General features: G+C 49.2%; 7 non-coding genes across 7 annotated transcripts; all 7 read right to left on the bottom strand.

The window, feature by feature from the left end:
* Window positions 1-37,721: 37,721 nt before the first annotated feature.
* On the bottom strand, window positions 37,722-37,796 carry Trnat-ugu (transfer RNA threonine (anticodon UGU)). Its single transcript has one exon. It is a non-coding gene; the product is annotated as a tRNA-Thr (tRNA).
* Window positions 37,797-39,299: 1,503 nt separating this feature from the next.
* On the bottom strand, window positions 39,300-39,374 carry Trnat-ugu (transfer RNA threonine (anticodon UGU)). Its single transcript has one exon. It is a non-coding gene; the product is annotated as a tRNA-Thr (tRNA).
* Window positions 39,375-40,877: 1,503 nt separating this feature from the next.
* On the bottom strand, window positions 40,878-40,952 carry Trnat-ugu (transfer RNA threonine (anticodon UGU)). The gene has a single exon. It is a non-coding gene; the product is annotated as a tRNA-Thr (tRNA).
* Window positions 40,953-42,447: 1,495 nt separating this feature from the next.
* On the bottom strand, window positions 42,448-42,522 carry Trnat-ugu (transfer RNA threonine (anticodon UGU)). Its single transcript has one exon. It is a non-coding gene; the product is annotated as a tRNA-Thr (tRNA).
* A 1,503-nt stretch (window positions 42,523-44,025) lies between these two features.
* On the bottom strand, window positions 44,026-44,100 carry Trnat-ugu (transfer RNA threonine (anticodon UGU)). The gene has a single exon. It is a non-coding gene; the product is annotated as a tRNA-Thr (tRNA).
* A 1,503-nt stretch (window positions 44,101-45,603) lies between these two features.
* On the bottom strand, window positions 45,604-45,678 carry Trnat-ugu (transfer RNA threonine (anticodon UGU)). The gene has a single exon. It is a non-coding gene; the product is annotated as a tRNA-Thr (tRNA).
* A 13,386-nt stretch (window positions 45,679-59,064) lies between these two features.
* On the bottom strand, window positions 59,065-59,139 carry Trnat-ugu (transfer RNA threonine (anticodon UGU)). The gene has a single exon. It is a non-coding gene; the product is annotated as a tRNA-Thr (tRNA).
* Between the last annotated feature and the right edge of the window lie 12,950 nt (window positions 59,140-72,089).

Below are 72,089 nucleotides of genomic sequence, written 5' to 3'. Positions count from 1 at the left end.
CATTCTTTGCGACTCAGATGCGCACGGACACGATGGTTGTTGGTTTGTAGCGGTGAAGGGAGCAGAGTACAAAGGCGCGGACCCGTTCATATACACAAAAGATCCAAGTAGTTTCGATGCTCTGGTATTACAAATGCAAATTCCGTCTGTTTTTAACGTCTTAAATTGAAAGAGCCGTCACAAATTGCTCCGTTTTCACTCCTTGTCGACAATCATACAGCACCAGAGGTAACAAACACATCTCGAGCCCCATTGTGCACTCCATTATTCATGCCAACTCAGTGCCTCGCTCTTTACTACTGTGTACCAATCTTGTCGTCCAACTGCAAAACACTGGGCCACAACATGTTTCCGCGTCTCCATTGCACTGCGCATACTACGAAACGCTCCCCAAACTTGGCACTCACCCTCGCAGCCGACTTTTCCGACTTCCCACGACGCTCACGCAACGCTCACGCTAGTGACAGCATTATTTATAGTTCGACGTCGCGCCAAAGCGAATGAGCACATTTCGCCTACGGCTTAGGCCGCCCTCCTAGTGTGGCTGCTCGGTGTCTGCAGGCAGCGAGGGTCTGCAAGCTTCCTGTGTTCGCACCTATGTCACCTGTGCTTGCTTGTCAGAGACAGACTATCGCAAAACATACAACTCACTCCATGAATTGATTGCTACGGCATCTGTTATCAGCAGTCACAACTAGCAACACCAGTAGCAGCTGACTGCACGCAAAGAATAGGAATGTGCAGTGGGATTTACGTGAACTCAGCGCAAGGCAGATCTTTCCGACATACACTTGAGAATCTTACGGGAACACTTGTACTGTTTCTAAATTAAGTGTAGGCGTGGGAGGAGGGTGCTTCCTGCGCACTAATAACAGCACGCTTGTCAATTGTGGATGCTAATCATTCGCTTGTATCTTCCTAGACACATCTGCTGGTTGTGAATTATTCCACTTGCATGGCAAGGGGCGCATGTAGGTGTGTTAAAAATTCTGGAGGCACTGGGTATAGATCCCAGTACCTCTCGCATACAAAGCGAGCGCTCTACCATCTGAGCTACGCCCGCCCCCCCGAACACTAATGGTGCTACATACAGCCATATAGACGACACAGACCCTTGCACTCCCATTATTCAGCAGACAGACACTACTCTCTATGTATCCGTTAGGGTGTCTTTCAGGTTTCGTGCATTCTGTATCGAATCGTAGTTGGCCACAATGAAAGTGGCACGTATAACGTCGAAAATAGAATTCGGACACCGCTCTGAGTAAGACCAACGTGTTGTCCACCCTCTAGACTTCAATGAGGTTAAGCCGCGATACCTATGACAGATCTGCACTTGATGACACATCGATAACAGCCGGTCCCCACACTTACATCTTGCTCTCCGACCAACACTTACCATGCACTGACCACAAAAAATGGAGGCGCCGTAGCTTGAACCCTGGACCATTCACATGCCAAGCGAACGCTCTACCAACTGAGCTACGCCCCATGCACGAGCAAACGGCGCTATTCCCCATTCTTTGCGACTCAGATGCGCACGGACACGATGGTTGTTGGTTTGTAGCGGTGAAGGGAGCAGAGTACAAAGGCGCGGACCCGTTCATATACACAAAAGTTCCAAGTAGTTTCGATGCTCTGGTATTACAAATGCAAATTCCGTCTGTTTTTAACGTCTTAAATTGAAAGAGCCGTCACAAATTGCTCCGTTTTCACTCCTTGTCGACAATCATACAGCACCTGAGGTAACAAACGCATCTCGAGCCCCATTGTGCACTCCATTATTCATGCCAACTCAGTGCCTCGCTCTTTACTACTGTGTACCAATCTTGTCGTCCAACTGCAAAACACTGGGCCACAACATGTTTCCGCGTCTCCATTGCACTGCGCATACTACGAAACGCTCCCCAAACTTGGCACTCACCCTCGCAGCCGACTTTTCCGACTTTCCACGACGCTCACGCAACGCTCACGCTAGTGACAGCATTATTTATAGTTCGACGTCGCGCCAAAGCGAATGAGCACATTTCGCCTACGGCTTAGGCCGCCCTCCTAGTGTGGCTGCTCGGTGTCTGCAGGCAGCGAGGGTCTGCAAGCTTCCTGTGTTCGCACCTATATCACCTGTGCTTGCTTGTCAGAGACAGACTATCGCAAAACATACAACTCACTCCATGAATTGATTGCTACGGCATCTGTTATCAGCAGTCACAACTAGCAACACCAGTAGCAGCTGACTGCACGCAAAGAATAGGAATGTGCAGTGGGATTTACGTGAACTCAGCGCAAGGCAGATCTTTCCGACATACACTTGAGAATCTTACGGGAACACTTGTACTGTTTCTAAATTAAGTGTAGGCGTGGGAGGAGGGTGCTTCCTGCGCACTAATAACAGCACGCTTGTCAATTGTGGATGCTAATCATTCGCTTGTATCTTCCTAGACACATCTGCTGGTTGTGAATTATTCCACTTGCATGGCAAGGGGCGCATGTAGGTGTGTTAAAAATTCTGGAGGCACTGGGTATAGATCCCAGTACCTCTCGCATACAAAGCGAGCGCTCTACCATCTGAGCTACGCCCGCCCCCCCGAAGACTAATGGTGCTACATACAGCCATATAGACGACACAGACCCTTGCACTCCCATTATTCAGCAGACAAACACTACTCTCTATGTATCTGTTAGGGTGTCTTTCAGGTTTCGTGCATTCTGTATCGAATCGTAGTTGGCCACAATGAAAGTGGCACGTATAACGTCGAAAATAGAATTCGGACACCGCTCTGAGTAAGACCAACGTGTTGTCCACCCTCTAGACTTCAATGAGGTTAAGCCGCGATACCTAAGACAGATCTGCACTCGATGACACATCGATAACAGCCGGTCCCCACACTTACAACTTGCTCTCCGACCAACACTTACCATGCACTGACCACAAAAAATGGAGGCGCCGCAGCTTGAACCCTGGACCTTTCACAGGCCAAGCGAACGCTCTACCAACTGAGCTACGCCCCATGCACGAGCAAACTGCGCTATTCCCCATTCTTTGCGACTCAGATGCGCACGGACACGATGGTTGTTGGTTTGTAGCGGTGAAGGGAGCAGAGTACAAAGGCGCGGACCCGTTCATATACACAAAAGTTCCAAGTAGTTTCGATGCTCTGGTATTACAAATGCAAATTCCGTCTGTTTTTAACGTCTTAAACTGAAAGAGCCGTCACAAATTGCTCCGTTTTCACTCCTTGTCGACAATCATACAGCACCAGAGGTAACGAACACATCTCGAGCCCCATTGTGCACTCCATTATTCATGCCAACTCAGTGCCTCGCTCTTTACTACTGTGTACCAATCTTGTCGTCCAACTGCAAAACACTGGGCCACAACATGTTTCCGCGTCTCCATTGCACTGCGCATACTACGAAACGCTCCCCAAACTTGGCACTCACCCTCGCAGCCGACTTTTCCGACTTTCCACGACGCTCACGCAACGCTCATGCTGGTGACAGCATTATTTATAGTTCGACGTCGCGCCAAAGCGAATGAGCACATTTCGCCTACGGCTTAGGCCGCCCTCCTAGTGTGGCTGCTCGGTGTCTGCAGGCAGCGAGGGTCTGCAAGCTTCCTGTGTTCGCACCTATATCACCTGTGCTTGCTTGTCAGAGACAGACTATCGCAAAACATACAACTCACTCCATGAATTGATTGCTACGGCATCTGTTATCAGCAGTCACAACTAGCAACACCAGTAGCAGCTGACTGCACGCAAAGAATAGGAATGTGCAGTGGGATTTACGTGAACTCAGCGCAAGGCAGATCTTTCCGACATACACTTGAGAATCTTACGGGAACACTTGTACTGTTTCTAAATTAAGTGTAGGCGTGGGAGGAGGGTGCTTCCTGCGCACTAATAACAGCACGCTTGTCAATTGTGGATGCTAATCGTTCGCTTGTATCTTCCTAGACACATCTGCTGGTTGTGAATTATTCCACTTGCATGGCAAGGGGCGCATGTAGGTGTGTTAAAAATTCTGGAGGCACTGGGTATAGATCCCAGTACCTCTCGCATACAAAGCGAGCGCTCTACCATCTGAGCTACGCCCGCCCCCCCGAAGACTAATGGTGCTACATACAGCCATATAGACGACACAGACCCTTGCACTCCCATTATTCAGCAGACAAACACTACTCTCTATGTATCTGTTAGGGTGTCTTTCAGGTTTCGTGCATTCTGTATCGAATCGTAGTTGGCCACAATGAAAGTGGCACGTATAACGTCGAAAATAGAATTCGGACACCGCTCTGAGTAAGACCAACGTGTTGTCCACCCTCTAGACTTCAATGAGGTTAAGCCGCGATACCTAAGACAGATCTGCACTCGATGACACATCGATAACAGCCGGTCCCCAAACTTACATCTTGCTCTCCGACCAACACTTACCATGCACTGACCACAAAAAATGTAGGCGCCGCAGCTTGAACCCTGGACCTTTCACATGCCAAGCGAACGCTCTACCAACTGAGCTACGCCCCATGCACGAGCAAACGGCGCTATTCCCCATTCTTTGCGACTCAGATGCGCACGGACACGATGGTTGTTGGTTTGTAGCGGTGAAGGGAGCAGAGTACAAAGGCGCGGACCCGTTCATATACACCAAACTTCCAAGTAGTTTCGATGCTCTGGTATTACAAATGCAAATTCCGTCTGTGTTTAACGTCTTAAATTGAAAGAGCCGTCACAAATTGCTCCGTTTTCACTCCTTGTCGACAATCATACAGCACCTGAGGTAACAAACGCATCTCGAGCCCCATTGTGCACTCCATTATTCATGCCAACTCAGTGCCTCGCTCTTTACTACTGTGTACCAAACTTGTCGTCCAACTGCAAAACACTGGGCCACAACAAGTTTCCGCGTCTCCATTGCACTGCGCATACTATGAAACGCTCCCCAAACTTGGCACTCACCCTCGCAGCCGACTTTTCCGACTTTCCACGACGCTCACGCAACGCTCACGCTGGTGACAGCATTATTTATAGTTCGACGTCGCGCCAAAGCGAATGAGCACATTTCGCCTACGGCTTAGGCCGCCCTCCTAGTGTGGCTGCTCGGTGTCTGCAGGCAGCGAGGGTCTGCAAGCTTCCTGTGTTCGCACCTATATCACCTGTGCTTGCTTGTCAGAGACAGACTATCGCAAAACATACAACTCACTCCATGAATTGATTGCTACGGCATCTGTTATCAGCAGGCACAACTAGCAACACCAGTAGCAGCTGACTGCACGCAAAGAATAGGAATGTGCAGTGGGATTTACGTGAACTCAGCGCAAGGCAGATCTTTCCGACATACGCTTGAGAATCTTACGGGAACACTTGTACTGTATCTAAATTAAGTGTAGGCGTGGGAGGAGGGTGCTTCCTGCACACTAATAACAGGACGCTTGCCAATTGTGGTTGCTAATCATTCGCTTGTATCTTCCTAGACACATCTGCTGGTTGTGAATTATTCCACTTGCATGGCAAGGGGCGCATGTAGGTGTGTTAAAAATTCTGGAGGCACTGGGTATAGATCCCAGTACCTCTAGCATACAAAGCGAGCGCTCTACCATCTGAGCTACGCCCGCCCCCCGAAGACTAATGGTGCTACATACAGCCATATAGACGACACAGACCCTTGCACTCCCATTATTCAGCAGACAAACACTACTCTCTATGTATCCGTTAGGGTGTCTTTCAGGTTTCGTGCATTCTGTATCGAATCGTAGTTGGCCACAATGAAAGTGGCACGTATAACGTCGAAAATAGAATTCGGACACCGCTCTGAGTAAGACCAACGTGTTGTCCACCCTCTAGACTTCAATGAGGTTAAGCCGCGATACCTAAGACAGATCTGCACTCGATGACACCTCGATAACAGCCGGTCCCCACACTTACATCTTGCTCTCCGACCAACACTTACCATGCACTGACCACAAAAAATGTAGGCGCCGCAGCTTGAACCCTGGACCTTTCACATGCCAAGCGAACGTTCTACCAACTGAGCTACGCCCCATGCACGAGCAAACGGCGCTATTCCCCATTCTTTGCGACTCAGATGCGCACGGACACGATGGTTGTTGGTTTGTAGCGGTGAAGGGAGCAGAGTACAAAGGCGCGGACCCGTTCATATACACAAAAGTTCCAAGTAGTTTCGATGCTCTGGTATTACAAATGCAAATTCCGTCTGTTTTTAACGTCTTAAATTGAAAGAGCCGTCACAAATTGCTCCGTTTTCACTCCTTGTCGACAATCATACAGCACCAGAGGTAACAAACACATCTCGAGCCCCATTGTGCACTCCATTATTCATGCCAACTCAGTGCCTCGCTCTTTACTACTGTGTACCAATCTTGTCGTCCAACTGCAAAACACTGGGCCACAACATGTTTCCGCGTCTCCATTGCACTGCGCATACTACGAAACGCTCCCCAAACTTGGCACTCACCCTCGCAGCCGACTTTTCCGACTTTCCACGACGCTCACGCAACGCTCACGCTAGTGACAGCATTATTTATAGTTCGACGTCGCGCCAAAGCGAATGAGCACATTTCGCCTACGGCTTAGGCCGCCCTCCTAGTGTGGCTGCTCGGTGTCTGCAGGCAGCGAGGGTCTGCAAGCTTCCTGTGTTCGCACCTATATCACCTGTGCTTGCTTGTCAGAGACAGACTATCGCAAAACATACAACTCACTCCATGAATTGATTGCTACGGCATCTGTTATCAGCAGTCACAACTAGCAACACCAGTAGCAGCTGACTGCACGCAAAGAATAGGAATGTGCAGTGGGATTTACGTGAACTCAGCGCAAGGCAGATCTTTCCGACATAGGCTTGAGAATCTTACGGGAACACTTGTACTGTTTCTAAATTAAGTGTAGGCGTGGGAGGAGGGTGCTTCCTGCGCACTAATAACAGCACGCTTGTCAATTGTGGATGCTAATCATTCGCTTGTATCTTCCTAGACACATCTGCTGGTTGTGAATTATTCCACTTGCATGGCAAGGGGCGCATGTAGGTGTGTTAAAAATTCTGGAGGCACTGGGTATAGATCCCAGTACCTCTCGCATACAAAGCGAGCGCTCTACCATCTGAGCTACGCCCGCCCCCCCGAAGACTAATGGTGCTACATACAGCCATATAGACGACACAGACCCTTGCACTCCCATTATTCAGCAGACAAACACTACTCTCTATGTATCTGTTAGGGTGTCTTTCAGGTTTCGTGCATTCTGTATCGAATCGTAGTTGGCCACAATGAAAGTGGCACGTATAACGTCGAAAATAGAATTCGGACACCGCTCTGAGTAAGACCAACGTGTTGTCCACCCTCTAGACTTCAATGAGGTTAAGCCGCGATACCTAAGACAGATCTGCACTCGATGACACATCGATAACAGCCGGTCCCCAAACTTACATCTTGCTCTCCGACCAACACTTACCATGCACTGACCACAAAAAATGTAGGCGCCGCAGCTTGAACCCTGGACCTTTCACATGCCAAGCGAACGCTCTACCAACTGAGCTACGCCCCATGCACGAGCAAACGGCGCTATTCCCCATTCTTTGCGACTCAGATGCGCACGGACACGATGGTTGTTGGTTTGTAGCGGTGAAGGGAGCAGAGTACAAAGGCGCGGACCCGTTCATATACACCAAACTTCCAAGTAGTTTCGATGCTCTGGTATTACAAATGCAAATTCCGTCTGTGTTTAACGTCTTAAATTGAAAGAGCCGTCACAAATTGCTCCGTTTTCACTCCTTGTCGACAATCATACAGCACCTGAGGTAACAAACGCATCTCGAGCCCCATTGTGCACTCCATTATTCATGCCAACTCAGTGCCTCGCTCTTTACTACTGTGTACCAAACTTGTCGTCCAACTGCAAAACACTGGGCCACAACAAGTTTCCGCGTCTCCATTGCACTGCGCATACTATGAAACGCTCCCCAAACTTGGCACTCACCCTCGCAGCCGACTTTTCCGACTTTCCACGACGCTCACGCAACGCTCACGCTGGTGACAGCATTATTTATAGTTCGACGTCGCGCCAAAGCGAATGAGCACATTTCGCCTACGGCTTAGGCCGCCCTCCTAGTGTGGCTGCTCGGTGTCTGCAGGCAGCGAGGGTCTGCAAGCTTCCTGTGTTCGCACCTATATCACCTGTGCTTGCTTGTCAGAGACAGACTATCGCAAAACATACAACTCACTCCATGAATTGATTGCTACGGCATCTGTTATCAGCAGGCACAACTAGCAACACCAGTAGCAGCTGACTGCACGCAAAGAATAGGAATGTGCAGTGGGATTTACGTGAACTCAGCGCAAGGCAGATCTTTCCGACATACGCTTGAGAATCTTACGGGAACACTTGTACTGTATCTAAATTAAGTGTAGGCGTGGGAGGAGGGTGCTTCCTGCACACTAATAACAGCACGCTTGCCAATTGTGGTTGCTAATCATTCGCTTGTATCTTCCTAGACACATCTGCTGGTTGTGAATTATTCCACTTGCATGGCAAGGGGCGCATGTAGGTGTGTTAAAAATTCTGGAGGCACTGGGTATAGATCCCAGTACCTCTCGCATACAAAGCGAGCGCTCTACCATCTGAGCTACGCCCGCCCCCCGAAGACTAATGGTGCTACATACAGCCATATAGACGACACAGACCCTTGCACTCCCATTATTCAGCAGACAAACACTACTCTCTATGTATCCGTTAGGGTGTCTTTCAGGTTTCGTGCATTCTGTATCGAATCGTAGTTGGCCACAATGAAAGTGGCACGTATAACGTCGAAAATAGAATTCGGACACCGCTCTGAGTAAGACCAACGTGTTGTCCACCCTCTAGACTTCAATGAGGTTAAGCCGCGATACCTAAGACAGATCTGCACTCGATGACACCTCGATAACAGCCGGTCCCCACACTTACATCTTGCTCTCCGACCAACACTTACCATGCACTGACCACAAAAAATGTAGGCGCCGCAGCTTGAACCCTGGACCTTTCACATGCCAAGCGAACGTTCTACCAACTGAGCTACGCCCCATGCACGAGCAAACGGCGCTATTCCCCATTCTTTGCGACTCAGATGCGCACGGACACGATGGTTGTTGGTTTGTAGCGGTGAAGGGAGCAGAGTACAAAGGCGCGGACCCGTTCATATACACAAAAGTTCCAAGTAGTTTCGATGCTCTGGTATTACAAATGCAAATTCCGTCTGTTTTTAACGTCTTAAATTGAAAGAGCCGTCACAAATTGCTCCGTTTTCACTCCTTGTCGACAATCATACAGCACCAGAGGTAACAAACACATCTCGAGCCCCATTGTGCACTCCATTATTCATGCCAACTCAGTGCCTCGCTCTTTACTACTGTGTACCAATCTTGTCGTCCAACTGCAAAACACTGGGCCACAACATGTTTCCGCGTCTCCATTGCACTGCGCATACTACGAAACGCTCCCCAAACTTGGCACTCACCCTCGCAGCCGACTTTTCCGACTTTCCACGACGCTCACGCAACGCTCACGCTAGTGACAGCATTATTTATAGTTCGACGTCGCGCCAAAGCGAATGAGCACATTTCGCCTACGGCTTAGGCCGCCCTCCTAGTGTGGCTGCTCGGTGTCTGCAGGCAGCGAGGGTCTGCAAGCTTCCTGTGTTCGCACCTATATCACCTGTGCTTGCTTGTCAGAGACAGACTATCGCAAAACATACAACTCACTCCATGAATTGATTGCTACGGCATCTGTTATCAGCAGTCACAACTAGCAACACCAGTAGCAGCTGACTGCACGCAAAGAATAGGAATGTGCAGTGGGATTTACGTGAACTCAGCGCAAGGCAGATCTTTCCGACATAGGCTTGAGAATCTTACGGGAACACTTGTACTGTTTCTAAATTAAGTGTAGGCGTGGGAGGAGGGTGCTTCCTGCGCACTAATAACAGCACGCTTGTCAATTGTGGATGCTAATCATTCGCTTGTATCTTCCTAGACACATCTGCTGGTTGTGAATTATTCCACTTGCATGGCAAGGGGCGCATGTAGGTGTGTTAAAAATTCTGGAGGCACTGGGTATAGATCCCAGTACCTCTCGCATACAAAGAGAGCGCTCTACCATCTGAGCTACGCCCGCCCCCCCGAAGACTAATGGTGCTACATACAGCCATATAGACGACACAGACCCTTGCACTCCTATTATTCAGCAGACAAACACTACTCTCTATGTATCCGTTAGGGTGTCTTTCAGGTTTCGTGCATTCTGTATCGAATCGTAGTTGGCCACAATGAAAGTGGCACGTATAACGTCGAAAATAGAATTCGGACACCGCTCTGAGTAAGACCAACGTGTTGTCCACCCTCTAGACTTCAATGAGGTTAAGCCGCGATACCTAAGACAAATCTGCACTCGATGACACCTCGATAACAGCCGGTCCCCACACTTACATCTTGCTCTCCGACCAACACTTACCATGCACTGACCACAAAAAATGGAGGCGCCGCAGCTTGAACCCTGGACCTTTCACATGCCAAGCGAACGCTCTACCAACTGAGCTACGCCCCATGCACGAGCAAACGGCGCTATTCCCCATTCTTTGCGACTCAGATGCGCACGGACACGATGGTTGTTGGTTTGTAGCGGTGAAGGGAGCAGAGTACAAAGGCGCGGACCCGTTCATATACACAAAAGTTCCAAGTAGTTTCCATGCTCTGGTATTACAAATGCAAATTCCGTCTGTTTTTAACGTCTTAAATTGAAAGAGCCGTCACAAATTGCTCCGTTTCACTCCTTGTCGACAATCATACAGCACCTGAGGTAACAAACACATCTCGAGCCCCATTGTGCACTCCATTATTCATGCCAACTCAGTGCCTCGCTCTTTACTACTGTGTACCAATCTTGTCGTCCAACTGCAAAACACTGGGCCACAACATGTTTCCGCGTCTCCATTGCACTGCGCATACTACGAAACGCTCCCCAAACTTGGCACTCACCCTCGCAGCCGACTTTTCCGACTTTCCACGACGCTCACGCAACGCTCACGCTAGTGACAGCATTATTTATAGTTCGACGTCGCGCCAAAGCGAATGAGCACATTTCGCCTACGGCTTAGGCCGCCCTCCTAGTGTGGCTGCTCGGTGTCTGCAGGCAGCGAGGGTCTGCCAGCTTCCTGTGTTCGCACCTATGTCACCTGTGCTTGCTTGTCAGAGGCAGACTATCGCAAAACATACAACTCACTCCATGAATTGATTGCTAAGGCATCTGTTATCAGCAGGCACAACTAGCAACACCAGTAGCAGCTGACTGCACGCAAAGAATAGGAATGTGCAGTGGGATTTACGTGAACTCAGCGCAAGGCAGATCTTCCCGACATACGCTTGAGAATCTTACGGGAACACTTGTACTGTTTCTAAATTAAGTGTAGGCGTGGGAGGAGGGTGCTTCCTGCACACTAATAACAGCACGCTTGTCAATTGTGGTTGCTAATCATTCGCCTGTATCTTCCTAGACACATCTGCTGGTTGTGAATTATTCCACTTGCATGGCAAGGGGCGCATGTAGGTGTGTTAAAAATTCTGGAGGCACTGGGTATAGATCCCAGTACCTCTAGCATACAAAGCGAGCGCTCTACCATCTGAGCTACGCCTGCCCCCCGAAGACTAATGGTGCTACATACAGCCATATAGACGACACAGACCCTTGCACTCCCATTATTCAGCAGACAAACACTACTCTCTATGTATCCGTTAGGGTGTCTTTCAGGTTTCGTGCATTCTGTATCGAATCGTAGTTGGCCACAATGAAAGTGGCACGTATAACGTCGAAAATAGAATTCGGACACCGCTCTGAGTAAGACCAACGTGTTGTCCACCCTCTAGACTTCAATGAGGTTAAGCCGCGATACCTAAGACAGATCTGCACTCGATGACACATCGATAACAGCCGGTCCCCAAACTTACATCTTGCTCTCCGACCAACACTTACCATGCACTGACCACAAAAAATGGAGGCGCCGCAGCTTGAACCCTGGACCTTTCACATGCCAAGCGAACGCTCTTCCAACTGAGCTACGCCCCATGCACGAGCAAACGGCGCTATTCCCCATTCTTTGCGACTCAGATGCGCACGGACACGATGGTTGTTGGTTTGTAGCGGTGAAGGGAGCAGAGTACAAAGGCGCGGACCCGTTCATATACACAAAAGTTCCAAGTAGTTTCCATGCTCTGGTATTACAAATGCAAATTCCGTCTGTTTTTAACGTCTTAAATTGAAAGAGCCGTCACAAATTGCTCCGTTTCACTCCTTGTCGACAATCATACAGCACCTGAGGTAACAAACACATCTCGAGCCCCATTGTGCACTCCATTATTCATGCCAACTCAGTGCCTCGCTCTTTACTACTGTGTACCAATCTTGTCGTCCAACTGCAAAACACTGGGCCACAACATGTTTCCGCGTCTCCATTGCACTGCGCATACTACGAAACGCTCCCCAAACTTGGCACTCACCCTCGCAGCCGACTTTTCCGACTTTCCACGACGCTCACGCAACGCTCACGCTAGTGACAGCATTATTTATAGTTCGACGTCGCGCCAAAGCGAATGAGCACATTTCGCCTACGGCTTAGGCCGCCCTCCTAGTGTGGCTGCTCGGTGTCTGCAGGCAGCGAGGGTCTGCCAGCTTCCTGTGTTCGCACCTATGTCACCTGTGCTTGCTTGTCAGAGGCAGACTATCGCAAAACATACAACTCACTCCATGAATTGATTGCTAAGGCATCTGTTATCAGCAGGCACAACTAGCAACACCAGTAGCAGCTGACTGCACGCAAAGAATAGGAATGTGCAGTGGGATTTACGTGAACTCAGCGCAAGGCAGATCTTCCCGACATACGCTTGAGAATCTTACGGGAACACTTGTACTGTTTCTAAATTAAGTGTAGGCGTGGGAGGAGGGTGCTTCCTGCACACTAATAACAGCACGCTTGTCAATTGTGGTTGCTAATCATTCGCCTGTATCTTCCTAGACACATCTGCTGGTTGTGAATTATTCCACTTGCATGGCAAGGGGCGCATGTAGGTGTGTTAAAAATTCTGGAGGCACTGGGTATAGATCCCAGTACCTCTAGCATACAAAGCGAGCGCTCTACCATCTGAGCTACGCCTGCCCCCCGAAGACTAATGGTGCTACATACAGCCATATAGACGACACAGACCCTTGCACTCCCATTATTCAGCAGACAAACACTACTCTCTATGTATCCGTTAGGGTGTCTTTCAGGTTTCGTGCATTCTGTATCGAATCGTAGTTGGCCACAATGAAAGTGGCACGTATAACGTCGAAAATAGAATTCGGACACCGCTCTGAGTAAGACCAACGTGTTGTCCACCCTCTAGACTTCAATGAGGTTAAGCCGCGATACCTAAGACAGATCTGCACTCGATGACACATCGATAACAGCCGGTCCCCAAACTTACATCTTGCTCTCCGACCAACACTTACCATGCACTGACCACAAAAAATGGAGGCGCCGCAGCTTGAACCCTGGACCTTTCACATGCCAAGCGAACGCTCTTCCAACTGAGCTACGCCCCATGCACGAGCAAACGGCGCTATTCCCCATTCTTTGCGACTCAGATGCGCACGGACACGATGGTTGTTGGTTTGTAGCGGTGAAGGGAGCAGAGTACAAAGGCGCGGACCCGTTCATATACACAAAAGTTCCAAGTAGTTTCCATGCTCTGGTATTACAAATGCAAATTCCGTCTGTTTTTAACGTCTTAAATTGAAAGAGCCGTCACAAATTGCTCCGTTTCACTCCTTGTCGACAATCATACAGCACCTGAGGTAACAAACACATCTCGAGCCCCATTGTGCACTCCATTATTCATGCCAACTCAGTGCCTCGCTCTTTACTACTGTGTACCAATCTTGTCGTCCAACTGCAAAACACTGGGCCACAACATGTTTCCGCGTCTCCATTGCACTGCGCATACTACGAAACGCTCCCCAAACTTGGCACTCACCCTCGCAGCCGACTTTTCCGACTTTCCACGACGCTCACGCAACGCTCACGCTAGTGACAGCATTATTTATAGTTCGACGTCGCGCCAAAGCGAATGAGCACATTTCGCCTACGGCTTAGGCCGCCCTCCTAGTGTGGCTGCTCGGTGTCTGCAGGCAGCGAGGGTCTGCAAGCTTCCTGTGTTCGCACCTATATCACCTGTGCTTGCTTGTCAGAGACAGACTATCGCAAAACATACAACTCACTCCATGAATTGATTGCTACGGCATCTGTTATCAGCAGTCACAACTAGCAACACCAGTAGCAGCTGACTGCACGCAAAGAATAGGAATGTGCAGTGGGATTTACGTGAACTCAGCGCAAGGCAGATCTTTCCGACATAGGCTTGAGAATCTTACGGGAACACTTGTACTGTTTCTAAATTAAGTGTAGGCGTGGGAGGAGGGTGCTTCCTGCGCACTAATAACAGCACGCTTGTCAATTGTGGATGCTAATCATTCGCTTGTATCTTCCTAGACACATCTGCTGGTTGTGAATTATTCCACTTGCATGGCAAGGGGCGCATGTAGGTGTGTTAAAAATTCTGGAGGCACTGGGTATAGATCCCAGTACCTCTCGCATACAAAGAGAGCGCTCTACCATCTGAGCTACGCCCGCCCCCCCGAAGACTAATGGTGCTACATACAGCCATATAGACGACACAGACCCTTGCACTCCTATTATTCAGCAGACAAACACTACTCTCTATGTATCCGTTAGGGTGTCTTTCAGGTTTCGTGCATTCTGTATCGAATCGTAGTTGGCCACAATGAAAGTGGCACGTATAACGTCGAAAATAGAATTCGGACACCGCTCTGAGTAAGACCAACGTGTTGTCCACCCTCTAGACTTCAATGAGGTTAAGCCGCGATACCTAAGACAAATCTGCACTCGATGACACCTCGATAACAGCCGGTCCCCACACTTACATCTTGCTCTCCGACCAACACTTACCATGCACTGACCACAAAAAATGGAGGCGCCGCAGCTTGAACCCTGGACCTTTCACATGCCAAGCGAACGCTCTACCAACTGAGCTACGCCCCATGCACGAGCAAACGGCGCTATTCCCCATTCTTTGCGACTCAGATGCGCACGGACACGATGGTTGTTGGTTTGTAGCGGTGAAGGGAGCAGAGTACAAAGGCGCGGACCCGTTCATATACACAAAAGTTCCAAGTAGTTTCCATGCTCTGGTATTACAAATGCAAATTCCGTCTGTTTTTAACGTCTTAAATTGAAAGAGCCGTCACAAATTGCTCCGTTTCACTCCTTGTCGACAATCATACAGCACCTGAGGTAACAAACACATCTCGAGCCCCATTGTGCACTCCATTATTCATGCCAACTCAGTGCCTCGCTCTTTACTACTGTGTACCAATCTTGTCGTCCAACTGCAAAACACTGGGCCACAACATGTTTCCGCGTCTCCATTGCACTGCGCATACTACGAAACGCTCCCCAAACTTGGCACTCACCCTCGCAGCCGACTTTTCCGACTTTCCACGACGCTCACGCAACGCTCACGCTAGTGACAGCATTATTTATAGTTCGACGTCGCGCCAAAGCGAATGAGCACATTTCGCCTACGGCTTAGGCCGCCCTCCTAGTGTGGCTGCTCGGTGTCTGCAGGCAGCGAGGGTCTGCCAGCTTCCTGTGTTCGCACCTATGTCACCTGTGCTTGCTTGTCAGAGGCAGACTATCGCAAAACATACAACTCACTCCATGAATTGATTGCTAAGGCATCTGTTATCAGCAGGCACAACTAGCAACACCAGTAGCAGCTGACTGCACGCAAAGAATAGGAATGTGCAGTGGGATTTACGTGAACTCAGCGCAAGGCAGATCTTCCCGACATACGCTTGAGAATCTTACGGGAACACTTGTACTGTTTCTAAATTAAGTGTAGGCGTGGGAGGAGGGTGCTTCCTGCACACTAATAACAGCACGCTTGTCAATTGTGGTTGCTAATCATTCGCCTGTATCTTCCTAGACACATCTGCTGGTTGTGAATTATTCCACTTGCATGGCAAGGGGCGCATGTAGGTGTGTTAAAAATTCTGGAGGCACTGGGTATAGATCCCAGTACCTCTAGCATACAAAGCGAGCGCTCTACCATCTGAGCTACGCCTGCCCCCCGAAGACTAATGGTGCTACATACAGCCATATAGACGACACAGACCCTTGCACTCCCATTATTCAGCAGACAAACACTACTCTCTATGTATCCGTTAGGGTGTCTTTCAGGTTTCGTGCATTCTGTATCGAATCGTAGTTGGCCACAATGAAAGTGGCACGTATAACGTCGAAAATAGAATTCGGACACCGCTCTGAGTAAGACCAACGTGTTGTCCACCCTCTAGACTTCAATGAGGTTAAGCCGCGATACCTAAGACAGATCTGCACTCGATGACACATCGATAACAGCCGGTCCCCAAACTTACATCTTGCTCTCCGACCAACACTTACCATGCACTGACCACAAAAAATGGAGGCGCCGCAGCTTGAACCCTGGACCTTTCACATGCCAAGCGAACGCTCTTCCAACTGAGCTACGCCCCATGCACGAGCAAACGGCGCTATTCCCCATTCTTTGCGACTCAGATGCGCACGGACACGATGGTTGTTGGTTTGTAGCGGTGAAGGGAGCAGAGTACAAAGGCGCGGACCCGTTCATATACACAAAAGTTCCAAGTAGTTTCCATGCTCTGGTATTACAAATGCAAATTCCGTCTGTTTTTAACGTCTTAAATTGAAAGAGCCGTCACAAATTGCTCCGTTTCACTCCTTGTCGACAATCATACAGCACCTGAGGTAACAAACACATCTCGAGCCCCATTGTGCACTCCATTATTCATGCCAACTCAGTGCCTCGCTCTTTACTACTGTGTACCAATCTTGTCGTCCAACTGCAAAACACTGGGCCACAACATGTTTCCGCGTCTCCATTGCACTGCGCATACTACGAAACGCTCCCCAAACTTGGCACTCACCCTCGCAGCCGACTTTTCCGACTTTCCACGACGCTCACGCAACGCTCACGCTAGTGACAGCATTATTTATAGTTCGACGTCGCGCCAAAGCGAATGAGCACATTTCGCCTACGGCTTAGGCCGCCCTCCTAGTGTGGCTGCTCGGTGTCTGCAGGCAGCGAGGGTCTGCCAGCTTCCTGTGTTCGCACCTATGTCACCTGTGCTTGCTTGTCAGAGGCAGACTATCGCAAAACATACAACTCACTCCATGAATTGATTGCTAAGGCATCTGTTATCAGCAGGCACAACTAGCAACACCAGTAGCAGCTGACTGCACGCAAAGAATAGGAATGTGCAGTGGGATTTACGTGAACTCAGCGCAAGGCAGATCTTCCCGACATACGCTTGAGAATCTTACGGGAACACTTGTACTGTTTCTAAATTAAGTGTAGGCGTGGGAGGAGGGTGCTTCCTGCACACTAATAACAGCACGCTTGTCAATTGTGGTTGCTAATCATTCGCCTGTATCTTCCTAGACACATCTGCTGGTTGTGAATTATTCCACTTGCATGGCAAGGGGCGCATGTAGGTGTGTTAAAAATTCTGGAGGCACTGGGTATAGATCCCAGTACCTCTAGCATACAAAGCGAGCGCTCTACCATCTGAGCTACGCCTGCCCCCCGAAGACTAATGGTGCTACATACAGCCATATAGACGACACAGACCCTTGCACTCCCATTATTCAGCAGACAAACACTACTCTCTATGTATCCGTTAGGGTGTCTTTCAGGTTTCGTGCATTCTGTATCGAATCGTAGTTGGCCACAATGAAAGTGGCACGTATAACGTCGAAAATAGAATTCGGACACCGCTCTGAGTAAGACCAACGTGTTGTCCACCCTCTAGACTTCAATGAGGTTAAGCCGCGATACCTAAGACAGATCTGCACTCGATGACACATCGATAACAGCCGGTCCCCAAACTTACATCTTGCTCTCCGACCAACACTTACCATGCACTGACCACAAAAAATGGAGGCGCCGCAGCTTGAACCCTGGACCTTTCACATGCCAACCGCACGCTCTACCAACTGAGCTACGCCCCATGCATGAGCAAACGGCGCTATTCCCCATTCTTTGCGACTCAGATGCGCACGGACACGATGGTTGTTGGTTTGTAGCGGTGAAGGGAGCAGAGTACAAAGGCGCGGACCCGTTCATATACACCAAACTTCCAAGTAGTTTCGATGCTCTGGTATTACAAATGCAAATTCCGTCTGTTTTTAACGTCTTAAATTGAAAGAGCCGTCACAAATTGCTCCGTTTTCACTCCTTGTCGACAATCATACAGCACCTGAGGTAACAAACGCATCTCGAGCCCCATTGTGCACTCCATTATTCATGCCAACTCAGTGCCTCGCTCTTTACTACTGTGTACCAATCTTGTCGTCCAACTGCAAAACACTGGGCCACAACAAGTTTCCGCGTCTCCATTGCACTGCGCATACTACGAAACGCTCCCCAAACTTGGCACTCACCCTCGCAGCCGACTTCTCCGACTTTCCACGACGCTCACGCTGGTGACAGCATTATTTATAGTTCGACGTCGCGCCAAAGCGAATGAGCACATTTCGCCTACGGCTTAGGCCGCCCTCCTAGTGTGGCTGCTCGGTGTCTGCAGGCAGCGAGGGTCTGCAAGCTTCCTGTGTCCGCACCTATATCACCTGTGCTTGCTTGTCAGAGACAGACTATCGCAAAACATACAACTCACTCCATGAATTGATTGCTACGGCATCTGTTATCAGCAGTCACAACTAGCAACACCAGTAGCAGCTGACTGCACGCAAAGAATAGGAATGTGCAGTGGGATTTACGTGAACTCAGCGCAAGGCAGATCTTTCCGACATAGGCTTGAGAATCTTACGGGAACACTTGTACTGTTTCTAAATTAAGTGTAGGCGTGGGAGGAGGGTGCTTCCTGCACACTAATAACAGCACGCTTGTCAATTGTGGTTGCTAATCATTCGCTTGTATCTTCCTAGACACATCTGCTGGTTGTGAATTATTCCACTTGCATGGCAAGGGGCGCATGTAGGTGTGTTAAAAATTCTGGAGGCACTGGGTATAGATCCCAGTACCTCTCGCATACAAAGCGAGCGCTCTACCATCTGAGGTACGCCCGCCCCCCCTTCCCTCCCCGAAGACTAATGGTGCTACATACAGCCATATAGACGACACAGACCCTTGCACTCCCATTATTCAGCAGACAAACACTACTCTCTATGTATCCGTTAGGGTGTCTTTCAGGTTTCGTGCATTCTGTATCGAATCGTAGTTGGCCACTATGAAAGTGGCACGTATAACGTCGAAAATAGAATTCGGACACCGCTCTGAGTAAGACCAACGTGTTGTCCACCCTCTAGACTTCAATGAGGTTAAGCCGCGATACCTAAGACAGATCTGCACTCGATGACACATCGATAACAGCCGGTCCCCAAACTTACATCTTGCTCTCCGACCAACACTTACCATGCACTGACCACAAAAAAATGGAGGCGCCGCAGCTTGAACCCAGGACATTTCACATGCCAAGCGAACGCTCTACCAACTGAGCTACGCCCCATGCACGAGCAAACGGCGCTATTCCCCATTCTTTGCGACTCAGATGCGCACGGGCACGATGGTTGTTGGTTTGTAGCGGTGAAGGGAGCAGAGTACAAAGGCGCGGACCCGTTCATATACACCAAACTTCCAAGTAGTTTCGATGCTCTGGTATTACAAATGCAAATTCCGTCTGTTTTTAACGTCTTAAATTGAAAGAGCCGTCACAAATTGCTCCGTTTTCACTCCTTGTCGACAATCATACAGCACCTGAGGTAACAAACGCATCTCGAGCCCCATTGTGCACTCCATTATTCATGCCAACTCAGTGCCTCGCTCTTTACTACTGTGTACCAATCTTGTCGTCCAACTGCAAAACACTGGGCCACAACATGTTTCCGCGTCTCCATTGCACTGCGCATACTACGAAACGCTCCCCAAACTTGGCACTCACCCTCGCAGCCGACTATCCACGACGCACACGCAACGCTCACGCTGGTGACAGCATTATTTATAGTTCGACGTCGCGCCAAAGCGAATGAGCACATTTCGCCTACGGCTTAGGCCGCCCTCCTAGTGTGGCTGCTCGGTGTCTGCAGGCAGCGAGGGTCTGCAAGCTTCCTGTGTCGCACCTATATCACCTGTGCTTGCTTGTCAGAGACAGACTATCGCAAAACATACAACTCACTCCATGAATTGATTGCTACGGCATCTGTTATCAGCAGTCACAACTAGCAACACCAGTAGCAGCTGACTGCACGCAAAAAATAGGAATGTGCAGTGGGATTTACGTGAACTCAGCGCAAGGCAGATCTTTCCGACATAGGCTTGAGAATCTTACGGGAACACTTGTACTGTTTCTAAATTAAGTGTAGGCGTGGGAGGAGGGTGCTTCCTGCACACTAATAACAGCACGCTTGTCAATTGTGGTTGCTAATCATTCGCTTGTATCTTCCTAGACACATCTGCTGGTTGTGAATTATTCCACTTGCATGGCAAGGGGCGCATGTAGGTGTGTTAAAAATTCTGGAGGCACTGGGTATAGATCCCAGTACATCTCGCATACAAAGCGAGCGCTCTACCATCTGAGCTACGCCCGCCCCCACCCCGAAGACTAATGGTGCTACATACAGCCATATAGACGACACAGACCCTTGCACTCCCATTATTCAGCAGACAAACACTACTCTCTATGTATCCGTTAGGGTGTCTTTCAGGTTTCGTGCATTCTGTATCGAATCGTAGTTGGCCACAATGAAAGTGGCACGTATAACGTCGAAAATAGAATTCGGACACCGCTCTGAGTAAGACCAACGTGTTGTCCACCCTCTAGACTTCAATGAGGTTAAGCCGCGATACCTAAGACAGATCTGCACTCGATGACACATCGATAACAGCCGGTCCCCAAACTTACATCTTGCTCTCCGACCAACACTTACCATGCACTGACCACAAAAAATGGAGGCGCCGCAGCTTGAACCCAGGACCTTTCACATGCCAAGCGAACGCTCTACCAACTGAGCTACGCCCCATGCACGAGCAAACGGCGCTATTCCCCATTCTTTGCGACTCAGATGCGCACGGACACGATGGTTGTTGGTTTGTAGCGGTGAAGGGAGCAGAGTACAAAGGCGCGGACCCGTTCATATACACCAAACTTCCAAGTAGTTTCGATGCTCTGGTATTACAAATGCAAATTCCGTCTGTTTTTAACGTCTTAAATTGAAAGAGCCGTCACAAATTGCTCCGTTTTCACTCCTTGTCGACAATCATACAGCACCTGAGGTAACAAACGCATCTCGAGCCCCATTGTGCACTCCATTATTCATGCCAACTCAGTGCCTCGCTCTTTACTACTGTGTACCAAACTTGTCGTCCAACTGCAAAACACTGGGCCACAACAAGTTTCCGCGTCTCCATTGCACTGCGCATACTATGAAACGCTCCCCAAACTTGGCACTCACCCTCGCAGCCGACTTTTCCGACTTTCCACGACGCACACGCAACGCTCACGCTGGTGACAGCATTATTTATAGTTCGACGTCGCGCCAAAGCGAATGAGCACATTTCGCCTACGGCTTAGGCCGCCCTCCTAGTGTGGCTGCTCGGTGTCTGCAGGCAGCGAGGGTCTGCAAGCTTCCTGTGTCGCACCTATATCACCTGTGCTTGCTTGTCAGAGACAGACTATCGCAAAACATACAACTCACTCCATGAATTGATTGCTACGGCATCTGTTATCAGCAGTCACAACTAGCAACACCAGTAGCAGCTGACTGCACGCAAAAAATAGGAATGTGCAGTGGGATTTACGTGAACTCAGCGCAAGGCAGATCTTTCCGACATACGCTTGAGAATCTTACGGGAACACTTGTACTGTTTCTAAATTAAGTGTAGGCGTGGGAGGAGGGTGCTTCCTGCACACTAATAACAGCACGCTTGTCAATTGTGGTTGCTAATCATTCGCTTGTATCTTCCTAGACACATCTGCTGGTTGTGAATTATTCCACTTGCATGGCAAGGGGCGCATGTAGGTGTGTTAAAAATTCTGGAGGCACTGGGTATAGATCCCAGTACATCTCGCATACAAAGCGAGCGCTCTACCATCTGAGCTACGCCCGCCCCCACCCCGAAGACTAATGGTGCTACATACAGCCATATAGACGACACAGACCCTTGCACTCCCATTATTCAGCAGACAAACACTACTCTCTATGTATCCGTTAGGGTGTCTTTCAGGTTTCGTGCATTCTGTATCGAATCGTAGTTGGCCACAATGAAAGTGGCACGTATAACGTCGAAAATAGAATTCGGACACCGCTCTGAGTAAGACCAACGTGTTGTCCACCCTCTAGACTTCAATGAGGTTAAGCCGCGATACCTAAGACAGATCTGCACTCGATGACACATCGATAACAGCCGGTCCCCAAACTTACATCTTGCTCTCCGACCAACACTTACCATGCACTGACCACAAAAAATGGAGGCGCCGCAGCTTGAACCCAGGACCTTTCACATGCCAAGCGAACGCTCTACCAACTGAGCTACGCCCCATGCACGAGCAAACGGCGCTATTCCCCATTCTTTGCGACTCAGATGCGCACGGACACGATGGTTGTTGGTTTGTAGCGGTGAAGGGAGCAGAGTACAAAGGCGCGGACCCGTTCATATACACCAAACTTCCAAGTAGTTTCGATGCTCTGGTATTACAAATGCAAATTCCGTCTGTTTTTAACGTCTTAAATTGAAAGAGCCGTCACAAATTGCTCCGTTTTCACTCCTTGTCGACAATCATACAGCACCTGAGGTAACAAACGCATCTCGAGCCCCATTGTGCACTCCATTATTCATGCCAACTCAGTGCCTCGCTCTTTACTACTGTGTACCAAACTTGTCGTCCAACTGCAAAACACTGGGCCACAACAAGTTTCCGCGTCTCCATTGCACTGCGCATACTATGAAACGCTCCCCAAACTTGGCACTCACCCTCGCAGCCGACTTTTCCGACTTTCCACGACGCTCACGCAACGCTCACGCTGGTGACAGCATTATTTATAGTTCGACGTCGCGCCAAAGCGAATGAGCACATTTCGCCTACGGCTTAGGCCGCCCTCCTAGTGTGGCTGCTCGGTGTCTGCAGGCAGCGAGGGTCTGCAAGCATCCTGTGTTCGCACCTATATCACCTGTGCTTGCTTGTCAGAGACAGACTATCGCAAAACATACAACTCACTCCATGAATTGATTGCTACGGCATCTGTTATCAGCAGGCACAACTAGCAACACCAGTAGCAGCTGACTGCACGCAAAGAATAGGAATGTGCAGTGGGATTTACGTGAACTCAGCGCAAGGCAGATCTTTCCGACATACGCTTGAGAATCTTACGGGAACACTTGTACTGTTTCTAAATTAAGTGTAGGCGTGGGAGGAGGGTGCTTCCTGCACACTAATAACAGCACGCTTGTCAATTGTGGTTGCTAATCATTCGCTTGTATCTTCCTAGACACATCTGCTGGTTGTGAATTATTCCACTTGCATGGCAAGGGGCGCATGTAGGTGTGTTAAAAATTCTGGAGGCACTGGGTATAGATCCCAGTACCTCTAGCATACAAAGCGAGCGCTCTACCATCTGAGCTACGCCCGCCCCCCGAAGACTAACGGTGCTACATACAGCCATATAGACGACACAGACCCTTGCACTCCCATTATTCAGCAGACAAACACTACTCTCTATGTATCCGTTAGGGTGTCTTTCGGGTTTCGTGCATTCTGTATCGAATCGTAGTTGGCCACAATGAAAGTGGCACGTATAACGTCGAAAATAGAATTCGGACACCGCTCTGAGTAAGACCAACGTGTTGTCCACCCTCTAGACTTCAATGAGGTTAAGCCGCGATACCTAAGACAGATCTGCACTCGATGACACCTCGATAACAGCCGGTCCCCACACTTACATCTTGCTCTCCGACCAACACTTACCATGCACTGACCACAAAAAATGTAGGCGCCGCAGCTTGAACCGTGGACCTTTCACATGCCAAGCGAACGTTCTACCAACTGAGCTACGCCCCATGCACGAGCAAACGGCGCTATTCCCCATTCTTTGCGACTCAGATGCGCACGGACACGATGGTTGTTGGTTTGTAGCGGTGAAGGGAGCAGAGTACAAAGGCGCGGACCCGTTCATATACACAAAAGTTCCAAGTAGTTTCGATGCTCTGGTATTACAAATGCAAATTCCGTCTGTTTTTAACGTCTTAAATTGAAAGAGCCGTCACAAATTGCTCCGTTTTCACTCCTTGTCGACAATCATACAGCACCAGAGGTAACAAACACATCTCGAGCCCCATTGTGCACTCCATTATTCATGCCAACTCAGTGCCTCGCTCTTTACTACTGTGTACCAATCTTGTCGTCCAACTGCAAAACACTGGGCCACAACAAGTTTCCGCGTCTCCATTGCACTGCGCATACTACGAAACGCTCCCCAAACTTGGCACTCACCCTCGCAGCCGACTTTTCCGACTTTCCACGACGCTCACGCAACGCTCACGCTGGTGACAGCATTATTTATAGTTCGACGTCACGCCAAAGCGAATGAGCACATTTCGCCTACGGCTTAGGCCGCCCTCCTAGTGTGGCTGCTCGGTGTCTGCAGGCAGCGAGGGTCTGCAAGCTTCCTGTGTTCGCACCTATATCACCTGTGCTTGCTTGTCAGAGACAGACTATCGCAAAACATACAACTCACTCCATGAATTGATTGCTACGGCATCTGTTATCAGCAGTCACAACTAGCAACACCAGTAGCAGCTGACTGCACGCAAAGAATAGGAATGTGCAGTGGGATTTACGTGAACTCAGCGCAAGGCAGATCTTTCCGACATAGGCTTGAGAATCTTACGGGAACACTTGTACTGTTTCTAAATTAAGTGTAGGCGTAGGAGGAGGGTGCTTCCTGCACACTAATAACAGCACGCTTGTCAATTGTGGTTGCTAATCATTCGCTTGTATCTTCCTAGACACATCTGCTGGTTGTGAATTATTCCACTTGCATGGCAAGGGGCGCATGTAGGTGTGTTAAAAATTCTGGAGGCACTGGGTATAGATCCCAGTACCTCTCGCATACAAAGCGAGCGCTCTACCATCTGAGCTACGCCCGCCACCCCGAAGACTAATGGTGCTACATACAGCCATATAGACGACACAGACCCTTGCACTCCCATTATTCAGCAGACAAACACTACTCTCTATGTATCCGTTAGGGTGTCTTTCAGGTTTCGTGCATTCTGTATCGAATCGTAGTTGGCCACAATGAAAGTGGCACGTATAACGTCGAAAATAGAATTCGGATACCGCTCTGAGTAAGACCAACGTGTTGTCCACCCTCTAGACTTCAATGAGGTTAAGCCGCGATACCTAAGACAGATCTGCACTCGATGACACCTCGATAACAGCCGGTCCCCACACTTACATCTTGCTCTCCGACCAACACTTACCATGCACTGACCACAAAAAATGTAAGCGCCGCAGCTTGAACCCTGGATCTTTCACATGCCAAGCGAACGTTCTACCAACTGAGCTACGCCCCATGCACGAGCAAACGGCGCTATTCCCCATTCTTTGCGACTCAGATGCGCACGGACACGATGGTTGTTGGTTTGTAGCGGTGAAGGGAGCAGAGTACAAAGGCGCGGACCCGTTCATATACACAAAAGTTCCAAGTAGTTTCGATGCTCTGGTATTACAATTGCAAATTCCGTCTGTTTTTAACGTCTTAAATTGAAAGAGCCGTCACAAATTGCTCCGTTTTCACTCCTTGTCGACAATCATACAGCACCAGAGGTAACAAACACATCTCGAGCCCCATTGTGCACTCCATTATTCATGCCAACTCAGTGCCTCGCTCTTTACTACTGTGTACCAATCTTGTCGTCCAACTGCAAAACACTGGGCCACAACATGTTTCCGCGTCTCCATTGCACTGCGCATACTACGAAACGCTCCCCAAACTTGGCACTCACCCTCGCAGCCGACTTTTCCGACTTTCCACGACGCTCACGCAACGCTCACGCTAGTGACAGCATTATTTATAGTTCGACGTCGCGCCAAAGCGAATGAGCACATTTCGCCTACGGCTTAGGCCGCCCTCCTAGTGTGGCTGCTCGGTGTCTGCAGGCAGCGAGGGTCTGCAAGCTTCCTGTGTTCGCACCTATATCACCTGTGCTTGCTTGTCAGAGACAGACTATCGCAAAACATACAACTCACTCCATGAATTGATTGCTACGGCATCTGTTATCAGCAGTCACAACTAGCAACACCAGTAGCAGCTGACTGCACGCAAAGAATAGGAATGTGCAGTGGGATTTACGTGAACTCAGCGCAAGGCAGATCTTTCCGACATAGGCTTGAGAATCTTACGGGAACACTTGTACTGTTTCTAAATTAAGTGTAGGCGTGGGAGGAGGGTGCTTCCTGCGCACTAATAACAGCACGCTTGTCAATTGTGGATGCTAATCATTCGCTTGTATCTTCCTAGACACATCTGCTGGTTGTGAATTATTCCACTTGCATGGCAAGGGGCGCATGTAGGTGTGTTAAAAATTCTGGAGGCACTGGGTATAGATCCCAGTACCTCTCGCATACAAAGAGAGCGCTCTACCATCTGAGCTACGCCCGCCCCCCCGAAGACTAATGGTGCTACATACAGCCATATAGACGACACAGACCCTTGCACTCCTATTATTCAGCAGACAAACACTACTCTCTATGTATCCGTTAGGGTGTCTTTCAGGTTTCGTGCATTCTGTATCGAATCGTAGTTGGCCACAATGAAAGTGGCATGTATAACGTCGAAAATAGAATTCGGACACCGCTCTGAGTAAGACCAACGTGTTGTCCACCCTCTAGACTTCAATGAGGTTAAGCCGCGATACCTAAGACAAATCTGCACTCGATGACACCTCGATAACAGCCGGTCCCCACACTTACATCTTGCTCTCCGACCAACACTTACCATGCACTGACCACAAAAAATGGAGGCGCCGCAGCTTGAACCCTGGACCTTTCACATGCCAAGCGAACGCTCTACCAACTGAGCTACGCCCCATGCACGAGCAAACGGCGCTATTCCCCATTCTTTGCGACTCAGATGCGCACGGACACGATGGTTGTTGGTTTGTAGCGGTGAAGGGAGCAGAGTACAAAGGCGCGGACCCGTTCATATACACAAAAGTTCCAAGTAGTTTCCATGCTCTGGTATTACAAATGCAAATTCCGTCTGTTTTTAACGTCTTAAATTGAAAGAGCCGTCACAAATTGCTCCGTTTCACTCCTTGTCGACAATCATACAGCACCTGAGGTAACAAACACATCTCGAGCCCCATTGTGCACTCCATTATTCATGCCAACTCAGTGCCTCGCTCTTTACTACTGTGTACCAATCTTGTCGTCCAACTGCAAAACACTGGGCCACAACATGTTTCCGCGTCTCCATTGCACTGCGCATACTACGAAACGCTCCCCAAACTTGGCACTCACCCTCGCAGCCGACTTTTCCGACTTTCCACGACGCTCACGCTAGTGACAGCATTATTTATAGTTCGACGTCGCGCCAAAGCGAATGAGCACATTTCGCCTACGGCTTAGGCCGCCCTCCTAGTGTGGCTGCTCGGTGTCTGCAGGCAGCGAGGGTCTGCCAGCTTCCTGTGTTCGCACCTATGTCACCTGTGCTTGCTTGTCAGAGGCAGACTATCGCAAAACATACAACTCACTCCATGAATTGATTGCTAAGGCATCTGTTATCAGCAGTCACAACTAGCAACACCAGTAGCAGCTGACTGCACGCAAAGAATAGGAATGTGCAGTGGGATTTACGTGAACTCAGCGCAAGGCAGATCTTTCCGACATAGGCTTGAGAATCTTACGGGAACACTTGTACTGTTTCTAAATTAAGTGTAGGCGTGGGAGGAGGGTGCTTCCTGCGCACTAATAACAGCACGCTTGTCAATTGTGGACGCTAATCATTCGCTTGTATCTTCCTAGACACATCTGCTGGTTGTGAATTATTCCACTTGCATGGCAAGGGGCGCATGTAGGTGTGTTAAAAATTCTGGAGGCACTGGGTATAGATCCCAGTACCTCTCGCATACAAAGCGAGCGCTCTACCATCTGAGCTACGCCCGCCCCCCCGAAGACTAATGGTGCTACATACAGCCATATAGACGACACAGACCCTTGCACTCCCATTATTCAGCAGACAAACACTACTCTCTATGTATCCGTTAGGGTGTCTTTCAGGTTTCGTGCATTCTGTATCGAATCGTAGTTGGCCACAATGAAAGTGGCACGTATAACGTCGAAAATAGAATTCGGACACCGCTCTGAGTAAGACCAACGTGTTGTCCACCCCCTAGACTTCAATGAGGTTAAGCCGCGATACCTAAGACAGATCTGCACTCGATGACACCTCGATAACAGCCGGTCCCCACACTTACATCTTGCTCTCCTTACGTCAGTATACATAATATCAGTCTGTGACGCTGGCTTTGCAACATCTTGCGTGCCTTTAGGTTCGCCGCGACCAACACTTACCATGCACTGACCACAAAAAATGGAGGCGCCGCAGCTTGAACCCTGGACCTTTCACATGCCAAGCGAACGCTCTACCAACTGAGCTACGCCCCATGCACGAGCAAACGGCGCTATTCCCCATTCTTTGCGACTCAGATGCGCACGGACACGATGGTTGTTGGATTGTAGCGGTGAAGGGTGCAGAGTACAAAGGCGCGGACCCGTTCATATACACAAAACTTCCAAGTAGTTTCCATGCTCTGGTATTACAAATGCAAATTCCGTCTGTTTTTAACGTCTTAAATTGAAAGAGCCGTCACAAATTGCTCCGTTTTCACTCCTTGTCGACAATCATACAGCACCTGAGGTAACAAACACATCTCGAGCCCCATTGTGCACTCCATTATTCATGCCAACTCAGTGCCTCGCTCTTTACTACTGTGTACCAATCTTGTCGTCCAACTGCAAAACACTGGGCCACAACAAGTTTCCGCGTCTCCATTGCACTGTGCATACTACGAAACGCTCCCCAAACTTGGCACTCACCCTCGCAGCCGACTTTTCCGACTTTCCACGACGCTCACGCTAGTGACAGCATTATTTATAGTTCGACGTCGCGCAAAAGCGAATGAGCATATTTCGCCTACGGCTTAGGCCGCCCTCCTAGTGTGGCTGCTCGGTGTCTGCAGGCAGCGAGGGTCTGCAAGCTTCCTGTGTTCGCACCTATGTCACCTGTGCTTGCTTGTCAGAGACAGACTATCGCAAAACATACAACTCACTCCATGAATTGATTGCTACGGCATCTGTTATCAGCAGTCACAACTAGCAACACCAGTAGCAGCTGACTGCACGCAAAGAATAGGAATGTGCAGTGGGATTTACGTGAACTCAGCGCAAGGCAGATCTTTCCGACATAGGCTTGAGAATCTTACGGGAACACTTGTACTGTTTCTAAATTAAGTGTAGGCGTGGGAGGAGGGTGCTTCCTGCGCACTAATAACAGCACGCTTGTCAATTGTGGACGCTAATCATTCGCTTGTATCTTCCTAGACCCATCTGCTGGTTGTGAATTATTCCACTTGCATGGCAAGGGGCGCATGTAGGTGTGTTAAAAATTCTGGAGGCACTGGGTATAGATCCCAGTACCTCTCGCATACAAAGCGAGCGCTCTACCATCTGAGCTACGCCCGCCCCCCTGAAGACTAATGGTGCTACATACAGCCATATAGACGACACAGACCCTTGCACTCCCATTATTCAGCAGACAAACACTACTCTCTATGTATCCGTTAGGGTGTCTTTCAGGTTTCGTGCATTCTGTATCGAATCGTAGTTGGCCACAATGAAAGTGGCACGTATAACGTCGAAAATAGAATTCGGACACCGCTCTGAGTAAGACCAACGTGTTGTCCACCCCCTAGACTTCAATGAGGTTAAGCCGCGATACCTAAGACAGATCTGCACTCGATGACACCTCGATAACAGCCGGTCCCCACACTTACATCTTGCTCTCCTTACGTCAGTATACATCATATCAGTCTGTGACGCTGGCTTTGCAACATCTTGCGTGCCTTTAGGTTCGCCGCGACCAACACTTACCATGCACTGACCACAAAAAATGGAGGAGCCGCAGCTTGAACCCTGGACCTTTCACATGCCAAGCGAACGCTCTACCAACTGAGCTACGCCCCATGCACGAGCAAACGGCGCTATTCCCCATTCTTTGCGACTCAGATGCGCACGGACACGATGGTTGTTGGATTGTAGCGGTGAAGGGTGCAGAGTACAAAGGCGCGGACCCGTTCATATACACAAAAGTTCCAAGTAGTTTCGACGCTCTGGTATTACAAATGCAAATTCCGTCTGTTTTTAACGTCTTAAATTGAAAGAGCCGTCACAAATTGCTCCGTTTTCACTCCTTGTCGACAATCATACGGCACCTGAGGTAACAAACACATCTCGAGCCCCATTGTGCACTCCATTATTCATGCCAACTCAGTGCCTCGCTCTTTACTACTGTGTACCAATCTTGTCGTCCAACTGCAAAACACTGGGCCACAACAAGTTTCCGCGTCTCCATTGCACTGTGCATACTACGAAACGCTCCCCAAACTTGGCACTCACCCTCGCAGCCGACTTTTCCGACTTTCCACGACGCTCACGCTAGTGACAGCATTATTTATAGTTCGACGTCGCGCCAAAGCGAATGAGCATATTTCGCCTACGGCTTAGGCCGCCCTCCTAGTGTGGCTGCTCGGTGTCTGCAGGCAGCGAGGGTCTGCAAGCTTCCTGTGTTCGCACCTATGTCACCTGTGCTTGCTTGTCAGAGACAGACTATCGCAAAACATACAACTCACTCCATGAATTGATTGCTACGGCATCTGTTATCAGCAGTCACAACTAGCAACACCAGTAGCAGCTGACTGCACGCAAAGAATAGGAATGTGCAGTGGGATTTACGTGAACTCAGCGCAAGGCAGATCTTTCCGACATAGGCTTGAGAATCTTACGGGAACACTTGTACTGTTTCTAAATTAAGTGTAGGCGTGGGAGGAGGGTGCTTCCTGCGCACTAATAACAGCACGCTTGTCAATTGTGGACGCTAATCATTCGCTTGTATCTTCCTAGACCCATCTGCTGGTTGTGAATTATTCCACTTGCATGGCAAGGGGCGCATGTAGGTGTGTTAAAAATTCTGGAGGCACTGGGTATAGATCCCAGTACCTCTCGCATACAAAGCGAGCGCTCTACCATCTGAGCTACGCCCGCCCCCCTGAAGACTAATGGTGCTACATACAGCCATATAGACGACACAGACCCTTGCACTCCCATTATTCAGCAGACAAACACTACTCTCTATGTATCCGTTAGGGTGTCTTTCAGGTTTCGTGCATTCTGTATCGAATCGTAGTTGGCCACAATGAAAGTGGCACGTATAACGTCGAAAATAGAATTCGGACACCGCTCTGAGTAAGACCAACGTGTTGTCCACCCCCTAGACTTCAATGAGGTTAAGCCGCGATACCTAAGACAGATCTGCACTCGATGACACCTCGATAACAGCCGGTCCCCACACTTACATCTTGCTCTCCTTACGTCAGTATACATCATATCAGTCTGTGACGCTGGCTTTGCAACATCTTGCGTGCCTTTAGGTTCGCCGCGACCAACACTTACCATGCACTGACCACAAAAAATGGAGGCGCCGCAGCTTGAACCCTGGACCTTTCACATGCCAAGCGAACGCTCTACCAACTGAGCTACGCCCCATGCACGAGCAAACGGCGCTATTCCCCATTCTTTGCGACTCAGATGCGCACGGACACGATGGTTGTTGGATTGTAGCGGTGAAGGGTGCAGAGTACAAAGGCGCGGACCCGTTCATATACACAAAACTTCCAAGTAGTTTCAATGCTCTGGTATTACAAATGCAAATTCCGTCTGTTTTTAACGTCTTAAATTGAAAGAGCCGTCACAAATTGCTCCGTTTTCACTCCTTGTCGACAATCATACAGCACCTGAGGTAACAAACACATCTCGAGCCCCATTGTGCACTCCATTATTCATGCCAACTCAGTGCCTCGCTCTTTACTACTGTGTACCAATCTTGTCGTCCAACTGCAAAACACTGGGCCACAACAAGTTTCCGCGTCTCCATTGCACTGTGCATACTACGAAACGCTCCCCAAACTTGGCACTCACCCTCGCAGCCGACTTTTCCGACTTTCCACGACGCTCACGCTAGTGACAGCATTATTTATAGTTCGACGTCGCGCCAAAGCGAATGAGCATATTTCGCCTACGGCTTAGGCCGCCCTCCTAGTGTGGCTGCTCGGTGTCTGCAGGCAGCGAGGGTCTGCAAGCTTCCTGTGTTCGCACCTATGTCACCTGTGCTTGCTTGTCAGAGACAGACTATCGCAAAACATACAACTCACTCCATGAATTGATGGCTACGGCATCTGTTATCAGCAGTCACAACTAGCAACACCAGTAGCAGCTGACTGCACGCAAAGAATAGGAATGTGCAGTGGGATTTACGTGAACTCAGCGCAAGGCAGATCTTTCCTTCATAGGCTTGAGAATCTTACGGGAACACTTGTACTGTTTCTAAATTAAGTGTAGGCGTGGGAGGAGGGTGCTTCCTGCGCACTAATAACAGCACGCTTGTCAATTGTGGACGCTAATCATTCGCTTGTATCTTCCTAGACACATCTGCTGGTTGTGAATTATTCCACTTGCATGGCAAGGTGCGCATGTAGGTGTGTTAAAAATTCTGGAGGCACTGGGTATTGATCCCAGTACCTCTCGCATACAAAGCGAGCGCTCTACCATCTGAGGCACTGGGTATTGATCCCAGTACCTCTCGCATACAAAGCGAGCGCTCTACCATCTGAGCTACGCCGGCCCCCCCGAAGACTAATGGTGCTACATACAGCCATATAGACAACACAGACCCTTGCACTCCCATTATTCAGCAGACAAACACTACTCTCAATGTATCCGTTAGGGTGTCTTTCAGGTTTCGTGCATTCTGTATCGAATCGTAGTTGGCCACAATGAAAGTGGCACGTATAACGTCGAAAATAGAATTCGGACACCGCTCTGAGTAAGACCAACGTGTTGTCCACCCTCTAGACTTCAATGAGGTTAAGCCGCGATACCTAAGACAGATCTGCACTCGATGACACCTCGATAACAGCCGGTCCCCACACTTACATCTTGCTCTCCGACCAACACTTACCATGCACTGACCACAAAAAATGGAGGCGCCGCAGCTTGAACCCTGGACCTTTCACATGCCAAGCGAACGCTCTACCAACTGAGCTACGCCCCATGCACGAGCAAACGGCGCTATTCCCCATTCTTTGCGACTCAGATGCGCACGGACACGATGGTTGTTGGTTTGTAGCGGTGAAGGGAGCAGAGTACAAAGGCGCGGACCCGTTCATATACACAAAATTTCCAAGTAGTTTCCATGCTCTGGTATTACAAATGCAAATTCCGTCTGTTTTTAACGTCTTAAATTGAAAGAGCCGTCACAAATTGCTCCGTTTTCACTCCTTGTCGACAATCATACAGCACCTGAGGTAACAAACACATCTCGAGCCCCATTGTGCACTCCATTATTCATGCCAACTCAGTGCCTCGCTCTTTACTACTGTGTACCAATCTTGTCGTCCAACTGCAAAACACTGGGCCACAACAAGTTTCCGCATCTCCATCGCACTGCGCATACTACGAAACGCTCCCCAAACTTGGCACTCACCCTCGCAGCCGACTTTTCCGACTTTCCACGACGCTCACGCTAGTGACAGCATTATTTATAGTTCGACGTCGCGCCAAAGCGAATGAGCACATTTCGCCTACGGCTTAGGCCGCTCTCCTAGTGTGGCTGCTCGGTGTCTGCAGGCAGCGAGGATCTGCAAGCTTCCTGTGTTCGCACCTATGTCACCTGTGCTTGCTTGTCAGAGACAGACTATCGCAAAACATACAACTCACTCCATGAATTAATTGCTACGGCATCTGTTATCAGCAGTCACAACTAGCAACACCAGTAGCAGCTGACTGCACGCTAAGAATAGGAATGTGCTGTGGGATTTACGTGAACTCAGCGCAAGGCAGATCTTTCCGACATAGGCTTGAGAATCTTACGGGAACACTTGTACTGTTTCTAAATTAAGTGTAGGCGTGGGAGGAGGGTGCTTCCTGCGCACTAATAACAGCACGCTTGTCAATTGTGGATGCTAATCATTCGCTTGTATCTTCCTAGACACATCTGCTGGTTGTGAATTATTCCACTTGCATGGCAAGGTGCGCATGTAGGTGTGTTAAAAATTCTGGAGGCACTGGGTATTGATCCCAGTACCTCTCGCATACAAAGCGAGCACTCTACCATCAGAGCTACGCCCGCCCCCCAAAGACTAATGGTGCTACATACAGCCATATAGACGACACAGACCCTTGCACTCCCATTATTCAGCAGACAAACAATACTCTCTATGTATCCGTTAGGGTGTCTTTCAGGTTTTCGTGCATTCTGTATCGAATCGTAGTTGGCCACAATGAAAGTGGCACGTATAACGTCGAAAATAGAATTCGGACACCGCTCTGAGTAAGACCAACGTGTTGTCCACCCCCTAGACTTCAATGAGGTTAAGCCGCGATACCTAAGACAGATCTGCGCTCGATGACACCTCGATAACAGCCGGTCCCCACACTTACATCTTGCTCTCCTTACGTCAGTATACATCATATCAGTCTGTGACGCTGGCTTTGCAACATCTTGCGTGCCTTTAGGTTCGCCGCGACCAACACTTACCATGCACTGACCACAAAAAATGGAGGCGCCGCAGCTTGAACCCTGGACCTTTCACATGCCAAGCGAACGCTCTACCAACTGAGCTACGCCCCATGCACGAGCAAACGGCGCTTTTCCCCATTCTTTGCGACTCAGATGCGCACGGACACGATGGTTGTTGGTTTGTAGCGGTGAAGGGAGCAGAGTACAAAGGCGCGGACCCGTTCATATACACAAAAGTTCCAAGTAGTTTCCATGCTCTGGTATTACAAATGCAAATTCCGTCTGTTTTTAACGTCTTAAATTGAAAGAGCCGTCACAAATTGCTCCGTTTTCACTCCTTGTCGACAATCATACAGCACCTGAGGTAACAAACGCATCTCGAGCCCCATTGTGCACTCCATTATTCATGCCAACTCAGTGCCTCGCTCTTTACTACTGTGTACCAATCTTGTCGTCCAACTGCAAAACACTGGGCCACAACAAGTTTCCGCGTCTCCATTGCACTGCGCATACTACGAAACGCTCCCCAAACTTGGCACTCACCCTCGCAGCCGACTTTTCCGACTTTCCACGACGCTCACGCTAGTGACAGCATTATTTATAGTTCGACGTCGCGCCAAAGCGAATGAGCACATTTCGCCTACGGCTTAGGAAGCCCTCCTAGTGTGGCTGCTCGGTGTCTGCAGGCAGCGAGGGTCTGCAAGCTTCCTGTGTTCGCACCTATGTCACCTGTGCTTGCTTGTCAGAGACAGACTATCGCAAAACATACAACTCACTTCATGAATTGATTGCTACGGCATCTGTTATCAGCAGTCACAACTAGCAACACCAGTAGCAGCTGACTGCACGCAAAGAATAGTAATGTGCAGTGGGATTTACGTGAACTCAGCGCAAGGCAGATCTTTCCGACATAGGCTTGAGAATCTTACGGGAACACTTGTACTGTTTCTAAATTAAGTGTAGGCGTGGGAGGAGGGTGCTTCCTGCGCACTAATAACAGCACGCTTGTCAATTGTGGATGCTAATCATTCGCTTGTATCTTCCTAGACACATCTGCTGGTTGTGAATTATTCCACTTGCATGGCAAGGTGCGCATGTAGGTGTGTTAAAAATTCTGGACGCACTGGGTATTGATCCCAGTACCTCTCGCATACAAAGCGAGTGCTCTACCATCTGAGCTACGCCCGCCCCCCCGAAGACTAATGGTGCTACATACAGCCATATAGACGACACAGACCCTTGCACTCCCATTATTCAGCAGACAAACACTACTCTCTATGTATCCGTTAGGGTGTCTTTCAGGTTTCGTGCATTCTGTATCGAATCGTAGTTGGCCACAATGAAAGTGGCATGTATAACGTCGAAAATAGAATTCGGACACCGCTCTGAGTAAGACCAACGTGTTGTCCACCCTCTAGACTTCAATGAGGTTAAGCCGCGATACCTAAGACAGATCTGCACTCGATGACACCTCGATAACAGCCGGTCCCCACACTTACATCTTGCTCTCCTTACGTCAGTATACATCATATCAGTCTGTGACGCTGGCTTTGCAACATCTTGCGTGCCTTTAGGTTCGCCGCGACCAACACTTACCATGCACTGACCACAAAAAATGGAGGCGCCGCAGCTTGAACCCTGGAGCTTTCACGTGCCAAGCGAACGCTCTACCAACTGGGCCACGGCCCATGCACGAGCAAACTGCACTATTCCCCATTCTTTGCGACTCAGATGCGCACGGACACGATGGTTGTTGGTTTGTAGCGGTGAAGGGAGCAGAGTACAAAGGCGCGGACCCGTTCATATACACAAAAGTTCCAAGTAGTTTCGATGCTCTGGTATTACAAATGCAAATTCCGTCTGTTTTTAACGTCTTAAATTGAAAGAGCCGTCACAAATTGCTCCGTTTTCACTCCTTGTCGACAATCATACAGCACCAGAGGTAACAAACACATCTCGAGCCCCATTGTGCACTCCATTATTCATGCCAACTCAGTGCCTCGCTCTTTACTACTGTGTACCAATCTTGTCGTCCAACTGCAAAACACTGGGCCACAACATGTTTCCGCGTCTCCATTGCACTGCGCATACTACGAAACGCTCCCCAAACTTGGCACTCACCCTCGCAGCCGACTTTTCCGACTTTCCACGACGCTCACGCTAGTGACAGCATTATTTATAGTTCGACGTCGCGCCAAAGCGAATGAGCATATTTCGCCTACGGCTTAGGCCGCCCTCCTAGTGTGGCTGCTCGGTGTCTGCAGGCAGCGAGGGTCTGCAAGCTTCCTGTGTTCGCACCTATGTCACCTGTGCTTGCTTGTCAGAGACAGACTATCGCAAAACATACAACTCACTCCATGAATTGATTGCTACGGCATCTGTTATCAGCAGTCACAACTAGCAACACCAGTAGAAGCTGACTGCACGCAAAGAATAGGAATGTGCAGTGGGATTTACGTGAACTCAGCGCAAGGCAGATCTTTCCGACATAGGCTTGAGAATCTTACGGGAACACTTGTACTGTTTCTAAATTAAGTGTAGGCGTGGGAGGAGGGTGCTTCCTGCGCACTAATAACAGCACGCTTGTCAATTGTGGATGCTAATCATTCGCTTGTATCTTCCTAGACACATCTGCTGGTTGTGAATTATTCCACTTGCATGGCAAGGTGCGCATGTAGGTGTGTTAAAAATTCTGGACGCACTGGGTATTGATCCCAGTACCTCTCGCATACAAAGCGAGCGCTCTACCATCTGAGCTACGCCCGCCCCCCCGAAGACTAATGGTGCTACATACAGCCATATAGACGACACAGACCCTTGCACTCCCATTATTCAGCAGACAAACACTACTCTCTATGTATCCGTTAGGGTGTCTTTCAGGTTTCGTGCATTCTGTATCGAATCGTAGTTGGCCACAATGAAAGTGGCACGTATAACGTCGAAAATAGAATTCGGACACCGCTCTGAGTAAGACCAACGTGTTGTCCACCCTCTAGACTTCAATGAGGTTAAGCCGCGATACCTAAGACAGATCTGCACTCGACGACACCTCGATAACAGCCGGTCCCCACACTTACATCTTGCTCTCCTTACGTCAGTATACATCATATCAGTCTGTGACGCTGGCTTTGCAACATCTTGCGTGCCTTTAGGTTCGCCGCGACCAACACTTACCATGCACTGACCACAAAAAATGGAGGCGCCGCAGCTTGAACCCTGGAACTTTCACGTGCCAAGCGAACGCTCTACCAACTGAGCCACGCCCCATGCACGAGCAAACTGCGCTATTCCCCATTCTTTGCGACTCAGATGCGCACGGACACGACGGTTGTTGGTTTGTAGCGGTGAAGGGAGCAGAGTACAAAGGCGCGGACCCGTTCATATACACAAAAGTTCCAAGTAGTTTCGATGCTCTGGTATTACAAATGCAAATTCCGTCTGTTTTTAACGTCTTAAATTGAAAGAGCCGTCACAAATTGCTCCGTTTTCACTCCTTGTCGACAATCATACAGCACCAGAGGTAACAAACACATCTCGAGCCCCATTGTGCACTCCATTATTCATGCCAACTCAGTGCCTCGCTCTTTACTACTGTGTACCAATCTTGTCGTCCAACTGCAAAACACTGGGCCACAACATGTTTCCGCGTCTCCATTGCACTGCGCATACTACGAAACGCTCCCCAAACTTGGCACTCACCCTCGCAGCCGATTTTTCCGACTTTCCACGACGCTCACGCTAGTGACAGCATTATTTATAGTTCGACGTCGCGCCAAAGCGAATGAGCATATTTCGCCTACGGCTTAGGCCGCCCTCCTAGTGTGGCTGCTCGGTGTCTGCAGGCAGCGAGGGTCTGCAAGCTTCCTGTGTTCGCACCTATGTCACCTGTGCTTGCTTGTCAGAGACAGACTATCGCAAAACATACAACTCACTCCATGAATTGATTGCTACGGCATCTGTTATCAGCAGTCACAACTAGCAACACCAGTAGCAGCTGACTGCACGCAAAGAATAGGAATGTGCAGTGGGATTTACGTGAACTCAGCGCAAGGCAGATCTTAACGACATAGGCTTGAGAATCTTACGGGAACACTTGTACTGTTTCTAAATTAAGTGTAGGCGTGGGAGGAGGGTGATTCCTGCGCACTAATAACAGCACGCTTGTCAATTGTGGATGCTAATCATTCGCTTGTATCTTCCTAGACACATCTGCTGGTTGTGAATTATTCCACTTGCATGGCAAGGTGCGCATGTAGGTGTGTTAAAAATTCTGGACGCACTGGGTATTGATCCCAGTACCTCTCGCATACAAAGCGAGCGCTCTACCATCTGAGCTACGCCCGCCCCCCCGAAGACTAATGGTGCTACATACAGCCATATAGACGACACAGACCCTTGCACTCCCATTATTCAGCAGACAAACACTACTCTCTATGTATCCGTTAGGGTGTCTTTCAGGTTTCGTGCATTCTGTATCGAATCGTAGTTGGCCACAATGAAAGTGGCACGTATAACGTCGAAAATAGAATTCGGACACCGCTCTGAGTAAGACCAACGTGTTGTCCACCCTCTAGACTTCAATGAGGTTAAGCCGCGATACCTAAGACAGATCTGCACTCGATGACACCTCGATAACAGCCGGTCCCCACACTTACATCTTGCTCTCCTTACGTCAGTATACATCATATCAGTCTGTGACGCTGGCTTTGCAACATCTTGCGTGCCTTTAGGTTCGCCGCGACCAACACTTACCATGCACTGACCACAAAAAATGGAGGCGCCGCAGCTTGAAACCTGGAACTTTCACGTGCCAAGCGAACGCTCTACCAACTGAGCCACGCCCCATGCACGAGCAAACTGCGCTATTCCCCATTCTTTGCGACTCAGATGCGCACGGACACGACGGTTGTTGGTTTGTAGCGGTGAAGGGAGCAGAGTACAAAGGCGCGGACCCGTTCATATACACAAAAGTTCCAAGTAGTTTCGATGCTCTGGTATTACAAATGCAAATTCCGTCTGTTTTTAACGTCTTAAATTGAAAGAGCCGTCACAAATTGCTCCGTTTTCACTCCTTGTCGACAATCATACAGCACCAGAGGTAACAAACACATCTCGAGCCCCATTGTGCACTCCATTATTCATGCCAACTCAGTGCCTCGCTCTTTACTACTGTGTACCAATCTTGTCGTCCAACTGCAAAACACTGGGCCACAACATGTTTCCGCGTCTCCATCGCACTGCGCATACTACGAAACGCTCCCCAAACTTGGCACTCACCCTCGCAGCCGACTTTTCCGACTTTCCACGACGCTCAAGCTAGTGACAGCATTATTTATAGTTCGACGTCGCGCCAAAGCGAATGAGCATATTTCGCCTACGGCTTAGGCCGCCCTCCTAGTGTGGCTGCTCGGTGTCTGCAGGCAGCGAGGGTCTGCAAGCTTCCTGTGTTCGCACCTATGTCACCTGTGCTTGCTTGTCAGAGACAGACTATCGCAAAACATACAACTCACTCCATGAATTGATTGCTACGGCATCTGTTATCAGCAGTCACAACTAGCAACACCAGTAGAAGCTGACTGCACGCAAAGAATAGGAATGTGCAGTGGGATTTACGTGAACTCAGCGCAAGGCAGATCTTTCCGACATAGGCTTGAGAATCTTACGGGAACACTTGTACTGTTCCTAAATTAAGTGTAGGCGTGGGAGGAGGGTGCTTCCTGCGCACTAATAACAGCACGCTTGTCAATTGTGGATGCTAATCATTCGCTTGTATCTTCCTAGACACATCTGCTGGTTGTGAATTATTCCACTTGCATGGCAAGGTGCGCATGTAGGTGTGTTAAAAATTCTGGACGCACTGGGTATTGATCCCAGTACCTCTCGCATACAAAGCGAGCGCTCTACCATCTGAGCTACGCCCGCCCCCCCGAAGACTAATGGTGCTACATACAGCCATATAGACGACACAGACCCTTGCACTCCCATTATTCAGCAGACAAACACTACTCTCTATGTATCCGTTAGGGTGTCTTTCAGGTTTCGTGCATTCTGTATCGAATCGTAGTTGGCCACAATGAAAGTGGCACATATAACGTCGAAAATAGAATTCGGACACCGCTCTGAGTAAGACCAACGTGTTGTCCACCCTCTAGACTTCAATGAGGTTAAGCCGCGATACCTAAGACAGATCTGCACTCGATGACACCTCGATAACAGCCGGTCCCCACACTTACATCTTGCTCTCCTTACGTCAGTATACATCATATCAGTCTGTGACGCTGGCTTTGCAACATCTTGCGTGCCTTTAGGTTCGCCGCGACCAACACTTACCATGCACTGACCACAAAAAATGGAGGCGCCGCAGCTTGAACCCTGGAACTTTCACGTGCCAAGCGAACGCTCTACCAACTGAGCCACGCCCCATGCACGAGCAAACTGCGCTATTCCCCATTCTTTGCGACTCAGATGCGCACGGACACGACGGTTGTAGCGGTGAAGGGAGCAGAGTACAAAGGCGCGGACCCGTTCATATACACAAAAGTTCCAAGTAGTTTCGATGCTCTGGTATTACAAATGCAAATTCCGTCTGTTTTTAACGTCTTAAATTGAAAGAGCCGTCACAAATTGCTCCGTTTTCACTCCTTGTCGACAATCATACAGCACCAGAGGTAACAAACACATCTCGAGCCCCATTGTGCACTCCATTATTCATGCCAACTCAGTGCCTCTCTCTTTACTACTGTGTACCAATCTTGTCGTCCAACTGCAAAACACTGGGCCACAACATGTTTCCGCGTCTCCATTGCACTGCGCATACTACGAAACGCTCCCCAAACTTGGCACTCACCCTCGCAGCCGATTTTTCCGACTTTCCACGACGCTCACGCTAGTGACAGCATTATTTATAGTTCGACGTCGCGCCAAAGCGAATGAGCATATTTCGCCTACGGCTTAGGCCGCCCTCCTAGTGTGGCTGCTCGGTGTCTGCAGGCAGCGAGGGTCTGCAAGCTTCCTGTGTTCGCACCTATGTCACCTGTGCTTGCTTGTCAGAGACAGACTATCGCAAAACATACAACTCACTCCATGAATTGATTGCTACGGCATCTGTTATCAGCAGTCACAACTAGCAACACCAGTAGCAGCTGACTGCACGCAAAGAATAGGAATGTGCAGTGGGATTTACGTGAACTCAGCGCAAGGCAGATCTTTCCGACATAGGCTTGAGAATCTTACGGGAACACTTGTACTGTTTCTAAATTAAGTGTAGGCGTGGGAGGAGGGTGCTTCCTGCGCACTAATAACAGCACGCTTGTCAATTGTGGATGCTAATCATTCGCTTGTATCTTCCTAGACACATCTGCTGGTTGTGAATTATTCCACTTGCATGGCAAGGTGCGCATGTAGGTGTGTTAAAAATTCTGGACGCACTGGGTATTGATCCCAGTACCTCTCGCATACAAAGCGAGCGCTCTACCATCTGAGCTACGCCCGCCCCCCCGAAGACTAATGGTGCTACATACAGCCATATAGACGACACAGACCCTTGCACTCCCATTATTCAGCAGACAAACACTACTCTCTATGTATCCGTTAGGGTGTCTTTCAGGTTTCGTGCATTCTGTATCGAATCGTAGTTGGCCACAATGAAAGTGGCACGTATAACGTCGAAAATAGAATTCGGACACCGCTCTGAGTAAGACCAACGTGTTGTCCACCCTCTAGACTTCAATGAGGTTAAGCCGCGATACCTAAGACAGATCTGCACTCGATGACACCTCGATAACAGCCGGTCCCCACACTTACATCTTGCTCTCCTTACGTCAGTATACATCATATCAGTCTGTGACGCTGGCTTTGCAACATCTTGCGTGCCTTTAGGTTCGCCGCGACCAACACTTACCATGCACTGACCACAAAAAATGGAGGCGCCGCAGCTTGAAACCTGGAACTTTCACGTGCCAAGCGAACGCTCTACCAACTGAGCCACGCCCCATGCACGAGCAAACTGCGCTATTCCCCATTCTTTGCGACTCAGATGCGCACGGACACGACGGTTGTTGGTTTGTAGCGGTGAAGGGAGCAGAGTACAAAGGCGCGGACCCGTTCATATACACAAAAGTTCCAAGTAGTTTCGATGCTCTGGTATTACAAATGCAAATTCCGTCTGTTTTTAACGTCTTAAATTGAAAGAGCCGTCACAAATTGCTCCGTTTTCACTCCTTGTCGACAATCATACAGCACCAGAGGTAACAAACACATCTCGAGCCCCATTGTGCACTCCATTATTCATGCCAACTCAGTGCCTCGCTCTTTACTACTGTGTACCAATCTTGTCGTCCAACTGCAAAACACTGGGCCACAACATGTTTCCGCGTCTCCATCGCACTGCGCATACTACGAAACGCTCCCCAAACTTGGCACTCACCCTCGCAGCCGACTTTTCCGACTTTCCACGACGCTCAAGCTAGTGACAGCATTATTTATAGTTCGACGTCGCGCCAAAGCGAATGAGCATATTTCGCCTACGGCTTAGGCCGCCCTCCTAGTGTGGCTGCTCGGTGTCTGCAGGCAGCGAGGGTCTGCAAGCTTCCTGTGTTCGCACCTATGTCACCTGTGCTTGCTTGTCAGAGACAGACTATCGCAAAACATACAACTCACTCCATGAATTGATTGCTACGGCATCTGTTATCAGCAGTCACAACTAGCAACACCAGTAGAAGCTGACTGCACGCAAAGAATAGGAATGTGCAGTGGGATTTACGTGAACTCAGCGCAAGGCAGATCTTTCCGACATAGGCTTGAGAATCTTACGGGAACACTTGTACTGTTTCTAAATTAAGTGTAGGCGTGGGAGGAGGGTGCTTCCTGCGCACTAATAACAGCACGCTTGTCAATTGTGGATGCTAATCATTCGCTTGTATCTTCCTAGACACATCTGCTGGTTGTGAATTATTCCACTTGCATGGCAAGGTGCGCATGTAGGTGTGTTAAAAATTCTGGACGCACTGGGTATTGATCCCAGTACCTCTCGCATACAAAGCGAGCGCTCTACCATCTGAGCTACGCCCGCCCCCCCGAAGACTAATGGTGCTACATACAGCCATATAGACGACACAGACCCTTGCACTCCCATTATTCAGCAGACAAACACTACTCTCTATGTATCCGTTAGGGTGTCTTTCAGGTTTCGTGCATTCTGTATCGAATCGTAGTTGGCCACAATGAAAGTGGCACGTATAACGTCGAAAATAGAATTCGGACACCGCTCTGAGTAAGACCAACGTGTTGTCCACCCTCTAGACTTCAATGAGGTTAAGCCGCGATACCTAAGACAGATCTGCACTCGATGACACCTCGATAACAGCCGGTCCCCACACTTACATGTTGCTCTCCTTACGTCAGTATACATCATATCAGTCTGTGACGCTGGCTTTGCAACATCTTGCGTGCCTTTAGGTTCGCCGCGACCAACACTTACCATGCACTGACCACAAAAAATGGAGGCGCCGCAGCTTGAACCCTGGAACTTTCACATGCCAAGCGAACGCTCTACCAACTGAGCCACGCCCCATGCACGAGCAAACTGCGCTATTCCCCATTCTTTGCGACTCAGATGCGCACGGACACGACGGTTGTTGGTTTGTAGCGGTGAAGGGAGCAGAGTACAAAGTCGCGGACCCGTTCATATACACAAAAGTTCCAAGTAGTTTCGATGCTCTGGTATTACAAATGCAAATTCCGTCTGTTTTTAACGTCTTAAATTGAAAGAGCCGTCACAAATTGCTCCGTTTTCACTCCTTGTCGACAATCATACAGCACCAGAGGTAACAAACACATCTCGAGCCCCATTGTGCACTCCATTATTCATGCCAACTCAGTGCCTCTCTGTTTACTACTGTGTACCAATCTTGTCGTCCAACTGCAAAACACTGGGCCACAACATGTTTCCGCGTCTCCATTGCACTGCGCATACTACGAAACGCTCCCCAAACTTGGCACTCACCCTCGCAGCCGATTTTTCCGACTTTCCACGACGCTCACGCTAGTGACAGCATTATTTATAGTTCGACGTCGCGCCAAAGCGAATGAGCATATTTCGCCTACGGCTTAGGCCGCCCTCCTAGTGTGGCTGCTCGGTGTCTGCAGGCAGCGAGGGTCTGCAAGCTTCCTGTGTTCGCACCTATGTCACCTGTGCTTGCTTGTCAGAGACAGACTATCGCAAAACATACAACTCACTCCATGAATTGATTGCTACGGCATCTGTTATCAGCAGTCACAACTAGCAACACCAGTAGCAGCTGACTGCACGCAAAGAATAGGAATGTGCAGTGGGATTTACGTGAACTCAGCGCAAGGCAGATCTTTCCGACATAGGCTTGAGAATCTTACGGGAACACTTGTACTGTTTCTAAATTAAGTGTAGGCGTGGGAGGAGGGTGCTTCCTGCGCACTAATAACAGCACGCTTGTCAATTGTGGATGCTAATCATTCGCTTGTATCTTCCTAGACACATCTGCTGGTTGTGAATTATTCCACTTGCATGGCAAGGTGCGCATGTAGGTGTGTTAAAAATTCTGGACGCACTGGGTATTGATCCCAGTACCTCTCGCATACAAAGCGAGCGCTCTACCATCTGAGCTACGCCCGCCCCCCCGAAGACTAATGGTGCTACATACAGCCATATAGACGACACAGACCCTTGCACTCCCATTATTCAGCAGACAAACACTACTCTCTATGTATCCGTTAGGGTGTCTTTCAGGTTTCGTGCATTCTGTATCGAATCGTAGTTGGCCACAATGAAAGTGGCACGTATAACGTCGAAAATAGAATTCGGACACCGCTCTGAGTAAGACCAACGTGTTGTCCACCCTCTAGACTTCAATGAGGTTAAGCCGCGATACCTAAGACAGATCTGCACTCGATGACACCTCGATAACAGCCGGTCCCCACACTTACATGTTGCTCTCCTTACGTCAGTATACATCATATCAGTCTGTGACGCTGGCTTTGCAACATCTTGCGTGCCTTTAGGTTCGCCGCGACCAACACTTACCATGCACTGACCACAAAAAATGGAGGCGCCGCAGCTTGAAACCTGGAACTTTCACGTGCCAAGCGAACGCTCTACCAACTGAGCCACGCCCCATGCACAAGCAAACTGCGCTATTCCCCATTCTTTGCGACTCAGATGCGCACGGACACGACGGTTGTTGGTTTGTAGCGGTGAAGGGAGCAGAGTACAAAGGCGCGGACCCGTTCATATACACAAAAGTTCCAAGTAGTTTCGATGCTCTGGTATTACAAATGCAAATTCCGTCTGTTTTTAACGTCTTAAATTGAAAGAGCCGTCACAAATTGCTCCGTTTTCACTCCTTGTCGACAATCATACAGCACCAGAGGTAACAAACACATCTCGAGCCCCATTGTGCACTCCATTATTCATGCCAACTCAGTGCCTCGCTCTTTACTACTGTGTACAAATCTTGTCGTCCAACTGCAAAACACTGGGCCACAACATGTTTCCGCGTCTCCATTGCACTGCGCATACTACGAAACGCTCCCCAAACTTGGCACTCACCCTCGCAGCCGACTTTTCCGACTTTCCACGACGCTCACGCTAGTGACAGCATTATTTATAGTTCGACGTCGCGCCATAGCGAATGAGCACATTTCGCCTACGGCTTAGGCCGCCCTCCTAGTGTGGCTGCTCGGTGTCTGCAGGCAGCGAGGGTCTGCAAGCTTCCTGTGTTCGCACCTATGTCACCTGTGCTTGCTTGTCAGAGACAGACTATCGCAAAACATACAACTCACTCCATGAATTGATTGCTACGGCATCTGTTATCAGCAGTCACAACTAGCAACACCAGTAGCAGCTGACTGCACGCAAAGAATAGGAATGTGCAGTGGGATTTACGTGAACTCAGCGCAAGGCAGATCTTTCCGACATAGGCTTGAGAATCTTACGGGAACACTTGTACTGTTTCTAAATTAAGTGTAGGCGTGGGAGGAGGGTGCTTCCTGCGCACTAATAACAGCACGCTTGTCAATTGTGGATGCTAATCATTCGCTTGTATCTTCCTAGACACATCTGCTGGTTGTGAATTATTCCACTTGCATGGCAAGGTGCGCATGTAGGTGTGTTAAAAATTCTGGAGGCACTGGGTATTGATCCCAGTACTTCTCGCATACAAAGCGAGCGCTCTACCATCTGAGCTACGCCCGCCCCCCAGAAGACTAATGGTGCTACATACAGCCATATAGACGACACAGACCCTTGCACTCCCATAATTCAGCAGACAAACACTACTCTCTATGTATCCGTTAGGGTGTCTTTCAGGTTTCGTGCATTCTGTATCGAATCGTAGTTGGCCACAATGAAAGTGGCACGTATAACGTCGAAAATAGAATTCGGACACCGCTCTGAGTAAGACCAACGTGTTGTCCACCCTCTAGACTTCAATGAGGTTAAGCCGCGATACCTAAGACAGATCTGCACTCGATGACACCTCGATAACAGCCGGTCCCCACACTTACATCTTGCTCTCCTTACGTCAGTATACATCATATCAGTCTGTGACGCTGGCTTTGCAACATCTTGCGTGCCTTTAGGTTCGCCGCGACCAACACTTACCATGCACTGACCACAAAAAATGGAGGCGCCGCAGCTTGAACCCTGGAGCTTTCACGTGCCAAGCGAACGCTCTACCAACTGAGCCACGCCCCATGCACGAGCAAACTGCGCTATTCCCCATTCTTTGCGACTCAGATGCGCACGGACACGATGGTTGTTGGTTTGCAGCGGTGAAGGGAGCAGAGTACAAAGGCGCGGACCCGTTCATATACACAAAAGTTCCAAGTAGTTTCGATGCTCTGGTATTACAAATGCAAATTCCGTCTGTTTTTAACGTCTTAAATTGAAAGAGCCGTCACAAATTGCTCCGTTTTCACTCCTTGTCGACAATCATACAGCACCAGAGGTAACAAACACATCTCGAGCCCCATTGTGCACTCCATTATTCATGCCAACTCAGTGCCTCGCTCTTTACTACTGTGTACCAATCTTGTCGTCCAACTGCAAAACACTGGGCCACAACATGTTTCCGCGTCTCCATTGCACTGCGCATACTACGAAACGCTCCCCAAACTTGGCACTCACCCTCGCAGCCGACTTTTCCGACTTTCCACGACGCTCACGCTAGTGACAGCATTATTTATAGTTCGACGTCGCGCCATAGCGAATGAGCACATTTCGCCTACGGCTTAGGCCGCCCTCCTAGTGTGGCTGCTCGGTGTCTGCAGGCAGCGAGGGTCTGCAAGCTTCCTGTGTTCGCACCTATGTCACCTGTGCTTGCTTGTCAGAGACAGACTATCGCAAAACATACAACTCACTCCATGAATTGATTGCTACGGCATCTGTTATCAGCAGTCACAACTAGCAACACCAGTAGCAGCTGACTGCACGCAAAGAATAGGAATGTGCAGTGGGATTTACGTGAACTCAGCGCAAGGCAGATCTTTCCGACATAGGCTTGAGAATCTTACGGGAACACTTGTACTGTTTCTAAATTAAGTGTAGGCGTGGGAGGAGGGTGCTTCCTGCGCACTAATAACAGCACGCTTGTCAATTGTGGATGCTAATCATTCGCTTGTATCTTCCTAGACACATCTGCTGGTTGTGAATTATTCCACTTGCATGGCAAGGTGCGCATGTAGGTGTGTTAAAAATTCTGGAGGCACTGGGTATTGATCCCAGTACTTCTCGCATACAAAGCGAGCGCTCTACCATCTGAGCTACGCCCGCCCCCCAGAAGACTAATGGTGCTACATACAGCCATATAGACGACACAGACCCTTGCACTCCCATTATTCAGCAGACAAACTCTACTCTCTATGTATCCGTTAGGGTGTCTTTCAGGTTTCGTGCATTCTGTATCGAATCGTAGTTGGCCACAATGAAAGTGGCACGTATAAAGTCGAAAATAGAATTCGGACACCGCTCTGAGTAAGACCAACGTGTTGTCCACCCTCTAGACTGCAATGAGGTTAAGCCGCGATACCTAAGACAGATCTGCACTCGATGACACCTCGATAACAGCCGGTCCCCACACTTACATCTTGCTCTCCTTACGTCAGTATACATCATATCAGTCTGTGACGCTGGCTTTGCAACATCTTGCGTGCCTTTAGGTTCGCCGCGACCAACACTTACCATGCACTGACCACAAAAAATGGAGGCGCCGCAGCTTGAACCCTGGACCTTTCACATGCCAAGCGAACGCTCTACCAACTGAGCTACGCCCCATGCACGAGCAAACGGCGCTATTCCCCATTCTTTGCGACTCAGATGCGCACGGACACGATGGTTGTTGGTTTGTAGCGGTGAAGGGAGCAGAGTACAAAGGCGCGGACCCGTTCATATACACAAAACTTCCAAGTAGTTTCGATGCTCTGGTATTACAAATGCAAATTCCGTCTGTTTTTAACGTCTTAAATTGAAAGAGCCGTCACAAATTGCTCCGTTTTCACTCCTTGTCGACAATCATACACCACCTGAGGTAACAAACGCATCTCGAGCCCCATTGTGCACTCCATTATTCATGCCAACTCAGTGCCTCGCTCTTTACTACTGTGTACCAATCTTGTCGTCCAACTGCAAAACACTGGGCCACAACAAGTTTCCGCGTCTCCATTGCACTGCGCATACTACGAAACGCTCCCCAAACTTGGCACTCAACCTCGCAGCCGACTTTTCCGACTTTCCACGACGCTCACGCAACGCTCACGCTAGTGACAGCATTATTTATAGTTCGACGTCACGCCAAAGCGAATGAGCACATTTCGCCTACGGCTTAGGCCGCCCTCCTAGTGTGGCTGCTCGGTGTCTGCAGGCAGCGAGGGTCTGCAAGCTTCCTGTGTTCGCACCTATGTCACCTGTGCTTGCTTGTCAGAGACAGACTATCGCAAAACATACAACTCACTCCATGAATTGATTGCTACGGCATCTGTTATCAGCAGTCACAACTAGCAACACCAGTAGCAGCTGACAGCACGCAAAGAATAGGAATGTGCAGTGGGATTTACGTGAACTCGGCGCAAGGCAGATCTTTCCGACATAGGCTTGAGAATCTTACGGGAACACTTGTACTGTTTCTAAATTAAGTGTAGGCGTGGGAGGAGGGTGCTTCCTGCGCACTAATAACAGCACGCTTGTCAATTGTGGATGCTAATCATTCGCTTGTATCTTCCTAGACACATCTGCTGGTTGTGAATTATTCCACTTGCATGGCAAGGTGAGCATGTAGGTGTGTTAAAAATTTTGGAGGCACTGGGTATTGATCCCAGTACCTCTCGCATACAAAGCGAGCGCTCTACCATCTGAGCTACGCCCGCCACCCCAAAGATCAATGGTGCAACATACAGCCATATAGACGACACAGACCCTTGCACTCCCATTATTCAGCAGACAAACACTACTCTCTATGTATCCGTTAGGGTGTCTTTCAGGTTTCGTGCATTCTGTATCGAATCGTAGTTGGCCACAATGAAAGTGGCACGTATAACGTCGAAAATAGAATTCGGACACCGCTCTGAGTAAGACCAACGTGTTGTCCACCCTCTAGACTTCAATGAGGTTAAGCCGCGATACCTAAGACAGATCTGCACTCGATGACACCTCGATAACAGCCGGTCCCCACACTTACATCTTGCTCTCCTTACGTCAGTATACATCATATCAGTTTGTGACGCTGGCTTTGCAACATCTTGCGTGCCTTTAGGTTCGCAGCGACCAACACTTACCATGCACTGACCACAAAAAATGGAGGCGCCGCAGCTTGAACCCTGGACCTTTCACATGCCAAGCGAACGCTCTACCAACTGAGCTACGCCCCATGCACGAGCAAACGGCGCTCTTCCCCATTCTTTGCGACTCAGATGCGCACGGACACGATGGTTGTTGGTTTGTAGCGGTGAAGGGAGCAGAGTACAAAGGCGCGGACCCGTTCATATACACAAAACTTCCAAGTAGTTTCGATGCTCTGGTATTACAAATGCAAATTCCGTCTGTTTTTAACGTCTTAAATTGAAAGAGCCGTCACAAATTGCTCCGTTTTCACTCCTTGTCGACAATCATACACCACCTGAGGTAACAAACGCATCTCGAGCCCCATTGTGCACTCCATTATTCATGCCAACTCAGTGCCTCGCTCTTTACTACTGTGTACCAATCTTGTCGTCCAACTGCAAAACACTGGGCCACAACAAGTTTCCGCGTCTCCATTGCACTGCGCATACTACGAAACGCTCCCCAAACTTGGCACTCAACCTCGCAGCCGACTTTTCCGACTTTCCACGACGCTCACGCAACGCTCACGCTAGTGACAGCATTATTTATAGTTCGACGTCACGCCAAAGCGAATGAGCACATTTCGCCTACGGCTTAGGCCGCCCTCCTAGTGTGGCTGCTCGGTGTCTGCAGGCAGCGAGGGTCTGCAAGCTTCCTGTGTTCGCACCTATGTCACCTGTGCTTGCTTGTCAGAGACAGACTATCGCAAAACATACAACTCACTCCATGAATTGATTGCTACGGCATCTGTTATCAGCAGTCACAACTAGCAACACCAGTAGCAGCTGACAGCACGCAAAGAATAGGAATGTGCAGTGGGATTTACGTGAACTCAGCGCAAGGCAGATCTTTCCGACATAGGCTTGAGAATCTTACGGGAACACTTGTACTGTTTCTAAATTAAGTGTAGGCGTGGGAGGAGGGTGCTTCCTGCGCACTAATAACAGCACGCTTGTCAATTGTGGATGCTAATCATTCGCTTGTATCTTCCTAGACACATCTGCTGGTTGTGAATTATTCCACTTGCATGGCAAGGTGAGCATGTAGGTGTGTTAAAAATTCTGGAGGCACTGGGTATTGATCCCAGTACCTCTCGCATACAAAGCGAGCGCTCTACCATCTGAGCTACGCCCGCCACCCCAAAGATCAATGGTGCAACATACAGCCATATAGACGACACAGACCCTTGCACTCCCATTATTCAGCAGACAAACACTACTCTCTATGTATCCGTTAGGGTGTCTTTCAGGTTTCGTGCATTCTGTATCGAATCGTAGTTGGCCACAATGAAAGTGGCACGTATAACGTCGAAAATAGAATTCGGACACCGCTCTGAGTAAGACCAACGTGTTGTCCACCCTCTAGACTTCAATGAGGTTAAGCCGCGATACCTAAGACAGATCTGCACTCGATGACACCTCGATAACAGCCGGTCCCCACACTTACATCTTGCTCTCCTTACGTCAGTATACATCATATCAGTTTGTGACGCTGGCTTTGCAACATCTTGCGTGCCTTTAGGTTCGCAGCGACCAACACTTACCATGCACTGACCACAAAAAATGGAGGCGCCGTAGCTTGAACCCTGGACCTTTCACATGCCAAGCGAACGCTCTACCAACTGAGCTACGCCCCACGCACGAGCAAACTGCGCTATTCCCCATTCTTTGCGACTCAGATGCGCACGGACACGATGGTTGTTGGTTTGTAGCGGTGAAGGGAGCAGAGTACAAAGGCGCGGACCCGTTCATATACACAAAAGTTCCAAGTAGTTTCGATGCTCTGGTATTACAAATGCAAATTCCGTCTGTTTTTAACGTCTTAAATTGAAAGAGCCGTCACAAATTGCTCCGTTTTCACTCCTTGTCGACAATCATACAGCACCTGAGGTAACAAACGCATCTCGAGCCCCATTGTGCACTCCATTATTCATGCCAACTCAGTGCCTCGCTCTTTACTACTGTGTACCAATCTTGTCGTCCAACTGCAAAACACTGGGCCACAACAAGTTTCCGCGTCTCCATTGCACTGCGCATACTACGAAACGCTCCCGAAACTTGGCACTCACCCTCGCAGCCGACTTTTTCGACTTTCCACGACGCTCACGCAACGCTCACGCTAGTGACAGCATTATTTATAGTTCGACGTCGCGCCAAAGCGAATGAGCACATTTCGCCTACGGCTTAGGCCGCCCTCCTAGTGTGGCTGCTCGGTGTCTGCAGGCAGCGAGGGTCTGCAAGCTTCCTGTGTTCGCACCTATGTCACCTGTGCTTGCTTGTCACAGACAGACTATCGCAAAACATACAACTCACTCCATGAATTGATTGCTACGGCATCTGTTATCAGCAGTCACAACTAGCAACACCAGTAGCAGCTGACTGCACGCAAAGAATAGGAATGTGCAGTGGGATTTACGTGAACTCAGCGCAAGGCAGATCTTTCCGACATAGGCTTGAGAATCTTACGGGAACACTTGTACTGTTTCTAAATTAAGTGTAGGCGTGGGAGGAGGGTGCTTCCTGCGCACTAATAACAGCACGCTTGTCAATTGTGGATGCTAATCATTCGCTTGTATCTTCCTAGACACATCTGCTGGTTGTGAATTATTTCACTTGCATGGCAAGGTGCACATGTATGTGTGTTAAAAATTCTGGAGGCACTGGGTATTGATCCCAGTACCTCTCGCATACTAAGAGAGCGCTCTACCATCTGATCTACGCCCGCCACCCCGAAGACTAATGGTGCTACATACAGCCATATAGACGACACAGACCCTTGCACTCCCATTACTCAGAAGACAAACACTACTCTCTATGTATCCGTTAGGGTGTCTTTCAGGTTTCGTGCATTCTGTATCGAATCGTAGTTGGCCACAATGAAAGTGGCACGTATAACGTCGAAAATAGAATTCGGACACCGCCCTGAGTAAGACCAACGTGTTGTCCACCCTCTAGACTTCAATGAGGTTAAGCCGCGATACCTAAGACAGATCTGCACTCGATGACACCTCGATAACAGCCGGTCCCCACACTTACATCTTGCTCTCCTTACGTCAGTATACATCATATCAGTCTGTGACGCTGGCTTTGCAACATCTTGCGTGCCTTTAGGTTCGCCGCTACCAACACTTACCATGCACTGACCACAAAAAATGGAGGCGCCGCGGCTTGAACCCTGGACCTTTCACATGCCAAGCGAACGCTCTACCAACTGAGCTACTCCCCATGCACGAGCAAACGGCGCTCTTCCCCATTGTTTGCGACTCAGATGCGCACGGACACGATGGTTGTTGGTTTGTAGCGGTGAAGGGAGCAGAGCACAAAGGCGCGGACCCGTTCATATACACAAAAGTTCCAAGTAGTTTCGATGCTCTGGTATTACAAATGCAAAGTCCGTCTGTTTTTAACGTCTTAAATTGAAAGAGCCGTCACAAATTGCTCCGTTTTCACTCCTTGTCGACAATCATACAGCACCTGAGGTAACAAACGCATCTCGAGCGCCATTGTGCACTCCATTATTCATGCCAACTCAGTGCCTCGCTCTTTACTACTGTGTACCAATCTTGTCGTCCAACTGCAAAACACTGGGCCACAACAAGTTTCCGCGTCTCCATTGCACTGCGCATACTACGAAACGCTCCCGAAACTTGGCACTCACCCTCGCAGCCGACTTTTCCGACTTTCCACGACGCTCACGCTAGTGACAGCATTATTTATAGTTCGACGTCGCGCCAAAGCGAATGAGCACATTTCGCCTACGGCTTAGGCCGCCCTCCTAGTGTGGCTGCTCGGTGTCTGCAGGCAGCGAGGGTCTGCAAGCTTCCTGTGTTCGCACCTATGTCACCTGTGCTTGCTTGTCAGAGACAGACTATCGCAAAACATACAACTCACTCCATGAATTGATTGCTACGGCATCTGTTATCAGCAGTCACAACTAGCAACACCAGTAGCAGCTGACTGCACGCAAAGAATAGGAATGTGCAGTGGGATTTACGTGAACTCAGCGCAAGGCAGATCTTTCCGACATAGGCTTGAGAATCTTACGGGAACACTTGTACTGTTTCTAAATTAAGTGTAGGCGTGGGAGGAGGGTGCTTCCTGCGCACTAATAACAGCACGCTTGTCAATTGTGGATGCTAATCATTCGCTTGTATCTTCCTAGACACATCTGCTGGTTGTGAATTATTCCACTTGCATGGCAAGGTGCGCATGTAGGTGTGTTAAAAATTCTGGAGGCACTGGGTATTGATCCCAGTACCTCTCTCATACAAAGCGAGCGCTCTACCATCTGATCTACGCCCGCCCCCCAGAAGACTAATGGTGCTACATACAGCCATATAGACGACACAGACCCTTGCACTCCCATTATTCAGCAGACAAACACTACTCTCTATGTATCCGTTAGGGTGTCTTTCAGGTTTCGTGCATTCTGTATCGAATCGTAGTTGGCCACAATGAAAGTGGCACGTATAACGTCGAAAATAGAATTCGGACACCGCTCTGAGTAAGACCAACGTGTTGTCCACCCTCTAGACTTCAATGAGGTTAAGCCGCGATACCTAAGACAGATCTGCACTCGATGACACATCGATAACAGCCGGTCCCCACACTTACATCTTGCTCTCCGACCAACTCTTACCATGCACTGACCACAAAAAATGGAGGCGCCGTAGCTTGAACCCTGGACCTTTCACATGCCAAGCGAACGCTCTACCAACTGAGCTACGCCCCATGCACGAGCAAACGGCGCTATTCCCCATTCTTTGCGACTCAGATGCGCACGGACACGATGGTTTTGGTTTGTAGCGGTGAAGGGAGCAGAGTACAAAGGCGCGGACCCGTTCATATACACAAAAGTTCCAAGTTGTTTCCATGCTCTGGTATTACAAATGCAAATTCCGTCTGTTTTTAACGTCTTAAATTGAAAGAGCCGTCACAAATTGCTCCGTTTTCACTCCTTGTCGACAATCATACAGCACCTGAGGTAACAAACACATCTCGAGCCCCATTGTGCACTCCATTATTCATGCCAACTCAGTGCCTCGCTCTTTACTACTGTGTACCAATCTTGTCGTCCAACTGCAAAACACTGGGCCACAACAAGTTTCCAAAGACTAATGGTGCTACATACAGCCATATAGACGACACAGACCCTTGCACTCCCATTATTCAGCAGACAAACACTACTCTCTATGTATCCGTTAGGGTGTCTTTCAGGTTTCGTGCATTCTGTATCGAATCGTAGTTGGCCACAATGAAAGTGGCACGTATAACGTCGAAAATAGAATTCGGACACCGCTCTGAGTAAGACCAACGTGTTGTCCACCCCCTAGACTTCAATGAGGTTAAGCCGCGATACCTAAGACAGATCTGCACTCGATGACACCTCGATAACAGCCGGTCCCCACACTTACATCTTGCTCTCCTTACGTCAGTATACATCATATCAGTCTGTGACGCTGGCTTTGCAACATCTTGCGTGCCTTTAGGTTCGCCGCGACCAACACTTACCATGCACTGACCACAAAAAATGGAGGCGCCGCAGCTTGAACCCTGGAGCTTTCACGTGCCAAGCGAACGCTCTACCAACTGAGCTACGCCCCATGCACGAGCAAACGGCGCTATTCCCCATTCTTTGCGACTCAGATGCGCACGGACACGATGGTTGTTGGTTTGTAGCGGTGAAGGGAGCAGAGTACAAAGGCGCGGACCCGTTCATATACACAAAAGTTCCAAGTAGTTTCGATGCTCTGGTATTACAAATGCAAAGTCCGTCTGTTTTTAACGTCTTAAATTGAAAGAGCCGTCACAAATTGCTCCGTTTTCACTCCTTGTCGACAATCATACAGCACCTGAGGTAACAAACGCATCTCGAGCCCCATTGTGCACTCCATTATTCATGCCAACTCAGTGCCTCGCTCTTTACTACTGTGTACCAATCTTGTCGTCCAACTGCAAAACACTGGGCCACAACAAGTTTCAGCGTCTCCATTGCACTGCGCATACTACGAAACGCTCCCGAAACTTGGCACTCACCCTCGCAGCCGAATTTCCACGACGCTCACGCAACGCTCACGCTAGTGACAGCTTTATTTATAGTTCGACGTCGCGCCAAAGCGAATGAGCATATTTCGCCTACGGCTTAGGCCGCCCTCCTAGTGTGGCTGCTCGGTGTCTGCAGGCAGCGAGGGTCTGCAAGCTTCCTGTGTTCGCACCTATGTCACCTGTGCTTGCTTGTCAGAGACAGACTATCGCAAAACATACAACTCACTCCATGAATTGATTGCTACGGCATCTGTTATCAGCAGTCACAACTAGCAACACCAGTAGCAGCTGACTGCACGCAAAGAATAGGAATGTGCAGTGGGATTTACGTGAACTCAGCGCAAGGCAGATCTTTCCGACATAGGCTTGAGAATCTTACGGGAACACTTGTACTGTTTCTAAATTAAGTGTAGGCGTGGGAGAAGGGTGCTTCCTGCGCACTAATAACAGCACGCTTTTCAATTGTGGATGCTAATCATTCGCTTGTATCTTCCTAGACACATCTGCTGGTTGTGAATTATTCCACTTGCATGGCAAGGTGCGCATGTAGGTGTGTTAAAAATTCTGGACGCACTGGGTATTGATCCCAGTACCTCTCGCATACAAAGCGAGCGCTCTACCATCTGAACTACGCCCGCCCCCCCGAAGACTAATGGTGCTACATACAGCCATATAGACGACACAGACCCTTGCACTCCCATTATTCAGCAGACAAACACTACTCTCTATCTATCCGTTAGGGTGTCTTTCAGGTTTCGTGCATTCTGTATCGAATCGTAGTTGGCCACAATGAAAGTGGCACGTATAACGTCGAAAATAGAATTCGGACACCGCTCTGAGTAAGACCAACGTGTTGTCCACCCTCTAGACTTCAATGAGGTTGAGCCGCGATACCTAAGACAGATCTGCACTCGATGACACCTCGATAACAGCCTGTCCCCACACTTACATCTTGCTCTCCTTACGTCAGTATACATCATATCAGTCTGTGACGCTGGCTTTGCAACATCTTGCTTGCCTTTAGGTTCGCCGCGACCAACACTTACCATGCACTGACCACAAAAAATGGAGGCGCCGCAGCTTGAACCCTGGAGCTTTCACGTGCCAAGCGAACGCTCTACCAACTGAGCCACGCCCCATGCACGAGCAAACGGCGCTATTCCCCATTCTTTGCGACTCAGATGCGCACGGACACGATGGTTGTTGGTTTGTAGCGGTGAAGGGAGCAGAGTACAAAGGCGCGGACCCGTTCATATACACAAAAGTTCCAAGTAGTTTCGATGCTCTGGTATTACAAATGCAAATTCCGTCTGTTTTTAACGTCTTAAATTGAAAGAGCCGTCACAAATTGCTCCGTTTTCACTACTTGTCGACAATCATACAGCACCTGAGGTAACAAACGCATCTCGAGCCCCATTGTGCACTCCATTATTCATGCCAACTCAGTGCCTCGCTCTTTACTACTGTGTACCAATCTTGTCGTCCAACTGCAAAACACTGGGCCACAACAAGTTTCAGCGTCTCCATTGCACTGCGCATACTACGAAACGCTCCCCAAACTTGGCACTCACCCTCGCAGCCGACTTTCCACGACGCTCACGCAACGCTCACGCTAGTGACAGCTTTATTTATAGTTCGACGTCGCGCCAAAGCGAATGAGCATATTTCGCCTACGGCTTAGGCCGCCCTCCTAGTGTGGCTGCTCGGTGTCTGCAGGCAGCGAGGGTCTGCAAGCTTCCTGTGTTCGCACCTATGTCACCTGTGCTTGCTTGTCAGAGACAGACTATCGCAAAACATACAACTCACTCCATGAATTGATTGCTACGGCATCTGTTATCAGCAGTCACAACTAGCAACACCAGTAGCAGCTGACTGCACGCAAAGAATAGGAATGTGCAGTGGGATTTACGTGAACTCAGCGCAAGGCAGATCTTTCCGACATAGGCTTGAGAATCTTACGGGAACACTTGTACTGTTTCTAAATTAAGTGTAGGCGTGGGAGAAGGGTGCTTCCTGCGCACTAATAACAGCACGCTTGTCAATTGTGGATGCTAATCATTCGCTTGCATCTTCCTAGACACATCTGCTGGTTGTGAATTATTCCACTTGCATGGCAAGGTGCGCATGTAGGTGTGTTAAAAATTCTGGACGCACTGGGTATTGATCCCAGTACCTCTCGCATACAAAGCGAGCGCTCTACCATCTGAGCTACGCCCGCCCCCCCGAAGACTAATGGTGCTACATACAGCCATATAGACGACACAGACCCTTGCACTCCCATTATTCAGCAGACAAACACTACTCTCTATGTATCCGTTAGGGTGTCTTTCAGGTTTCGTGCATTCTGTATCGAATCGTAGTTGGCCACAATGAAAGTGGCACGTATAACGTCGAAAATAGAATTCGGACACCGCTCTGAGTAAGACCAACGTGTTGTCCACCCTCTAGACTTCAATGAGGTTAAGCCGCGATACCTAAGACAGATCTGCACTCGATGACACCTCGATAACAGCCGGTCCCCACACTTACATGTTGCTCTCCTTACGTCAGTATACATCATATCAGTCTGTGACGCTGGCTTTGCAACATCTTGCGTGCCTTTATGTTCGCCGCGACCAACACTTACCATGCACTGACCACAAAAAATGGAGGCGCCGCAGCTTGAACCCTGGAGCTTTCACGTGCCAAGCGAACGCTCTACCAACTGAGCCACGCCCCATGCACGAGCAAACGGCGCTATTCCCCATTCTTTGCGACTCAGATGCGCACGGACACGATGGTTGTTGGTTTGTAGCGGTGAAGGGAGCAGAGTACAAAGGCGCGGACCCGTTCATATACACAAAACTTCCAAGTAGTTTCGATGCTCTGGTATTACAAATGCAAATTCCGTCTGTTTTTAACGTCTTAAATTGAAAGAGCCGTCACAAATTGCTCCGTTTTCACTCCTTGTCGACAATCATACAGCACCTGAGGTAACAAACGCATCTCGAGCCCCATTGTGCACTCCATTATTCATGCCAACTCAGTGCCTCGCTCTTTACTACTGTGTACCAATCTTGTCGTCCAACTGCAAAACACTGGGCCACAACAAGTTTCCGCGTCTCCATTGCACTGCGCATACTACGAAACGCTCCCCAAACTTGGCACTCACCCTCGCAGCCGACTTTTCCGACTTTCCACAACGCTCACGCAACGCTCACGCTAGTGACAGCTTTATTTATAGTTCGACGTCGCGCCAAAGCGAATGAGCATATTTCGCCTACGGCTTAGGCCGCCCTCCTAGTGTGGCTGCTCGGTGTCTGCAGGCAGCGAGGGTCTGCAAGCTTCCTGTGTTCGCACCTATGTCACCTGTGCTTGCTTGTCAGAGACAGACTATCGCAAAACATACAACTCACTCCATGAATTGATTGCTACGGCATCTGTTATCAGCAGTCACAACTAGCAACACCAGTAGCAGCTGACTGCACGCAAAGAATAGGAATGTGCAGTGGGATTTACGTGAACTCAGCGCAAGGCAGATCTTTCCGACATAGGCTTGAGAATCTTACGGGAACACTTGTACTGTTTCAAAATTAAGTGTAGGCGTGGGAGAAGGGTGCTTCCTGCGCACTAATAACAGCACGCTTGTCAATTGTGGATGCTAATCATTCGCTTGTATCTTCCTAGACACATCTGCTGGTTGTGAATTATTCCACTTGCATGGCAAGGTGCGCATGTAGGTGTGTTAAAAATTCGGGATGCACTGGGTATTGATCCCAGTACCTCTCGCATACAAAGCGAGCGCTCTACCATCTGAGCTACGCCCGCCCCCCCACGTTGACTAATATTGCTACATACAGCCATATAGACGACACAGACCCTTGCACTCCCATTATTCAGCAGACAAACACTACTCTCTATGTATCCGTTAGGGTGTCTTTCAGGTTTCGTGCATTCTGTATCGAATCGTAGTTGGCCACAATGAAAGTGGCACGTATAACGTCGAAAATAGAATTCGGACACCGCTCTGAGTAAGACCAACGTGTTGTCCACCCTCTAGACTTCAATGAGGTTAAGCCGCGATACCTAAGACAGATCTGCACTCGATGACACCTCGATAACAGCCGGTCCCCACACTTACATCTTACTCTCCTTACGTCAGTATACATCATATCAGTTTGTGACGCTGGCTTTGCAACATCTTGCGTGCCTTTAGGTTCGACGCGACCAACACTTACCATGCCCTGACCACAAAAAATGGAGGCGCCGCAGCTTGAACCCTGGACCTTTCACATGCCAAGCGAACGCTCTACCAACTGAGCTACGCCCCATGCACGAGCAAACGGCGCTATTCCCCATTCTTTGCGACTCAGATGCGCACGGACACGATGGTTGTTGGTTTGTAGCGGTGAAGGGAGCAGAGTACAAAGGCGCGGACCCGTTCATATACACAAAAGTTCCAAGTAGTTTCGATGCTCTGGTATTACAAATGCAAATTCCGTCTGTTTTTAACGTCTTAAATTGAAAGAGCCGTCACAAATTGCTCCGTTTTCACTCCTTGTCGACAATCATACAGCACCTGAGGTAACAAACGCATCTCGAGCCCCATTGTGCACTCCATTATTCATGCCAACTCAGTGCCTCGCTCTTTACTACTGTGTACCAATCTTGTCGTCCAACTGCAAAACACTGGGCCACAACAAGTTTCCGCGTCTCCATTGCACTGCGCATACTACGAAACGCTCCCGAAACTTGGCACTCACCCTCGCAGCCGACTTTTCCGACTTTCCACGACGCTCATGCAACGCTCACGCTAGTGACAGCTTTATTTATAGTTCGACGTCGCGCCAAAGCGAATGAGCATATTTCGCCTACGGCTTAGGCCGCCCTCCTAGTGTGGCTGCTCGGTGTCTGCAGGCAGCGAGGGTCTGCAAGCTTCCTGTGTTCGCACCTATGTCACCTGTGCTTGCTTGTCAGAGACAGACTATCGCAAAACATACAACTCACTCCATGAATTGATTGCTACGGCATCTGTTATCAGCAGTCACAACTAGCAACACCAGTAGCAGCTGACTGCACGCAAAGAATAGGAATGTGCAGTGGGATTTACGTGAACTCAGCGCAAGGCAGATCTTTCCGACATAGGCTTGAGAATCTTACGGGAACACTTGTACTGTTTCTAAATTAAGTGTAGGCGTGGGAGGAGGGTGCTTCCTGCGCACTAATAACAGCACGCTTGTCAATTGTGGATGCTAATCATTCGCTTGTATCTTCCTAGACACATCTGCTGGTTGTGAATTATTCCACTTGCATGGCAAGGTGCGCATGTAGGTGTGTTAAAAATTCTGGAGGCACTGGGTATTGATCCCAGTTCCTCTCGCATACTAAGCGAGCGCTCTACCATATGAGCTACGCCCGCCCTCCCGAAGACTAATGGTGCTACATACAGCCATATAGACGACACAGACCCTTGCACTCCCATTATTCAGCAGACAAACACTACTCTCTATGTATCCGTTAGGGTGTCTTTCAGGTTTCGTGCATTCTGTATCGAATCGTAGTTGGCCACAATGAAAGTGGCACGTATAACGTCGGATATAGAATTCGGACACCGCTCTGAGTAAGACCAACGTGTTGTCCACCCTATAGACTTCAATGAGGTTAAGCCGCGATACCTAAGACAGATCTGCACTCGATGACACCTCGATAACAGCCGGTCCCCACACTTACATCTTGCTCTCCTTACGTCAGTATACATCATATCAGTCTGTGACGCTGGCTTTGCAACATCTTGCGTGCCTTTAGGTTCGCCGCGACCAACACTTACCATGCACTGACCAAAAAAATGGTGGCGCCGCGGCTTGAACACTGGACCTTTCACATGCCAATCGAACGCTCTACCAACTGAGCTACGCCCCATGCACGAGCAAACTGCGCTATTCCCCATTCTTTGCGACTCAGATGCGCACGCACACGATGGTTGGTTGGTTTGTAGCGGTGAAGGGAGCAGAGTACAATGGCGCGGACCCGTTCATATACACAAAAGTACTAAGTAGTTTTTATGCTCTGGTATTACAAATGCAAATTCCGTCTGTTTTTAACGTCTTAAATTGAAAGAGCCGTCACAAATTGCTCCGTTTTCACTCCTTGACGACAATCATACAGCACCTGAGGTAACAAACACATCTCGAGCCCCATTGTGCACTCCATTATTCATGCCAACTCAGTGCCTCGCTCTTTACTACTGTGTACCAATCTTGTCGTCCAACTGCAAAACACTGGGCCACAACAAGTTTCCGCGTCTCCATTGCACTGCGCATACTACGAAACGCTCCCCAAACTTGGCACTCACCCTCGCAGCCGACTTTTCCGACTTTCCACGACGCTCACGCTAGTGACAGCATTATTTATAGTTCGACGTCGCGCCAAAGCGAATGAGCACATTTCGCCTACGGCTTAGGCCGCCCTCCTAGTGTGGCTGCTCGGTGTCTGCAGGCAGCGAGGGTCTGCAAGCTTCCTGTGTTCGCACCTATGTCACCTGTGCTTGCTTGTCAGAGACAGACTATCGCAAAACATACAACTCCCTCCATGTATTGATTGCTACGGCATCTGTTATCAGCAGTCACAACTAGCAACACCAGTAGCAGCTGACTGCACGCAAAGAATAGGAATGTGCAGTGGGATTTACGTGAACTCAGCGCAAGGCAGATCTTTCCGACATAGGCTTGAGAATCTTACGGGAACACTTGTACTGTTTCTAAATTAAGTGTAGGCGTGGGAGGAGGGTGCTTCCTGCGCACTAATAACAGCACGCTTGTCAATTGTGGATGCTAATCATTCGCTTGTATCTTCCTAGACACATCTGCTGGTTGTGAATTATTCCACTTGCATGGCAAGGTGCGCATGTAGGTGTGTTAAAAATTCTGGAGGCACTGGGTATTGATCCCAGTTCCTCTCGCATACTAAGCGAGCGCTCTACCATATGAGCTACGCCCGCCCCCCCGAAGACTAATGGTGCTACATACAGCCATATAGACGACACAGACCCTTGCACTCCCATTATTCAGCAGACAAACACTACTCTCTATGTATCCGTTAGGGTGTCTTTCAGGTTTCGTGCATTCTGTATCGAATCGTAGTTGGCCACAATGAAAGTGGCACGTATAACGTCGAAAATAGAATTCGGACACCGCTCTGAGTAAGACCAACGTGTTGTCCACCCTCTAGACTTCAATGAGGTTAAGCCGCGATACCTAAGACAGATCTGCACTCGATGACACCTCGATAACAGCCGGTCCCCACACTTACATCTTGCTCTCCTTACGTCAGTATACATCATATCAGTCTGTGACGCTGGCTTTGCAACATCTTGCGTGCCTTTAGGTTCGCCGCGATCAACACTTACCATGCACTGACCACAAAATATGGAGGCGCCGCGGCTTCAACCCTGGACCTTTCACATGCCAAGCAAACGCTCTACCAAATGAGCTACGCCCCATGCACGAGCAAACTGCGCTATTCCCCATTCTTTGCGACTCAGATGCGCACGGACACGATGGTTGGTTGGTTTGTAGCGGTGAAGGGAGCAGAGTACAAAGGCGCGGACCCGTTCATATACACAAAAGTACCAAGTAGTTTCGATGCTCTGGTATTACAAATGCAAATTCCGTCTGTTTTTAACGTCTTAAATTGAAAGAGCCGTCACAAATTGCTCCGTTTTCACTCCTTGACGACAATCATACAGCACCTGAGGTAACAAACACATCTCGAGCCCCATTGTGCACTCCATTATTCATGCCAACTCACTGCCTCGCTCTTTACTACTGTGTACCAATCTTGTCGTCCAACTGCAAAACACTGGGCCACAACAAGTTTCCGCGTCTCCATTGCACTGCGCATACTACGAAACGCTCCCCAAACTTGGCACTCACCCTCGCAGCCGACTTTTCCGACTTTCCACGACGCTCACGCTAGTGACAGCATTATTTATAGTTCGACGTCGCGCCAAAGCGAATGAGCACATTTCGCCTACGGCTTAGGCCGCCCTCCTAGTGTGGCTGCTCGGTGTCTGCAGGCAGCGAGGGTCTGCAAGCTTCCTGTGTTCGCACCTATGTCACCTGTGCTTGCTTGTCAGAGACAGACTATCGCAAAACATACAACTCCCTCCATGTATTGATTGCTACGGCATCTGTTATCAGCAGTCACAACTAGCAACACCAGTAGCAGCTGACTGCACGCAAAGAATAGGAATGTGCAGTGGGATTTACGTGAACTCAGCGCAAGGCAGATCTTTCCGACATAGGCTTGAGAATCTTACGGGAACACTTGTACTGTTTCTAAATTAAGTGTAGGCGTGGGAGGAGGGTGCTTCCTGCGCACTAATAACAGCACGCTTGTCAATTGTGGATGCTAATCATTCGCTTGTATCTTCCTAGACACATCTGCTGGTTGTGAATTATTCCACTTGCATGGCAAGGTGCGCATGTAGGTGTGTTAAAAATTCTGGAGGCACTGGGTATTGATCCCAGTTCCTCTCGCATACTAAGCGAGCGCTCTACCATATGAGCTACGCCCGCCCCCCCGAAGACTAATGGTGCTACATACAGCCATATAGACGACACAGACCCTTGCACTCCCATTATTCAGCAGACAAACACTACTCTCTATGTATCCGTTAGGGTGTCTTTCAGGTTTCGTGCATTCTGTATCGAATCGTAGTTGGCCACAATGAAAGTGGCACGTATAACGTCGAAAATAGAATTCGGACACCGCTCTGAGTAAGACCAACGTGTTGTCCACCCTCTAGACTTCAATGAGGTTAAGCCGCGATACCTAAGACAGATCTGCACTCGATGACACCTCGATAACAGCCGGTCCCCACACTTACATCTTGCTCTCCTTACGTCAGTATACATCATATCAGTCTGTGACGCTGGCTTTGCAACATCTTGCGTGCCTTTAGGTTCGCCGCGATCAACACTTACCATGCACTGACCACAAAATATGGAGGCGCCGCGGCTTCAACCCTGGACCTTTCACATGCCAAGCAAACGCTCTACCAAATGAGCTACGCCCCATGCACGAGCAAACTGCGCTATTCCCCATTCTTTGCGACTCAGATGCGCACGGACACGATGGTTGGTTGGTTTGTAGCGGTGAAGGGAGCAGAGTACAAAGGCGCGGACCCGTTCATATACACAAAAGTACCAAGTAGTTTCGATGCTCTGGTATTACAAATGCAAATTCCGTCTGTTTTTAACGTCTTAAATTGAAAGAGCCGTCACAAATTGCTCCGTTTTCACTCCTTGACGACAATCATACAGCACCTGAGGTAACAAACACATCTCGAGCCCCATTGTGCACTCCATTATTCATGCCAACTCAGTGCCTCGCTCTTTACTACTGTGTACCAATCTTGTCGTCCAACTGCAAAACACTGGGCCACAACAAGTTTCCGCGTCTCCATTGCACTGCGCATACTACGAAACGCTCCCCAAACTTGGCACTCACCCTCGCAGCCGACTTTTCCGACTTTCCACGACGCTCACGCAACGCTCACGCTAGTGACAGCATTATTTATAGTTCGACGTCGCGCCAAAGCGAATGAGCACATTTCGCCTACGGCTTAGGCCGCCCTCCTAGTGTGGCTGCTCGGTGTCTGCTGGCATCGAGGGTCTGCAAGCTTCCTGTGTTCGCACCTATGTCACCTGTGCTTGCTTGTCAGAGACAGACTATCGCAAAACATACAACTCCCTCCATGAATTGATTGCTACGGCATCTGTTATCAGCAGTCACAACTAGCAACACCAGTAGCAGCTGACTGCACGCAAAGAATAGGAATGTGCAGTGGGATTTACGTGAACTCAGCGCAAGGCAGATCTTTCCGACATAGGCTTCAGAATCTTACGGGAACACTTGTACTGTTTCGAAATTAAGTGTAGGCGTGGGAGGAGGGTGCTTCCTGCGCACTAATAACAGCACGCTTGTCAATTGCGGATGCTAATCATTCGCTTGTATCTTCCTAGACACATCTGCTGGTTGTGAATTATTCCACTTGCATGGCAAGGTGCGCATGTAGGTGTGTTAAAAATTCTGGAGGCACTGGGTATTGATCCCAGTTCCTCTCGCATACTAAGCGAGCGCTCTACCATCTGAGCTACGCCCGCCCCCCCGAAGACTAATGGTGCTACATACAGCCATATAGACGACACAGACCCTTGCACTCCCATTATTCAGCAGACAAACACTACTCTCTATGTATCCGTTAGGGTGTCTTTCAGGTTTCGTGCATTCTGTATCGAATCGTAGTTGGCCACAATGAAAGTGGCACGTATAACGTCGGAAATAGAATTCGGACACCGCTCTGAGTAAGACCAACGTGTTGTCCACCCTATAGACTTCAATGAGGTTAAGCCGCGATACCTAAGACAGATCTGCACTCGATGACACCTCGATAACAGCCGGTCCCCACACTTACATCTTGCTCTCCTTACGTCAGTATACATCATATCAGTCTGTGACGCTGGCTTTGCAACATCTTGCGTGCCTTTAGGTTCGCCGCGACCAACACTTACCATGCACTGACCAAAAAAATTGTGGCGCCGCGGCTTGAACACTGGACCTTTCACATGCCAATCGAACGCTCTACCAACTGAGCTACGCCCCATGCACGAGCAAACTGCGCTATTCCCCATTCTTTGCGACTCAGATGCGCACGGACACGATGGTTGGTTGGTTTGTAGCGGTGAAGGGAGCAGAGTACAAAGGCGCGGACCCGTTCATATACACAAAAGTACCAAGTAGTTTCGATGCTCTGGTATTACAAATGCAAATTCCGTCTGTTTTTAACGTCTTAAATTGAAAGAGCCGTCACAAATTGCTCCGTTTTCACTCCTTGACGACAATCATACAGCACCTGAGGTAACAAACACATCTCGAGCCCCATTGTGCACTCCATTATTCATGCCAACTCAGTGCCTCGCTCTTTACTACTGTGTACCAATCTTGTCGTCCAACTGCAAAACACTGGGCCACAACAAGTTTCCGCGTCTCCATTGCACTGCGCATACTACGAAACGCTCCCCAAACTTGGCACTCACCCTCACAGCCGACTTTTCCGACTCTCCACTACGCTCACGCTAGTGACAGCATTATTTATAGTTCGACGACGCGCCAAAGCGAATGAGCACATTTCGCCTACGGCTTAGGCCGCCCTCCTAGTGTGGCTGCTCGGTGTCTGCAGGCAGCGAGGGTCTGCAAGCTTCCTGTGTTCGCACCTATGTAACCTGTGCTTGCTTGTCAGAGACAGACTATCGCAAAACATACAACTCACTCCATGAATTGATTGCTACGGCATCTGTTATCAGCAGTCACAACTAGCAACACCAGTAGCAGCTGACTGCACGCAAAGAATACGAATGTGCAGTGGGATTTACGTGAACTCAGCGCAAGGCAGATCTTTCCGACATAGGCTTGAGAATCTTACGGGAACACTTGTACTGTTTCTAAATTAAGTGTAGGCGTGGGAGGAGGGTGCTTCCTGCGCACTAATAACAGCACGCTTGTCAATTGTTGATGCTAATCATTCGCTTGTATCTTCCTAGACACATCTGCTGGTTGTGAATTATTCCACTTGCATGGCAAGGTGCGCATGTAGGTGTGTTAAAAATTCTGGAGGTACTGGGTATTGATCCCAGTACCTCTCGCATACTAAGCGAGCGCTCTACCATATGAGCTACGCCCGCCCACCCGACGACTAATGGTGCTACATACAGCCATATAGACGACACAGACCCTTGCACTCCCATTATTCAGCAGACAAACACTACTCTCTATGTATCCGTTAGGGTGTCTTTCAGGTTTCGTGCATTCTGTATCGAATCGTAGTTGGCCACAATGAAAGTGGCACGTATAACGTCGAAAATAGAATTCGGACACCGCTCTGAGTAAGACCAACGTGTTGTCCACACTCTAGACTTCAATGAGGTTAAGCCGCGATACCTAAGACAGATCTGCACTCGATGACACCTCGATAACAGCCGGTCCCCACACTTACATCTTGCTCTCCTTACGTCAGTATACATCATATCAGTCTGTGACGCTGGCTTTGCAACATCTTGCGTGCCTTTAGGTTCGCCGCGACCAACACTTACCATGCACTGACCAAAAAAATGGTGGCGCCGCGGTTTGAACACTGGACCTTTCACATGCCAATCGAACGCTCTACCAACTGAGCTACGCCCCAGGCACGAGCAAACTGCGCTATTCCCCATTCTTTGCGACTCAGATGCGCACGGACACGATGGTTGGTTGGTTTGTAGCGGTGAAGGGAGCAGAGTACAAAGGCGCGGTCCCGTTCATATACACAAAAGTACCAAGTAGTTTCGATGCTCTGGTATTACAAATGCAAATTCCGTCTGTTTTTAACGTCTTAAATTGAAAGAGCCGTCACAAATTGCTCCGTTTTCACTCCTTGACGACAATCATACAGCACCTGAGGTAACAAACACATCTCGAGCCCCATTGTGCACTCCATTATTCATGCCAACTCAGTGCCTCGCTCTTTACTACTGTGTACCAATCTTGTCGTCCAACTGCAAAACACTGGGCCACAACAAGTTTCCGCGTCTCCATTGCACTGCGCATACTACGAAACGCTCCCCAAACTTGGCACTCACCCTCACAGCCGACTTTTCCGACTTTCCACTACGCTCACGCTAGTGACAGCATTATTTATAGTTCGACGACGCGCCAAAGCGAATGAGCACATTTCGCCTACGGCTTAGGCCGCCCTCCTAGTGTGGCTGCTCGGTGTCTGCAGGCAGCGAGGGTCTGCAAGCTTCCTGTGTTCGCACCTATGTCACCTGTGCTTGCTTGTCAGAGACAGACTATCGCAAAACATACAACTCCCTCCATGAATTGATTGCTACGGCATCTGTTATCAGCAGTCACAACTAGCAACACCAGTAGCAGCTGACTGCACGCAAAGAATAGGAATGTGCAGTGGGATTTACGTGAACTCAGCGCAAGGCAGATCTTTCCGACATAGGCTTGAGAATCTTACGGGAACACTTGTACTGTTTCGAAATTAAGAGTAGGCGTGGGAGGAGGGTGCTTCCTGCGCACTAATAACAGCACGCTTGTCAATTGCGGATGCTAATCATTCGCTTGTATCTTCCTAGACACATCTGCTGGTTGTGAATTATTCCACTTGCATGGCAAGGTGCGCATGTAGGTGTGTTAAAAATTCTGGAGGCACTGGGTATTGATCCCAGTTCCTCTCGCATACTAAGCGAGCGCTCTACCATCTGAGCTACGCCCGCCCCCCCGAAGACTAATAGTGCTACATACAGCCATATAGACGACACAGACCCTTGCACTCCCATTATTCAGCAGACAAACAGTACTCTCTATGTATCCGTTAGGGTGTCTTTCAGGTTTCGTGCATTCTGTATCGAATCGTAGTTGGCCACAATGAAAGTGGCACGTATAACGTCGGAAATAGAATTCGGACACCGCTCTGAGTAAGACCAACGTGTTGTCCACCCTATAGACTTCAATGAGGTTAAGCCGCGATACCTAAGACAGATCTGCACTCGATGACACCTCGATAACAGCCGGTCCCCACACTTACATCTTGCTCTCCTTACGTCAGTATACATCATATCAGTCTGTGACGCTGGCTTTGCAACATCTTGCGTGCCTTTAGGTTCGCCGCGACCAACACTTACCATGCACTGACCAAAAAAATTGTGGCGCCGCGGCTTGAACACTGGACCTTTCACATGCCAATCGAACGCTCTACCAACTGAGCTACGCCCCATGCACGAGCAAACTGCGCTATTCCCCATTCTTTGCGACTCAGATGCGCACGGACACGATGGTTGGTTGGTTTGTAGCGGTGAAGGGAGCAGAGTACAAAGGCGCGGACCCGTTCATATACACAAAAGTACCAAGTAGTTTCGATGCTCTGGTATTACAAATGCAAATTCCGTCTGTTTTTAACGTCTTAAATTGAAAGAGCCGTCACAAATTGCTCCGTTTTCACTCCTTGACGACAATCATACAGCACCTGAGGTAACAAACATATCTCGAGCCCCATTGTGCACTCCATTATTCATGCCAACTCAGTGCCTCGCTCTTTACTACTGTGTACCAATCTTGTCGTCCAACTGCAAAACACTGGGCCACAACAAGTTTCCGCGTCTCCATTGCACTGCGCATACTACGAAACGCTCCCCAAACTTGGCACTCACCCTCACAGCCGACTTTTCCGACTCTCCACTACGCTCACGCTAGTGACAGCATTATTTATAGTTCGACGACGCGCCAAAGCGAATGAGCACATTTCGCCTACGGCTTAGGCCGCCCTCCTAGTGTGGCTGCTCGGTGTCTGCAGGCAGCGAGGGTCTGCAAGCTTCCTGTGTTCGCACCTATGTAACCTGTGCTTGCTTGTCAGAGACAGACTATCGCAAAACATACAACTCACTCCATGAATTGATTGCTACGGCATCTGTTATCAGCAGTCACAACTAGCAACACCAGTAGCAGCTGACTGCACGCAAAGAATAGGAATGTGCAGTGGGATTTACGTGAACTCAGCGCAAGGCAGATCTTTCCGACATAGGCTTGAGAATCTTACGGGAACACTTGTACTGTTTCTAAATTAAGTGTAGGCGTGGGAGGAGGGTGCTTCCTGCGCACTAATAACAGCACGCTTGTCAATTGTTGATGCTAATCATTCGCTTGTATCTTCCTAGACACATCTGCTGGTTGTGAATTATTCCACTTGCATGGCAAGGTGCGCATGTAGGTGTGTTAAAAATTCTGGAGGTACTGGGTATTGATCCCAGTACCTCTCGCATACTAAGCGAGCGCTCTACCATATGAGCTACGCCCGCCCCCCCGACGACTAATGGTGCTACATACAGCCATATAGACGACACAGACCCTTGCACTCCCATTATTCAGCAGACAAACACTACTCTCTATGTATCCGTTAGGGTGTCTTTCAGGTTTCGTGCATTCTGTATCGAATCGTAGTTGGCCACAATGAAAGTGGCACGTATAACGTCGAAAATAGAATTCGGACACCGCTCTGAGTAAGACCAACGTGTTGTCCACACTCTAGACTTCAATGAGGTTAAGCCGCGATACCTAAGACAGATCTGCACTCGATGACACCTCGATAA

The sequence above is a fragment of the Schistocerca gregaria genome, chromosome 10, assembly GCF_023897955.1.
Source record: "Schistocerca gregaria isolate iqSchGreg1 chromosome 10, iqSchGreg1.2, whole genome shotgun sequence".
Taxonomy (NCBI): domain Eukaryota; kingdom Metazoa; phylum Arthropoda; class Insecta; order Orthoptera; family Acrididae; genus Schistocerca; species Schistocerca gregaria.
Note: the sequence above shows the minus strand (reverse complement) of the source record. Positions and strands in the feature narration are given on the sequence as shown.